The sequence below is a fragment of the Mobula birostris genome, chromosome 2, assembly GCF_030028105.1.
Source record: "Mobula birostris isolate sMobBir1 chromosome 2, sMobBir1.hap1, whole genome shotgun sequence".
NCBI lineage: Eukaryota > Metazoa > Chordata > Chondrichthyes > Myliobatiformes > Myliobatidae > Mobula > Mobula birostris.
The window spans coordinates 114006356-114071200 of record NC_092371.1 but is presented as its reverse complement, the minus strand read 5'-3'; positions in this window follow the sequence as shown (position 1 = coordinate 114071200).

The following is a 64845-nucleotide window of genomic DNA, read 5'->3' as shown; positions in this document are numbered from 1 at the left end:
CAGGAGGCTGGAGTCCAGGCTTGATGCTAGGCAGGAGTCTGGAGTCTTCAGGCTTGACGCTAGGCAGGAGGCTGGAATCTTCGGGCTTGAGGCTTGGCATGAGGCTGGAGTCTTCGGGCTTGAGGCTTGGCAGGAGGCTGGAGTCTTCGGGCTTGAGGCCAGGCCGGAGGCTGGAGTCTTCGGGCTTGAGGCCAGGCAGGAGGCTGGAGTCTTCGGGCTTGAGGCTTGGCAGGAGGCTGGAGTCTTCGGGCTTGAGGCTAGGGAGGAGGCTGGAGTCTTCGGACTTGAGGCTAGGCAGGAGGCTGGAGTCTTCGGGCTTGAGGCTAGGCAGGAGGCTGGAGTCTTCAGGCTTGAGGCAGGGCAGGAGGCTGGAGTCTTCAGGCTTGCTTGGCAGGAGGCTGGAGTCTTCGGGCTTAAGGCTTGGCAGGAGGCTGGAGTCTTCGGGCTTGAGGATAGGCAGGAGGCTGGAGTCTTCGGACGTGAGGCTAGGCAGGAGGCTGGGGTCTTCGGGATTGAGGCTAGGTAGGAGGCTGGAGTCTTCGGGCTTAAGGCTAGGCAGGAAGCTTGAGTCTTCGGGCTCGAGGCTAGGCAGGAGGCTGGAGTCTTCGGGCTTGAGGCTAGGCAGGAGGCTGCAGTCTTTGGGCTTGAGGCTAGGCAGGAGGCTGGAGTCTTCGGGCTTGAGGCTAGGCAGAAGGCTGGAGTCTTCGGGCTTGAGGCTAGGCAGGAGGCTGGAGTCTTCGCGCTTGAGGCTAGGCAGGAGGCTGGAGTCTTCAGGCTTGAGACTAGGTAGGAGGCTGGAGTCTTCGGGCTTGAGGCCAGGCAGGAGGCTGGATTCTTGAGGCTAGGCAGGAGGCTGGAGTCTTCAGGCTTTAGGCTTGACAGGAGGCTGGAGACTTCGGGCTTGAGGCTAAGCAGGAGGCTGGAGACTTCAGGCTTGAGGCTAGGCAGGAGGCTGGAGTCTTCGGGCGTCAGGCTTGGCAGGAGTCTAGAGTCTTCAAGCTTCAGGCTAGGCAGGAGGCTGGAGTCTACGGGCTTGAGGCTTGGTATGAGGCTGGAGTGTTCGGGCTTGAGGCTTGGCAGGAGGCTGGAGTCTTCGGGTTTGAGGCCAGGCCGGAGGCTGGAGTCTTCGGGCTTGAGGCCAGGCAGGAGGCCTGAGTCTTCGGGCTTGAGGCTTGGCAGGAGGCTGGAGTCTTCGGGCTTGAGGCTAGGGAGGAGGCTGGAGTCTTCGGACTTGAGGCTAGGCAGGAGGCTGGAGTCTTCGGGCTTGAGGCTAGGCAGGAGGCTGGAGTCTTCAGGCTTGAGCCTAAGCAGGAGGCTGGAGTCTTCAAGCTTGAGGCGAGGAAGGAGGCTGGAATCTTCAGGCTTGAGGCTAGGTAGGAGGCTGGGGTCTTCGGGATTGAGGCTAGGCAGGAGGCTGGAGTCTTCGGGCTTAAGGCTAGGCAGGAAGCTGGAGTCTTCGGGCTTCAGGCTAGGCAGGAGGCTGGCGTCTTCGGGCTTGAGGCTAGGCACGAGGCTGCAGTCCTCGGGCTTGAGGCTAGGCAGGAGGCTGGAGTCTTTGGGATTGCGGCTAGGCAGGAGGCTGGAGTCTTCGGGTTTGAGGCTAGGTAGGTGGCTGGAGTCTTCGGGTTTGAGGCCAGGCAGGAGGCTGGATTCTTGAGGCTAGGCAGGAGGCTGGAGTCTTCAGGCATTAGGCTTGAAAGGAGGCTGGAGACTTCGGGCTTGAGGCTAGGGAGGAGGCTGGAGTCTTCGGGCCTGAGGCTTGGCAGGAGTCAGGAGTCTTCAAGCTTCAGGCTAGGCAGGAGGCTGGAGTCTTCGGCATTGAGGCTAGGCAGGAGGCTGTAGTCTTCAGGCTTGAGGCTAGGTAGGAGGCTGGAATCTTCGGGCTTGAGGGAAGGCAGGAGGCTGGAGTCTTCGGGCTTGAGGCTAGGCAGGAGGCTGGAGTCTTCAGGCGAGGCTAGGCAGGAGGCTGGAGTCTTTGAGCTTGACGCTAGGCAGGAGGCTGGAGTCTTCGGGCTTGAGGCTAGGCAGGAGTCTGGAGTCTTGAAGCTAGGCAGGAGGCTGGAGTCTTCAGGCTTGAGGCTAGGCAGGAAGCTGGAATCTTCAGCCTTAAGGCTAGGCTGGAGGCTGGAGTCTTGGGGCTTGAGGCTAGGCAGGAGGCTGGAGTCTTCGGTTTTGAGGCTAGGCAGGAGGCTGGAGTCTTGAAGCTAGGCAGGAGGGTAGAGTTTTCAGGCTTGAGGCTAGGCAGGAAGCTGGAATCTTCAGGCTTGAGGCTAAGCAGGAGGCTGGAGTCCAGGCTTGATGCTAGGCAGGAGTCTGGAGTCTTCAGGCTTGACGCTAGGCAGGAGGCTGGAATCTTCGGGCTTGAGGCTTGGCATGAGGCTGGAGTCTTCGGGCTTGAGGCCAGGCCGGAGGCTGGAGTCTTCGGGCTTGAGGCCAGGCAGGAGGCTGGAGTCTTCGGGCTTGAGGCTTGGCAGGAGGCTGGAGTCTTCGGGCTTGAGGCTAGGGAGGAGGCTGGAGTCTTCGGACTTGAGGCTAGGCAGGAGGCTGGAGTCTTCGGGCTTGAGGCTAGGCAGGAGGCTGGAGTCTTCAGGCTTGAGGCAGGGCAGGAGGCTGGAGTCTTCAGGCTTGCTTGGCAGGAGGCTGGAGTCTTCGGGCTTAAGGCTTGGCAGGAGGCTGGAGTCTTCGGGCTTGAGGATAGGCAGGAGGCTGGAGTCTTCGGACGTGAGGCTAGGCAGGAGGCTGGGGTCTTCGGGATTGAGGCTAGGTAGGAGGCTGGAGTCTTCGGGCTTAAGGCTAGGCAGGTAGCTTGAGTCTTCGGGCTCGAGGCTAGGCAGGAGGCTGGAGTCTTCGGGCTTGAGGCTAGGCAGGAGGCTGCAGTCTTTGGGCTTGAGGCTAGGCAGGAGGCTGGAGTCTTCGGGCTTGAGGCTAGGCAGAAGGCTGGAGTCTTCGGGCTTGAGGCTAGGCAGGAGGCTGGAGTCTTCGCGCTTGAGGCTAGGCAGGAGGCTGGAGTCTTCAGGCTTGAGACTAGGTAGGAGGCTGGAGTCTTCGGGCTTGAGGCCAGGCAGGAGGCTGGATTCTTGAGGCTAGGCAGGAGGCTGGAGTCTTCAGGCCTTAGGCTTGACAGGAGGCTGGAGACTTCGGGCTTGAGGCTAAGCAGGAGGCTGGAGACTTCAGGCTTGAGGCTAGGCAGGAGGCTGGAGTCTTCGGGCGTCAGGCTTGGCAGGAGTCTAGAGTCTTCAAGCTTCAGGCTAGGCAGGAGGCTGGAGTCTACGGGCTTGAGGCTTGGTATGAGGCTGGAGTGTTCGGGCTTGAGGCTTGGCAGGAGGCTGGAGTCTTCGGGTTTGAGGCCAGGCCGGAGGCTGGAGTCTTCGGGCTTGAGGCCAGGCAGGAGGCCTGAGTCTTCGGGCTTGAGGCTTGGCAGGAGGCTGGAGTCTTCGGGCTTGAGGCTAGGGAGGAGGCTGGAGTCTTCGGACTTGAGGCTAGGCAGGAGGCTGGAGTCTTCGGGCTTGAGGCTAGGCAGGAGGCTGGAGTCTTCAGGCTTGAGCCTAAGCAGGAGGCTGGAGTCTTCAAGCTTGAGGCGAGGAAGGAGGCTGGAATCTTCAGGCTTGAGGCTAGGTAGGAGGCTGGGGTCTTCGGGATTGAGGCTAGGCAGGAGGCTGGAGTCTTCGGGCTTAAGGCTAGGCAGGAAGCTGGAGTCTTCGGGCTTCAGGCTAGGCAGGAGGCTGGAGTCTTTGGGATTGCGGCTAGGCAGGAGGCTGGAGTCTTCGGGTTTGAGGCTAGGTAGGTGGCTGGAGTCTTCCGGCTTGAGGCCAGGCAGGAGGCTGGATTCTTGAGGCTAGGCAGGAGGCTGGAGTCTTCAGGCTTTAGGCTTGACAGGAGGCTGGAGACTTCGGACTTGAGGCTAGGGAGGAGGCTGGAGTCTTCGGGCCTGAGGCTTGGCAGGAGTCAGGAGTCTTCAAGCTTCAGGCTAGGCAGGGGGCTGGAGTCTTCGGCATTGAGGCTAGGTAGGAGGCTGGAGTCTTCGGGCTTGAGGGAAGGCAGGAGGCTGGAGTCTTCGGGCTTGAGGCTAGGCAGGAGGCTGGAGTCTTCAGGCGAGGCTAGGCAGGAGGCTGGAGTCTTTGAGCTTGACGCTAGGCAGGAGGCTGGAGCCTTCGGGCTTGAGGCTAGGCAGGAGTCTGGAGTCTTGAAGCTAGGCAGGAGGCTGGAGTCTTCAGGCTTGAGGCTAGGCAGGAAGCTGGAATCTTCAGGCTTAAGGCTAGGCTGGAGGCTGGAGTCTTCGGGCTTGAGGCTAGGCAGGAGGCTGGAGTCTTCGGTTTTGAGGCTAGGCAGGAGGCTGGAGTCTTGAAGCTAGGCAGGAGGGTAGAGTTTTCAGGCTTGAGGCTAGGCAGGAAGCTGGAATCTTCAGGCTTGAGGCTAGGCAGGAGGCTGGAGTCCAGGCTTGATGCTAGGCAGGAGTCTGGAGTCTTCAGGCTTGACGCTAGGCAGGAGGCTGGAGTCTTCGGGCTTAAGGCTTGGCAGGAGGCTGGAGTCTTCGGGCTTGAGGTTAGGCAGGAGGCTGGAGTCTTCAGGCTTGAGACTAGGTAAGAGGCTGGAGTCTTCAGGCTTGAGACTAGGTAGGAGGCTGGAGTCTTCGGGCTTGAGGCCAGGCCGGAGGCTGGATTTTTGAGGCTAGGCAGGAGGCTGGAGTCTTCCGGCTTTAGGGTTGACAGGAGGCTGGAGACTTCGGGCTTGAGGCTAGGCAGGAGGCTGGAGTCTTCGGGCCTGAGGCTTGGCAGGAGTCAGGAGTCTTCAAGCTTCAGGCTAGGCAGGGGGCTGGAGTCTTCGGCCTTGAGGCTAGGCAGGAGGCTGTAGTCTTCAGGCTTGAGGCTAGGTAGGAGGCTGTAGTCTTCGGGCTTGAGGGAAGGCAGGAGGCTGGAGTCTTCGGGCCTCAGGCTTGGCAGGAGTCTAGAGTCTTCAAGCTTCAGGCTAGGCAGGAGGCTGGAGTCTTCGGGCTTGAGGGAAGGCAGGAGGCTGGAGTCTTCGGGCTTGAGGCTAGGCAGTAGGCTGGAGTCTTCGGGCTTGAGGCTAGGCAGGAGGCTGGGGACTTCGAGCTTGACGCTAGGCAGGAGGCTGGAGATTTCGGGCTTGAGGCTAGGCAGGAGGCTGGAGTCTTCAGGCTTGAGGCTAGGCAGGAGGCTGTAGTGTTCAGGCTTGAGGCTAGGAAAGATGCTGGAGTCTTCAGGCTTGAGGCGAGGCAGGAGGCTGGAGTCTTCAGGCTTGAGCCTAAGCAGGAGGCTGGAGTCTTCAAGCTTGAGACGAGGAAGGAGGCTGGAATCTTCAGGCTTGTGGCTAGGTCGGAGGCTGGGGTCTCCGGAATTGAGGCTAGGCAGGAGGCTGGAGTCTTCGGGCTTAAGGCTAGGCAGGAGGCTGGAGTTTTCGGGCTTGTGGCTAGGCAGGAGGCTGGCGTCTTCGGGCTTGAGGCTAGGCACGAGGCTGCTGTCCTCGGGCTTGAGGCTAGGCAGGAGGCTGGAGTCTTTGGGATTGCAGCTAGGCAGGAGGCTGGAGTCTTCGGGTTTGAGGCTAGGCAGAAGGCTGGAGTCTTCGGGCTTGAGGCTAGGCAGGAGGCTAGAGTCTTTGCGCTTGAGGCTAGGCAGGAGGCTGGAGTCTTCAGGCTTGAGACTAGGTAGGTGGCTGGAGTCTTCGGGCTTGAGGCCAGGCAGGAGGCTGGATTCTTGAGGGTAGGCAGGAGGCTGGAGTCTTCAGGCTTTAGGTTTGACAGGAGGCTGGAGACTTCGGGCTTGAGGCTAGTCAGGAGACTGGAGTCTTCGGGCCTGAGGCTTGGCAGGAGTCAGGAGTCTTCAAGCTTCAGGCTAGGCAGGGGGCTGGAGTCTTCGGCCTTGAGGCTAGGCAGGAGGCTGTAGTCTTCAGGCTTGAGGCTAGATAGGAGGCTGGAGTCTTCGGACTTGAGGCTTGGCAGGAGGCTGGAGTCTTCAGGCTTAAGGCTTGGCAGGAGGCTGGAGTCTTCAGGCTTGAGGCTAGGCAGGAGGCTGGAGTCTTTGGTCTTGAGGCTAGGCAGGAGTCTGGAGTCTTCGGGCTTGAGAATAGGCAGTATGCTGGAGTCTTCGGGCTTGAGACTAGGCAGGAGGCTGGAGTGTTCGGGCTTGAGGCTCGGCAGGAGGATGGAGTCTTCGGGCTTGAGGCTAGGCAGGAGGCTGGAGTCTTCAGGCTTGAGGCTATGCAGGAGGCTGGAGACTTCGGGCTTGAGGCTAGGCAGGAGGCTGGAGTCTTCGGGCTTGAGGCTAGGAAGGAGGCTGGAATCGTCGGACTTGAGACTAGGCAGGAGGCTGGAGTCTTCGGGCTTGAGGCTAGGCAGGAGGCTGTAGTCTTCAGGCTTGAGGCTAGGAAAGATGCTGGAGTCTTCATGCTTGAGGCTAGGCAGGAGGCTGGAGTCTTCAGGCTTGAGCCTAAGCAGGAGGCTGGAGTCTTCAAGCTTGAGGCGAGGAAGGAGGCTGGAATCTTCAGGCTTGAGGCTAGGTAGGAGGCTGGGGTCTTCGGGATTGAGGCTAGGCAGGAGGCTGGAGTCTTCGGGCTTAAGGCTAGGCAGGAAGCTGGAGTCTTCGGGCTTCAGGCTAGGCAGGAGGCTGGAGTCTTTGGGATTGCGGCTAGGCAGGAGGCTGGAGTCTTCGGGTTTGAGGCTAGGTAGGTGGCTGGAGTCTTCCGGCTTGAGGCCAGGCAGGAGGCTGGATTCTTGAGGCTAGGCAGGAGGCTGGAGTCTTCAGGCTTTAGGCTTGACAGGAGGCTGGAGACTTCGGACTTGAGGCTAGGGAGGAGGCTGGAGTCTTCGGGCCTGAGGCTTGGCAGGAGTCAGGAGTCTTCAAGCTTCAGGCTAGGCAGGGGGCTGGAGTCTTCGGCATTGAGGCTAGGTAGGAGGCTGGAGTCTTCGGGCTTGAGGGAAGGCAGGAGGCTGGAGTCTTCGGGCTTGAGGCTAGGCAGGAGGCTGGAGTCTTCAGGCGAGGCTAGGCAGGAGGCTGGAGTCTTTGAGCTTGACGCTAGGCAGGAGGCTGGAGTCTTCGGGCTTGAGGCTAGGCAGGAGTCTGGAGTCTTGAAGCTAGGCAGGAGGCTGGAGTCTTCAGGCTTGAGGCTAGGCAGGAAGCTGGAATCTTCAGGCTTAAGGCTAGGCTGGAGGCTGGAGTCTTCGGGCTTGAGGCTAGGCAGGAGGCTGGAGTCTTCGGTTTTGAGGCTAGGCAGGAGGCTGGAGTCTTGAAGCTAGGCAGGAGGGTAGAGTTTTCAGGCTTGAGGCTAGGCAGGAAGCTGGAATCTTCAGGCTTGAGGCTAGGCAGGAGGCTGGAGTCCAGGCTTGATGCTAGGCAGGAGTCTGGAGTCTTCAGGCTTGACGCTAGGCAGGAGGCTGGAATCTTCGGGCTTGAGGCTTGGCTTGAGGCTGGAGTCTTCGGGCTTGAGGCTTGGCAGGAGGCTGGAGTCTTCGGGCTTGAGGCCAGGCCGGAGGCTGGAGTCTTCGGGCTTGAGGCCAGGCAGGAGGCTGGAGTCTTCGGGCTTGAGGCTTGGCAGGAGGCTGGAGTCGTCGGGCTTTAGGCTAGGGAGGAGGCTGGAGTCTTCGGACTTGAGGCTAGGCAGGAGGCTGGAGTCTTCGGGCTTGAGGCTAGGCAGGAGGCTGGAGTCTTCAGGCTTGAGGCAGGGCAGGAGGCTGGAGTCTTCAGGCTTGAGGCTTGGCAGGAGGCTGGAGTCTTCGGGCTTAAGGCTTGGCAGGAGGCTGGAGTCTTCGGGCTTGAGGATAGGCAGGAGGCTGGAGTCTTCGGACGTGAGGCTAGGCAGGAGGCTGGGGTCTTCGGGATTGAGGCTAGGTAGGAGGCTGGAGTCTTCGGGCTTAAGGGTAGGCAGGAAGCTTGAGTCTTCGGGCTCGAGGCTAGGCAGGAGGCTGGAGTCTTCGGGCTTGAGGCTAGGCAGGAGGCTGCAGTCTTTGGGCTTGAGGCTAGGCAGGAGGCTGGAGTCTTCGGGCTTGAGGCTAGGCAGAAGGCTGGAGTCTTCGGGCTTGAGGCTAGGCAGGAGGCTGGAGTCTTTGCGCTTGAGGCTAGGCAGGAGGCTGGAGTCTTCAGGCTTGAGACTAGGTAGGAGGCTGGAGTCTTCGGGCTTGAGGCCAGGCAGGAGGCTGGATTCTTGAGGCTAGGCAGGAGGCTGGAGTCTTCAGGCTTTAGGCTTGACAGGAGGCTGGAGACTTCGGGCTTGAGGCTAGGCAGGAGGCTGGAGACTTCAGGCTTGAGGCTAGGCAGGAGGCTGGAGTCCAGGCTTGAGGCTAGGCAGGAGTCTGGAGTCTTCAGGCTTGACGCTAGGCAGGAGGCTGGAATCTTCGGGCTTGAGGCTTGGCATGAGGCTGGAGTCTTCGGGCTTGAGGCTTGGCAGGAGGCTGGAGACTTCGGGCTTGAGGCCAGGCCGGAGGCTGGAGTCTTCGGGCTTGAGGCCAGGCAGGAGGCTGGAGTCTTCGGGCTTGAGGCTTGGCAGGAGGCTGGAGTCTTCGGGCTTGAGGCTAGGGAGGAGGCTGGAGTCTTCGAACTTGAGGCTAGGCAGGAGGCTGGAGTCTTCGGGCTTGAGGCTAGGCAGGAGGCTGGAGTCTTCAGGCTTGAGGCAGGGCAGGAGGCTGGAGTATTCAGGCTTGAGGCTTGGCAGGAGGCTGGAGTCTTCGGGCTTAAGGCTTGGCAGGAGGCTGGAGTGTTCGGGCTTGAGGTTAGGCAGGAGGCTGGAGTCTTCGGACGTGAGGCTAGGCAGGAGGCTGGGGTCTTCGGGATTGAGGTTAGGTAGGAGGCTGGAGTCTTCGGGCTTAAGGCTAGGCAGGAAGCTTCAGTCTTCGGGCTCGAGGCTAGGCAGGAGGCTGGAGTCTTCGGGCTTGAGGCTAGGCAGGAGTCTGGAGTCTTCGGGCTTGAGAATAGGCAGTATGCTGGAGTCTTCGGGCTTGAGACTAGGCAGGAGGCTGGAGTGTTCGGGCTTGAGGCTCGGCAGGAGGATGGAGTCTTCGGGCTTGAGGCTAGGCAGGAGGCTGGAGTCTTCAGGCTTGAGGCTATGCAGGAGGCTGGAGACTTCGGGCTTGAGGCTAGGCAGGAGGCTGGAGTCTTCGGGCTTGAGGCTAGGAAGGAGGCTGGAATCGTCGGACTTGAGGCTAGGCAGGAGGCTGGAGTCTTCGGGCTTGAGGCTAGGCAGGAGGCTGTAGTCTTCAGGCTTGAGGCTAGGAAAGATGCTGGAGTCTTCATGCTTGAGGCTAGGCAGGAGGCTGGAGTCTTCAGGCTTGAGCCTAAGCAGGAGGCTGGAGTCTTCAAGCTTGAGGCGAGGAAGGAGGCTGGAATCTTCAGGCTTGAGGCTAGGTAGGAGGCTGAGGTCTTCGGGATTGAGGCTAGGCAGGAGGCTGGAGTCTTCGGGCTTAAGGCTAGGCAGGAAGCTGGAGTCTTCGGGCTTCAGGCTAGGCAGGAGGCTGGAGTCTTTGGGATTGCGGCTAGGCAGGAGGCTGGAGTCTTCGGGTTTGAGGCTAGGTAGGTGGCTGGAGTCTTCCGGCTTGAGGCCAGGCAGGAGGCTGGATTCTTGAGGCTAGGCAGGAGGCTGGAGTCTTCAGGCTTTAGGCTTGACAGGAGGCTGGAGACTTCGGACTTGAGGCTAGGGAGGAGGCTGGAGTCTTCGGGCCTGAGGCTTGGCAGGAGTCAGGAGTCTTCAAGCTTCAGGCTAGGCAGGGGGCTGGAGTCTTCGGCATTGAGGCTAGGTAGGAGGCTGGAGTCTTCGGGCTTGAGGGAAGGTAGGAGGCTGGAGTCTTCGGGCTTGAGGCTAGGCAGGAGGCTGGAGTCTTCAGGCGAGGCTAGGCAGGAGGCTGGAGTCTTTGAGCTTGACGCTAGGCAGGAGGCTGGAGTCTTCGGGCTTGAGGCTAGGCAGGAGTCTGGAGTCTTGAAGCTAGGCAGGAGGCTGGAGTCTTCAGGCTTGAGGCTAGGCAGGAAGCTGGAATCTTCAGGCTTAAGGCTAGGCTGGAGGCTGGAGTCTTCGGGCTTGAGGCTAGGCAGGAGGCTGGAGTCTTCGGTTTTGAGGCTAGGCAGGAGGCTGGAGTCTTGAAGCTAGGCAGGAGGGTAGAGTTTTCAGGCTTGAGGCTAGGCAGGAAGCTGGAATCTTCAGGCTTGAGGCTAGGCAGGAGGCTGGAGTCCAGGCTTGATGCTAGGCAGGAGTCTGGAGTCTTCAGGCTTGACGCTAGGCAGGAGGCTGGAATCTTCGGGCTTGAGGCTTGGCTTGAGGCTGGAGTCTTCGGGCTTGAGGCTTGGCAGGAGGCTGGAGTCTTCGGGCTTGAGGCCAGGCCGGAGGCTGGAGTCTTCGGGCTTGAGGCCAGGCAGGAGGCTGGAGTCTTCGGGCTTGAGGCTTGGCAGGAGGCTGGAGTCGTCGGGCTTTAGGCTAGGGAGGAGGCTGGAGTCTTCGGACTTGAGGCTAGGCAGGAGGCTGGAGTCTTCGGGCTTGAGGCTAGGCAGGAGGCTGGAGTCTTCAGGCTTGAGGCAGGGCAGGAGGCTGGAGTCTTCAGGCTTGAGGCTTGGCAGGAGGCTGGAGTCTTCGGGCTTAAGGCTTGGCAGGAGGCTGGAGTCTTCGGGCTTGAGGATAGGCAGGAGGCTGGAGTCTTCGGACGTGAGGCTAGGCAGGAGGCTGGGGTCTTCGGGATTGAGGCTAGGTAGGAGGCTGGAATCTTCGGGCTTAAGGGTAGGCAGGAAGCTTGAGTCTTCGGGCTCGAGGCTAGGCAGGAGGCTGGAGTCTTCGGGCTTGAGGCTAGGCAGGAGGCTGCAGTCTTTGGGCTTGAGGCTAGGCAGGAGGCTGGAGTCTTCGGGCTTGAGGCTAGGCAGAAGGCTGGAGTCTTCGGGCTTGAGGCTAGGCAGGAGGCTGGAGTCTTTGCGCTTGAGGCTAGGCAGGAGGCTGGAGTCTTCAGGCTTGAGACTAGGTAGGAGGCTGGAGTCTTCGGGCTTGAGGCCAGGCAGGAGGCTGGATTCTTGAGGCTAGGCAGGAGGCTGGAGTCTTCAGGCTTTAGGCTTGACAGGAGGCTGGAGACTTCGGGCTTGAGGCTAGGCAGGAGGCTGGAGACTTCAGGCTTGAGGCTAGGCAGGAGGCTGGAGTCCAGGCTTGAGGCTAGGCAGGAGTCTGGAGTCTTCAGGCTTGACGCTAGGCAGGAGGCTGGAATCTTCGGGCTTGAGGCTTGGCATGAGGCTGGAGTCTTCGGGCTTGAGGCTTGGCAGGAGGCTGGAGACTTCGGGCTTGAGGCCAGGCCGGAGGCTGGAGTCTTCGGGCTTGAGGCCAGGCAGGAGGCTGGAGTCTTCGGGCTTGAGGCTTGGCAGGAGGCTGGAGTCTTCGGGCTTGAGGCTAGGGAGGAGGCTGGAGTCTTCGGACTTGAGGCTAGGCAGGAGGCTGGAGTCTTCGGGCTTGAGGCTAGGCAGGAGGCTGGAGTCTTCAGGCTTGAGGCAGGGCAGGAGGCTGGAGTATTCAGGCTTGAGGCTTGGCAGGAGGCTGGAGTCTTCGGGCTTAAGGCTTGGCAGGAGGCTGGAGTGTTCGGGCTTGAGGTTAGGCAGGAGGCTGGAGTCTTCGGACGTGAGTCTAGGCAGGAGGCTGGGGTCTTCGGGATTGAGGCTAGGTAGGAGGCTGGAGTCTTCGGGCTTAAGGCTAGGCAGGAAGCTTCAGTCTTCGGGCTCGAGGCTAGGCAGGAGGCTGGAGTCTTCGGGCTTGAGGCTAGGCAGGAGTCTGGAGTCTTCGGGCTTGAGAATAGGCAGTATGCTGGAGTCTTCGGGCTTGAGACTAGGCAGGAGGCTGGAGTGTTCGGGCTTGAGGCTCGGCAGGAGGATGGAGTCTTCGGGCTTGAGGCTAGGCAGGAGGCTGGAGTCTTCAGGCTTGAGGCTATGCAGGAGGCTGGAGACTTCGGGCTTGAGGCTAGGCAGGAGGCTGGAGTCTTCGGGCTTGAGGCTAGGAAGGAGGCTGCAGTCTTTGGGCTTGAGGCTAGGCAGGAGGCTGGAGTCTTCGGGCTTGAGGCTAGGCAGAAGGCTGGAGTCTTCGGGCTTGAGGCTAGGCAGGAGGCTGGAGTCTTTGCGCTTGAGGCTAGGCAGGAGGCTGGAGTCTTCAGGCTTGAGACTAGGTAGGAGGCTGGAGTCTTCGGGCTTGAGGCCAGGCAGGAGGCTGGATTCTTGAGGCTAGGCAGGAGGCTGGAGTCTTCAGGCTTTAGGCTTGACAGGAGGCTGGAGACTTCGGGCTTGTGGCTAGGTAGGAGGCTGGAGTCTTCGGGCTTGAGGCCAGGCAGGAGGCTGGATTCTTGAGGCTAGGCAGGAGGCTGGAGTCTTCAGGCTTTAGGCTTGACAGGAGGCTGGAGACTTCGGGCTTGAGGCTAGGCAGGAGGCTGGAGACTTCAGGCTTGAGGCTAGGCAGGAGGCTGGAGTCCAGGCTTGAGGCTAGGCAGGAGTCTGGAGTCTTCAGGCTTGACGCTAGGCAGGAGGCTGGAATCTTCGGGCTTGAGGCTTGGCATGAGGCTGGAGTCTTCGGGCTTGAGGCTTGGCAGGAGGCTGGAGACTTCGGGCTTGAGGCCAGGCCGGAGGCTGGAGTCTTCGGGCTTGAGGCCAGGCAGGAGGCTGGAGTCTTCGGGCTTGAGGCTTGGCAGGAGGCTGGAGTCTTCGGGCTTGAGGCTAGGGAGGAGGCTGGAGTCTTCGGACTTGAGGCTAGGCAGGAGGCTGGAGTCTTCGGGCTTGAGGCTAGGCAGGAGGCTGGAGTCTTCAGGCTTGAGGCAGGGCAGGAGGCTGGAGTATTCAGGCTTGAGGCTTGGCAGGAGGCTGGAGTCTTCGGGCTTAAGGCTTGGCAGGAGGCTGGAGTGTTCGGGCTTGAGGTTAGGCAGGAGGCTGGAGTCTTCGGACGTGAGTCTAGGCAGGAGGCTGGGGTCTTCGGGATTGAGGCTAGGTAGGAGGCTGGAGTCTTCGGGCTTAAGGCTAGGCAGGAAGCTTCAGTCTTCGGGCTCGAGGCTAGGCAGGAGGCTGGAGTCTTCGGGCTTGAGGCTAGGCAGGAGTCTGGAGTCTTCGGGCTTGAGAATAGGCAGTATGCTGGAGTCTTCGGGCTTGAGACTAGGCAGGAGGCTGGAGTGTTCGGGCTTGAGGCTCGGCAGGAGGATGGAGTCTTCGGGCTTGAGGCTAGGCAGGAGGCTGGAGTCTTCAGGCTTGAGGCTATGCAGGAGGCTGGAGACTTCGGGCTTGAGGCTAGGCAGGAGGCTGGAGTCTTCGGGCTTGAGGCTAGGAAGGAGGCTGCAGTCTTTGGGCTTGAGGCTAGGCAGGAGGCTGGAGTCTTCGGGCTTGAGGCTAGGCAGAAGGCTGGAGTCTTCGGGCTTGAGGCTAGGCAGGAGGCTGGAGTCTTTGCGCTTGAGGCTAGGCAGGAGGCTGGAGTCTTCAGGCTTGAGACTAGGTAGGAGGCTGGAGTCTTCGGGCTTGAGGCCAGGCAGGAGGCTGGATTCTTGAGGCTAGGCAGGAGGCTGGAGTCTTCAGGCTTTAGGCTTGACAGGAGGCTGGAGACTTCGGGCTTGTGGCTAGGTAGGAGGCTGGAGTCTTCGGGCTTGAGGCCAGGCAGGAGGCTGGATTCTTGAGGCTAGGCAGGAGGCTGGAGTCTTCAGGCTTTAGGCTTGACAGGAGGCTGGAGACTTCGGGCTTGAGGCTAGGCAGGAGGCTGGAGACTTCAGGCTTGAGGCTAGGCAGGAGGCTGGAGTCCAGGCTTGAGGCTAGGCAGGAGTCTGGAGTCTTCAGGCTTGACGCTAGGCAGGAGGCTGGAATCTTCGGGCTTGAGGCTTGGCATGAGGCTGGAGTCTTCGGGCTTGAGGCTTGGCAGGAGGCTGGAGACTTCGGGCTTGAGGCCAGGCCGGAGGCTGGAGTCTTCGGGCTTGAGGCCAGGCAGGAGGCTGGAGTCTTCGGGCTTGAGGCTTGGCAGGAGGCTGGAGTCTTCGGGCTTGAGGCTAGGGAGGAGGCTGGAGTCTTCGGACTTGAGGCTAGGCAGGAGGCTGGAGTCTTCGGGCTTGAGGCTAGGCAGGAGGCTGGAGTCTTCAGGCTTGAGGCAGGGCAGGAGGCTGGAGTATTCAGGCTTGAGGCTTGGCAGGAGGCTGGAGTCTTCGGGCTTAAGGCTTGGCAGGAGGCTGGAGTGTTCGGGCTTGAGGTTAGGCAGGAGGCTGGAGTCTTCGGACGTGAGGCTAGGCAGGAGGCTGGGGTCTTCGGGATTGAGGCTAGGTAGGAGGCTGGAGTCTTCGGGCTTAAGGCTAGGCAGGAAGCTTCAGTCTTCGGGCTCGAGGCTAGGCAGGAGGCTGGAGTCTTCGGGCTTGAGGCTAGGCAGGAGTCTGGAGTCTTCGGGCTTGAGAATAGGCAGTATGCTGGAGTCTTCGGGCTTGAGACTAGGCAGGAGGCTGGAGTGTTCGGGCTTGAGGCTCGGCAGGAGGATGGAGTCTTCGGGCTTGAGGCTAGGCAGGAGGCTGGAGTCTTCAGGCTTGAGGCTATGCAGGAGGCTGGAGACTTCGGGCTTGAGGCTAGGCAGGAGGCTGGAGTCTTCGGGCTTGAGGCTAGGAAGGAGGCTGGAATCGTCGGACTTGAGGCTAGGCAGGAGGCTGGAGTCTTCGGGCTTGAGGCTAGGAAAGATGCTGGAGTCTTCATGCTTGAGGCTAGGCAGGAGGCTGGAGTCTTCAGGCTTGAGCCTAAGCAGGAGGCTGGAGTCTTCAAGCTTGAGGCGAGGAAGGAGGCTGGAATCTTCAGGCTTGAGGCTAGGTAGGAGGCTGGGGTCTTCGGGATTGAGGCTAGGCAGGAGGCTGGAGTCTTCGGGCTTAAGGCTAGGCAGGAAGCTGGAGTCTTCGGGCTTCAGGCTAGGCAGGAGGCTGGAGTCTTTGGGATTGCGGCTAGGCAGGAGGCTGGAGTCTTCGGGTTTGAGGCTAGGTAGGTGGCTGGAGTCTTCCGGCTTGAGGCCAGGCAGGAGGCTGGATTCTTGAGGCTAGGCAGGAGGCTGGAGTCTTCTGGCTTTAGGCTTAACAGGAGGCTGGAGACTTCGGACTTGAGGCTAGGGAGGAGGCTGGAGTCTTCGGGCCTGAGGCTTGGCAGGAGTCAGGAGTCTTCAAGCTTCAGGCTAGGCAGGGGGCTGGAGTCTTCGGCATTGAGGCTAGGTAGGAGGCTGGAGTCTTCGGGCTTGAGGGAAGGTAGGAGGCTGGAGTCTTCGGGCTTGAGGCTAGGCAGGAGGCTGGAGTCTTCAGGCGAGGCTAGGCAGGAGGCTGGAGTCTTTGAGCTTGACGCTAGGCAGGAGGCTGGAGTCTTCGGGCTTGAGGCTAGGCAGGAGTCTGGAGTCTTGAAGCTAGGCAGGAGGCTGGAGTCTTCAGGCTTGAGGCTAGGCAGGAAGCTGGAATCTTCAGGCTTAAGGCTAGGCTGGAGGCTGGAGTCTTCGGGCTTGAGGCTAGGCAGGAGGCTGGAGTCTTCGGTTTTGAGGCTAGGCAGGAGGCTGGAGTCTTGAAGCTAGGCAGGAGGGTAGAGTTTTCAGGCTTGAGGCTAGGCAGGAAGCTGGAATCTTCAGGCTTGAGGCTAGGCAGGAGGCTGGAGTCCAGGCTTGATGCTAGGCAGGAGTCTGGAGTCTTCAGGCTTGACGCTAGGCAGGAGGCTGGAATCTTCGGGCTTGAGGCTTGGCTTGAGGCTGGAGTCTTCGGGCTTGAGGCTTGGCAGGAGGCTGGAGTCTTCGGGCTTGAGGCCAGGCCGGAGGCTGGAGTCTTCGGGCTTGAGGCCAGGCAGGAGGCTGGAGTCTTCGGGCTTGAGGCTTGGCAGGAGGCTGGAGTCGTCGGGCTTTAGGCTAGGGAGGAGGCTGGAGTCTTCGGACTTGAGGCTAGGCAGGAGGCTGGAGTCTTCGGGCTTGAGGCTAGGCAGGAGGCTGGAGTCTTCAGGCTTGAGGCAGGGCAGGCGGCTGGAGTCTTCAGGCTTGAGGCTTGGCAGGAGGCTGGAGTCTTCGGGCTTAAGGCTTGGCAGGAGGCTGGAGTCTTCGGGCTTGAGGATAGGCAGGAGGCTGGAGTCTTCGGACGTGAGGCTAGGCAGGAGGCTGGGGTCTTCGGGATTGAGGCTAGGTAGGAGGCTGGAGTCTTCGGGCTTAAGGGTAGGCAGGAAGCTTGAGTCTTCGGGCTCGAGGCTAGGCAGGAGGCTGGAGTCTTCGGGCTTGAGGCTAGGCAGGAGGCTGCAGTCTTTGGGCTTGAGGCTAGGCAGGAGGCTGGAGTCTTCGGGCTTGAGGCTAGGCAGAAGGCTGGAGTCTTCGGGCTTGAGGCTAGGCAGGAGGCTGGAGTCTTTGCGCTTGAGGCTAGGCAGGAGGCTGGAGTCTTCAGGCTTGAGACTAGGTAGGAGGCTGGAGTCTTCGGGCTTGAGGCCAGGCAGGAGGCTGGATTCTTGAGGCTAGGCAGGAGGCTGGAGTCTTCAGGCTTTAGGCTTGACAGGAGGCTGGAGACTTCGGACTTGAGGCTAGGGAGGAGGCTGGAGTCTTCGGGCCTGAGGCTTGGCAGGAGTCAGGAGTCTTCAAGCTTCAGGCTAGGCAGGGGGCTGGAGTCTTCGGCATTGAGGCTAGGTAGGAGGCTGGAGTCTTCGGGCTTGAGGGAAGGCAGGAGGCTGGAGTCTTCGGGCTTGAGGCTAGGCAGGAGGCTGGAGTCTTCAGGCGAGGCTAGGCAGGAGGCTGGAGTCTTTGAGCTTGACGCTAGGCAGGAGGCTGGAGCCTTCGGGCTTGAGGCTAGGCAGGAGTCTGGAGTCTTGAAGCTAGGCAGGAGGCTGGAGTCTTCAGGCTTGAGGCTAGGCAGGAAGCTGGAATCTTCAGGCTTGAGGCTAGGCAGGAGGCTGGAGTCCAGGCTTGATGCTAGGCAGGAGTCTGGAGTCTTCAGGCTTGACGCTAGGCAGGAGGCTGGAGTCTTCGGGCTTAAGGCTTGGCAGGAGGCTGGAGTCTTCGGGCTTGAGGTTAGGCAGGAGGCTGGAGTCTTCAGGCTTGAGACTAGGTAAGAGGCTGGAGTCTTCAGGCTTGAGACTAGGTAGGAGGCTGGAGTCTTCGGGCTTGAGGCCAGGCCGGAGGCTGGATTTTTGAGGCTAGGCAGGAGGCTGGAGTCTTCCGGCTTTAGGGTTGACAGGAGGCTGGAGACTTCGGGCTTGAGGCTAGGCAGGAGGCTGGAATCTTCGGGCCTGAGGCTTGGCAGGAGTCAGGAGTCTTCAAGCTTCAGGCTAGGCAGGGGGCTGGAGTCTTCGGCCTTGAGGCTAGGCAGGAGGCTGTAGTCTTCAGGCTTGAGGCTAGGTAGGAGGCTGTAGTCTTCGGGCTTGAGGGAAGGCAGGAGGCTGGAGTATTCGGGCCTCAGGCTTGGCAGGAGTCTAGAGTCTTCAAGCTTCAGGCTAGGCAGGAGGCTGGAGTCTTCGGGCTTGAGGGAAGGCAGGAGGCTGGAGTCTTCGGGCTTGAGGCTAGGCAGTAGGCTGGAGTCTTCGGGCTTGAGGCTAGGCAGGAGGCTGGGGACTTCGAGCTTGACGCTAGGCAGGAGGCTGGAGATTTCGGGCTTGAGGCTAGGCAGGAGGCTGGAGTCTTCAGGCTTGAGGCTAGGCAGGAGGCTGTAGTGCTCAGGCTTGAGGCTAGGAAAGATGCTGGAGTCTTCAGGCTTGAGGCGAGGCAGGAGGCTGGAGTCTTCAGGCTTGAGCCTAAGCAGGAGGCTGGAGTCTTCAAGCTTGAGACGAGGAAGGAGGCTGGAATCTTCAGGCTTGTGGCTAGGTCGGAGGCTGGGGTCTCCGGAATTGAGGCTAGGCAGGAGGCTGGAGTCTTCGGGCTTAAGGCTAGGCAGGAGGCTGGAGTTTTCGGGCTTGTGGCTAGGCAGGAGGCTGGCGTCTTCGGGCTTGAGGCTAGGCACGAGGCTGCTGTCCTCGGGCTTGAGGCTAGGCAGGAGGCTGGAGTCTTTGGGATTGCAGCTAGGCAGGAGGCTGGAGTCTTCGGGTTTGAGGCTAGGCAGAAGGCTGGAGTCTTCGGGCTTGAGGCTAGGCAGGAGGCTAGAGTCTTTGCGCTTGAGGCTAGGCAGGAGGCTGGAGTCTTCAGGCTTGAGACTAGGTAGGTGGCTGGAGTCTTCGGGCTTGAGGCCAGGCAGGAGGCTGGATTCTTGAGGGTAGGCAGGAGGCTGGAGTCTTCAGGCTTTAGGTTTGACAGGAGGCTGGAGACTTCGGGCTTGAGGCTAGGCAGGAGACTGGAGTCTTCGGGCCTGAGGCTTGGCAGGAGTCAGGAGTCTTCAAGCTTCAGGCTAGGCAGGGGGCTGGAGTCTTCGGCCTTGAGGCTAGGCAGGAGGCTGTAGTCTTCAGGCTTGAGGCTAGATAGGAGGCTGGAGTCTTCGGACTTGAGGCTTGGCAGGAGGCTGGAGTCTTCAGGCTTAAGGCTTGGCAGGAGGCTGGAGTCTTCAGGCTTGAGGCTAGGCAGGAGGCTGGAGTCTTTGGTCTTGAGGCTAGGCAGGAGTCTGGAATCTTCGGGCTTGAGAATAGGCAGTATGCTGGAGTCTTCGGGCTTGAGACTAGGCAGGAGGCTGGAGAGTTCGGGCTTGAGGCTCGGCAGGAGGATGGAGTCTTCGGGCTTGAGGCTAGGCAGGAGGCTGGAGTCTTCAGGCTTGAGGCTATGCAGGAGGCTGGAGACTTCGGGCTTGAGGCTAGGCAGGAGGCTGGAGTCTTCGGGCTTGAGGCTAGGAAGGAGGCTGGAATCGTCGGACTTGAGGCTAGGCAGGAGGCTGGAGTCTTCGGGCTTGAGGCTAGGCAGGAGGCTGTAGTCTTCAGGCTTGAGGCTAGGAAAGATGCTGGAGTCTTCATGCTTGAGGCTAGGCAGGAGGCTGGAGTCTTCAGGCTTGAGCCTAAGCAGGAGGCTGGAGTCTTCAAGCTTGAGGCGAGGAAGGAGGCTGGAATCTTCAGGCTTGAGGCTAGGTAGGAGGCTGGGGTCTTCGGGATTGAGGCTAGGCAGGAGGCTGGAGTCTTCGGGCTTAAGGCTAGGCAGGAAGCTGGAGTCTTCGGGCTTCAGGCTAGGCAGGAGGCTGGAGTCTTTGGGATTGCGGCTAGGCAGGAGGCTGGAGTCTTCGGGTTTGAGGCTAGGTAGGTGGCTGGAGTCTTCCGGCTTGAGGCCAGGCAGGAGGCTGGATTCTTGAGGCTAGGCAGGAGGCTGGAGTCTTCAGGCTTTAGGCTTGACAGGAGGCTGGAGACTTCGGACTTGAGGCTAGGGAGGAGGCTGGAGTCTTCGGGCCTGAGGCTTGGCAGGAGTCAGGAGTCTTCAAGCTTCAGGCTAGGCAGGGGGCTGGAGTCTTCGGCATTGAGGCTAGGTAGGAGGCTGGAGTCTTCGGGCTTGAGGGAAGGCAGGAGGCTGGAGTCTTCGGGCTTGAGGCTAGGCAGGAGGCTGGAGTCTTCAGGCGAGGCTAGGCAGGAGGCTGGAGTCTTTGAGCTTGACGCTAGGCAGGAGGCTGGAGTCTTCGGGCTTGAGGCTAGGCAGGAGTCTGGAGTCTTGAAGCTAGGCAGGAGGCTGGAGTCTTCAGGCTTGAGGCTAGGCAGGAAGCTGGAATCTTCAGGCTTAAGGCTAGGCTGGAGGCTGGAGTCTTCGGGCTTGAGGCTAGGCAGGAGGCTGGAGTCTTCGGTTTTGAGGCTAGGCAGGAGGCTGGAGTCTTGAAGCTAGGCAGGAGGGTAGAGTTTTCAGGCTTGAGGCTAGGCAGGAAGCTGGAATCTTCAGGCTTGAGGCTAGGCAGGAGGCTGGAGTCCAGGCTTGATGCTAGGCAGGAGTCTGGAGTCTTCAGGCTTGACGCTAGGCAGGAGGCTGGAATCTTCGGGCTTGAGGCTTGGCTTGAGGCTGGAGTCTTCGGGCTTGAGGCTTGGCAGGAGGCTGGAGTCTTCGGGCTTGAGGCCAGGCCGGAGGCTGGAGTCTTCGGGCTTGAGGCCAGGCAGGAGGCTGGAGTCTTCGGGCTTGAGGCTTGGCAGGAGGCTGGAGTCGTCGGGCTTTAGGCTAGGGAGGAGGCTGGAGTCTTCGGACTTGAGGCTAGGCAGGAGGCTGGAGTCTTCGGGCTTGAGGCTAGGCAGGAGGCTGGAGTCTTCAGGCTTGAGGCAGGGCAGGAGGCTGGAGTCTTCAGGCTTGAGGCTTGGCAGGAGGCTGGAGTCTTCGGGCTTAAGGCTTGGCAGGAGGCTGGAGTCTTCGGGCTTGAGGATAGGCAGGAGGCTGGAGTCTTCGGACGTGAGGCTAGGCAGGAGGCTGGGGTCTTCGGGATTGAGGCTAGGTAGGAGGCTGGAGTCTTCGGGCTTAAGGGTAGGCAGGAAGCTTGAGTCTTCGGGCTCGAGGCTAGGCAGGAGGCTGGAGTCTTCGGGCTTGAGGCTAGGCGGGAGGCTGCAGTCTTTGGGCTTGAGGCTAGGCAGGAGGCTGGAGTCTTCGGGCTTGAGGCTAGGCAGAAGGCTGGAGTCTTCGGGCTTAAGGCTAGGCAGGAGGCTGGAGTCTTTGCGCTTGAGGCTAGGCAGGAGGCTGGAGTCTTCAGGCTTGAGACTAGGTAGGAGGCTGGAGTCTTCGGGCTTGAGGCCAGGCAGGAGGCTGGATTCTTGAGGCTAGGCAGGAGGCTGGAGTCTTCAGGCTTTAGGCTTGACAGGAGGCTGGAGACTTCGGGCTTGAGGCTAGGCAGGAGGCTGGAGACTTCAGGCTTGAGGCTAGGCAGGAGGCTGGAGTCCAGGCTTGAGGCTAGGCAGGAGTCTGGAGTCTTCAGGCTTGACGCTAGGCAGGAGGCTGGAATCTTCGGGCTTGAGGCTTGGCATGAGGCTGGAGTCTTCGGGCTTGAGGCTTGGCAGGAGGCTGGAGACTTCGGGCTTGAGGCCAGGCCGGAGGCTGGAGTCTTCGGGCTTGAGGCCAGGCAGGAGGCTGGAGTCTTCGGGCTTGAGGCTTGGCAGGAGGCTGGAGTCTTCGGGCTTGAGGCTAGGGAGGAGGCTGGAGTCTTCGGACTTGAGGCTAGGCAGGAGGCTGGAGTCTTCGGGCTTGAGGGTAGGCAGGAGGCTGGAGTCTTCAGGCTTGAGGCAGGGCAGGAGGCTGGAGTATTCAGGCTTGAGGCTTGGCAGGAGGCTGGAGTCTTCGGGCTTAAGGCTTGGCAGGAGGCTGGAGTGTTCGGGCTTGAGGTTAGGCAGGAGGCTGGAGTCTTCGGACGTGAGGCTAGGCAGGAGGCTGGGGTCTTCGGGATTGAGGCTAGGTAGGAGGCTGGAGTCTTCGGGCTTAAGGCTAGGCAGGAAGCTTCAGTCTTCGGGCTCGAGGCTAGGCAGGAGGCTGGAGTCTTCGGGCTTGAGGCTAGGCAGGAGTCTGGAGTCTTCGGGCTTGAGAATAGGCAGTATGCTGGAGTCTTCGGGCTTGAGACTAGGCAGGAGGCTGGAGTGTTCGGGCTTGAGGCTCGGCAGGAGGATGGAGTCTTCGGGCTTGAGGCTAGGCAGGAGGCTGGAGTCTTCAGGCTTGAGGCTATGCAGGAGGCTGGAGACTTCGGGCTTGAGGCTAGGCAGGAGGCTGGAGTCTTCGGGCTTGAGGCTAGGAAGGAGGCTGGAATCGTCGGACTTGAGGCTAGGCAGGAGGCTGGAGTCTTCGGGCTTGAGGCTAGGCAGGAGGCTGTAGTCTTCAGGCTTGAGGCTAGGAAAGATGCTGGAGTCTTCATGCTTGAGGCTAGGCAGGAGGCTGGAGTCTTCAGGCTTGAGCCTAAGCAGGAGGCTGGAGTCTTCAAGCTTGAGGCGAGGAAGGAGGCTGGAATCTTCAGGCTTGAGGCTAGGTAGGAGGCTGGGGTCTTCGGGATTGAGGCTAGGCAGGAGGCTGGAGTCTTCGGGCTTAAGGCTAGGCAGGAAGCTGGAGTCTTCGGGCTTCAGGCTAGGCAGGAGGCTGGAGTCTTTGGGATTGCGGCTAGGCAGGAGGCTGGAGTCTTCGGGTTTGAGGCTAGGTAGGTGGCTGGAGTCTTCCGGCTTGAGGCCAGGCAGGAGGCTGGATTCTTGAGGCTAGGCAGGAGGCTGGAGTCTTCAGGCTTTAGGCTTGACAGGAGGCTGGAGACTTCGGACTTGAGGCTAGGGAGGAGGCTGGAGTCTTCGGGCCTGAGGCTTGGCAGGAGTCAGGAGTCTTCAAGCTTCAGGCTAGGCAGGGGGCTGGAGTCTTCGGCATTGAGGCTAGGTAGGAGGCTGGAGTCTTCGGGCTTGAGGGAAGGTAGGAGGCTGGAGTCTTCGGGCTTGAGGCTAGGCAGGAGGCTGGAGTCTTCAGGCGAGGCTAGGCAGGAGGCTGGAGTCTTTGAGCTTGACGCTAGGCAGGAGGCTGGAGTCTTCGGGCTTGAGGCTAGGCAGGAGTCTGGAGTCTTGAAGCTAGGCAGGAGGCTGGAGTCTTCAGGCTTGAGGCTAGGCAGGAAGCTGGAATCTTCAGGCTTAAGGCTAGGCTGGAGGCTGGAGTCTTCGGGCTTGAGGCTAGGCAGGAGGCTGGAGTCTTCGGTTTTGATGCTAGGCAGGAGGCTGGAGTCTTGAAGCTAGGCAGGAGGGTAGAGTTTTCAGGCTTGAGGCTAGGCAGGAAGCTGGAATCTTCAGGCTTGAGGCTAGGCAGGAGGCTGGAGTCCAGGCTTGATGCTAGGCAGGAGTCTGGAGTCTTCAGGCTTGACGCTAGGCAGGAGGCTGGAATCTTCGGGCTTGAGGCTTGGCTTGAGGCTGGAGTCTTCGGGCTTGAGGCTTGGTAGGAGGCTGGAGTCTTCGGGCTTGAGGCCAGGCCGGAGGCTGGAGTCTTCGGGCTTGAGGCCAGGCAGGAGGCTGGAGTCTTCGGGCTTGAGGCTTGGCAGGAGGCTGGAGTCGTCGGGCTTTAGGCTAGGGAGGAGGCTGGAGTCTTCGGACTTGAGGCTAGGCAGGAGGCTGGAGTCTTCGGGCTTGAGGCTAGGCAGGAGGCTGGAGTCTTCAGGCTTGAGGCAGGGCAGGAGGCTGGAGTCTTCAGGCTTGAGGCTTGGCAGGAGGCTGGAGTCTTCGGGCTTAAGGCTTGGCAGGAGGCTGGAGTCTTCGGGCTTGAGGATAGGCAGGAGGCTGGAGTCTTCGGACGTGAGGCTAGGCAGGAGGCTGGGGTCTTCGGGATTGAGGCTAGGTAGGAGGCTGGAGTCTTCGGGCTTAAGGGTAGGCAGGAAGCTTGAGTCTTCGGGCTCGAGGCTAGGCAGGAGGCTGGAGTCTTCGGGCTTGAGGCTAGGAAGGAGGCTGCAGTCTTTGGGCTTGAGGCTAGGCAGGAGGCTGGAGTCTTCGGGCTTGAGGCTAGGCAGAAGGCTGGAGTCTTCGGGCTTGAGGCTAGGCAGGAGGCTGGAGTCTTCAGGCTTGAGACTAGGTAGGAGGCTGGAGTCTTCGGGCTTGAGGCCAGGCAGGAGGCTGGATTCTTGAGGCTAGGCAGGAGGCTGGAGTCTTCAGGCTTTAGGCTTGACAGGAGGCTGGAGACTTCGGGCTTGAGGCTAGGCAGGAGGCTGGAGACTTCAGGCTTGAGGCTAGGCAGGAGGCTGGAGTCCAGGCTTGAGGCTAGGCAGGAGTCTGGAGTCTTCAGGCTTGACGCTAGGCAGGAGGCTGGAATCTTCGGGCTTGAGGCTTGGCATGAGGCTGGAGTCTTCGGGCTTGAGGCTTGGCAGGAGGCTGGAGACTTCGGGCTTGAGGCCAGGCCGGAGGCTGGAGTCTTCGGGCTTGAGGCCAGGCAGGAGGCTGGAGTCTTCGGGCTTGAGGCTCGGCAGGAGGATGGAGTCTTCGGGCTTGAGGCTAGGCAGGAGGCTGGAGTCTTCAGGCTTGAGGCTATGCAGGAGGCTGGAGACTTCGGGCTTGAGGCTAGGCAGGAGGCTGGAGTCTTCGGGCTTGAGGCTAGGAAGGAGGCTGGAATCGTCGGACTTGAGGCTAGGCAGGAGGCTGGAGTCTTCGGGCTTGAGGCTAGGCAGGAGGCTGTAGTCTTCGGGCTTGAGGCTTGGTAGGAGGCTGGAGTCTTCGGGCTTGAGGCCAGGCCGGAGGCTGGAGTCTTCGGGCTTGAGGCCAGGCAGGAGGCTGGAGTCTTCGGGCTTGAGGCTTGGCAGGAGGCTGGAGTCGTCGGGCTTTAGGCTAGGGAGGAGGCTGGAGTCTTCGGACTTGAGGCTAGGCAGGAGGCTGGAGTCTTCGGGCTTGAGGCTAGGCAGGAGGCTGGAGTCTTCAGGCTTGAGGCAGGGCAGGAGGCTGGAGTCTTCAGGCTTGAGGCTTGGCAGGAGGCTGGAGTCTTCGGGCTTAAGGCTTGGCAGGAGGCTGGAGTCTTCGGGCTTGAGGATAGGCAGGAGGCTGGAGTCTTCGGACGTGAGGCTAGGCAGGAGGCTGGGGTCTTCGGGATTGAGGCTAGGTAGGAGGCTGGAGTCTTCGGGCTTAAGGGTAGGCAGGAAGCTTGAGTCTTCGGGCTCGAGGCTAGGCAGGAGGCTGGAGTCTTCGGGCTTGAGGCTAGGAAGGAGGCTGCAGTCTTTGGGCTTGAGGCTAGGCAGGAGGCTGGAGTCTTCGGGCTTGAGGCTAGGCAGAAGGCTGGAGTCTTCGGGCTTGAGGCTAGGCAGGAGGCTGGAGTCTTCAGGCTTGAGACTAGGTAGGAGGCTGGAGTCTTCGGGCTTGAGGCCAGGCAGGAGGCTGGATTCTTGAGGCTAGGCAGGAGGCTGGAGTCTTCAGGCTTTAGGCTTGACAGGAGGCTGGAGACTTCGGGCTTGAGGCTAGGCAGGAGGCTGGAGACTTCAGGCTTGAGGCTAGGCAGGAGGCTGGAGTCCAGGCTTGAGGCTAGGCAGGAGTCTGGAGTCTTCAGGCTTGACGCTAGGCAGGAGGCTGGAATCTTCGGGCTTGAGGCTTGGCATGAGGCTGGAGTCTTCGGGCTTGAGGCTTGGCAGGAGGCTGGAGACTTCGGGCTTGAGGCCAGGCCGGAGGCTGGAGTCTTCGGGCTTGAGGCCAGGCAGGAGGCTGGAGTCTTCGGGCTTGAGGCTCGGCAGGAGGATGGAGTCTTCGGGCTTGAGGCTAGGCAGGAGGCTGGAGTCTTCAGGCTTGAGGCTATGCAGGAGGCTGGAGACTTCGGGCTTGAGGCTAGGCAGGAGGCTGGAGTCTTCGGGCTTGAGGCTAGGAAGGAGGCTGGAATCGTCGGACTTGAGGCTAGGCAGGAGGCTGGAGTCTTCGGGCTTGAGGCTAGGCAGGAGGCTGTAGTCTTCAGGCTTGAGGCTAGGAAAGATGCTGGAGTCTTCATGCTTGAGGCTAGGCAGGAGGCTGGAGTCTTCAGGCTTGAGCCTAAGCAGGAGGCTGGAGTCTTCAAGCTTGAGGCGAGGAAGGAGGCTGGAATCTTCAGGCTTGAGGCTAGGTAGGAGGCTGGGGTCTTCGGGATTGAGGCTAGGCAGGAGGCTGGAGTCTTCGGGCTTAAGGCTAGGCAGGAAGCTGGAGTCTTCGGGCTTCAGGCTAGGCAGGAGGCTGGAGTCTTTGGGATTGCGGCTAGGCAGGAGGCTGGAGTCTTCGGGTTTGAGGCTAGGTAGGTGGCTGGAGTCTTCCGGCTTGAGGCCAGGCAGGAGGCTGGATTCTTGAGGCTAGGCAGGAGGCTGGAGTCTTCAGGCTTTAGGCTTGACAGGAGGCTGGAGACTTCGGACTTGAGGCTAGGGAGGAGGCTGGAGTCTTCGGGCCTGAGGCTTGGCAGGAGTCAGGAGTCTTCAAGCTTCAGGCTAGGCAGGGGGCTGGAGTCTTCGGCATTGAGGCTAGGTAGGAGGCTGGAGTCTTCGGGCTTGAGGGAAGGTAGGAGGCTGGAGTCTTCGGGCTTGAGGCTAGGCAGGAGGCTGGAGTCTTCAGGCGAGGCTAGGCAGGAGGCTGGAGTCTTTGAGCTTGACGCTAGGCAGGAGGCTGGAGTCTTCGGGCTTGAGGCTAGGCAGGAGTCTGGAGTCTTGAAGCTAGGCAGGAGGCTGGAGTCTTCAGGCTTGAGGCTAGGCAGGAAGCTGGAATCTTCAGGCTTAAGGCTAGGCTGGAGGCTGGAGTCTTCGGGCTTGAGGCTAGGCAGGAGGCTGGAGTCTTCGGTTTTGATGCTAGGCAGGAGGCTGGAGTCTTGAAGCTAGGCAGGAGGGTAGAGTTTTCAGGCTTGAGGCTAGGCAGGAAGCTGGAATCTTCAGGCTTGAGGCTAGGCAGGAGGCTGGAGTCCAGGCTTGATGCTAGGCAGGAGTCTGGAGTCTTCAGGCTTGACGCTAGGCAGGAGGCTGGAATCTTCGGGCTTGAGGCTTGGCTTGAGGCTGGAGTCTTCGGGCTTGAGGCTTGGTAGGAGGCTGGAGTCTTCGGGCTTGAGGCCAGGCCGGAGGCTGGAGTCTTCGGGCTTGAGGCCAGGCAGGAGGCTGGAGTCTTCGGGCTTGAGGCTTGGCAGGAGGCTGGAGTCGTCGGGCTTTAGGCTAGGGAGGAGGCTGGAGTCTTCGGACTTGAGGCTAGGCAGGAGGCTGGAGTCTTCGGGCTTGAGGCTAGGCAGGAGGCTGGAGTCTTCAGGCTTGAGGCAGGGCAGGAGGCTGGAGTCTTCAGGCTTGAGGCTTGGCAGGAGGCTGGAGTCTTCGGGCTTAAGGCTTGGCAGGAGGCTGGAGTCTTCGGGCTTGAGGATAGGCAGGAGGCTGGAGTCTTCGGACGTGAGGCTAGGCAGGAGGCTGGGGTCTTCGGGATTGAGGCTAGGTAGGAGGCTGGAGTCTTCGGGCTTAAGGGTAGGCAGGAAGCTTGAGTCTTCGGGCTCGAGGCTAGGCAGGAGGCTGGAGTCTTCGGGCTTGAGGCTAGGAAGGAGGCTGCAGTCTTTGGGCTTGAGGCTAGGCAGGAGGCTGGAGTCTTCGGGCTTGAGGCTAGGCAGAAGGCTGGAGTCTTCGGGCTTGAGGCTAGGCAGGAGGCTGGAGTCTTCAGGCTTGAGACTAGGTAGGAGGCTGGAGTCTTCGGGCTTGAGGCCAGGCAGGAGGCTGGATTCTTGAGGCTAGGCAGGAGGCTGGAGTCTTCAGGCTTTAGGCTTGACAGGAGGCTGGAGACTTCGGGCTTGAGGCTAGGCAGGAGGCTGGAGACTTCAGGCTTGAGGCTAGGCAGGAGGCTGGAGTCCAGGCTTGAGGCTAGGCAGGAGTCTGGAGTCTTCAGGCTTGACGCTAGGCAGGAGGCTGGAATCTTCGGGCTTGAGGCTTGGCATGAGGCTGGAGTCTTCGGGCTTGAGGCTTGGCAGGAGGCTGGAGACTTCGGGCTTGAGGCCAGGCCGGAGGCTGGAGTCTTCGGGCTTGAGGCCAGGCAGGAGGCTGGAGTCTTCGGGCTTGAGGCTTGGCAGGAGGCTGGAGTCTTCGGGCTTGAGGCTAGGGAGGAGGCTGGAGTCTTCGGACTTGAGGCTAGGCAGGAGGCTGGAGTCTTCGGGCTTGAGGCTAGGCAGGAGGCTGGAGTCTTCAGGCTTGAGGCAGGGCAGGAGGCTGGAGTATTCAGGCTTGAGGCTTGGCAGGAGGCTGGAGTCTTCGGGCTTAAGGCTTGGCAGGAGGCTGGAGTGTTCGGGCTTGAGGTTAGGCAGGAGGCTGGAGTATTCGGACGTGAGGCTAGGCAGGAGGCTGGGGTCTTCGGGATTGAGGCTAGGTAGGAGGCTGGAGTCTTCGGGCTTAAGGCTAGGCAGGAAGCTTCAGTCTTCGGGCTCGAGGCTAGGCAGGAGGCTGGAGTCTTCGGGCTTGAGGCTAGGCAGGAGTCTGGAGTCTTCGGGCTTGAGAATAGGCAGTATGCTGGAGTCTTCGGGCTTGAGACTAGGCAGGAGGCTGGAGTGTTCGGGCTTGAGGCTCGGCAGGAGGATGGAGTCTTCGGGCTTGAGGCTAGGCAGGAGGCTGGAGTCTTCAGGCTTGAGGCTATGCAGGAGGCTGGAGACTTCGGGCTTGAGGCTAGGCAGGAGGCTGGAGTCTTCGGGCTTGAGGCTAGGAAGGAGGCTGCAGTCTTTGGGCTTGAGGCTAGGCAGGAGGCTGGAGTCTTCGGGCTTGAGGCTAGGCAGAAGGCTGGAGTCTTCGGGCTTGAGGCTAGGCAGGAGGCTGGAGTCTTTGCGCTTGAGGCTAGGCAGGAGGCTGGAGTCTTCAGGCTTGAGACTAGGTAGGAGGCTGGAGTCTTCGGGCTTGAGGCCAGGCAGGAGGCTGGATTCTTGAGGCTAGGCAGGAGGCTGGAGTCTTCAGGCTTTAGGCTTGACAGGAGGCTGGAGACTTCGGGCTTGAGGCTAGGCAGGAGGCTGGAGTCCAGGCTTGAGGCTAGGCAGGAGGCTGGAGTCTTCAGGCTTGACGCTAGGCAGGAGGCTGGAATCTTCGGGCTTGAGGCTTGGCATGAGGCTGGAGTCTTCGGGCTTGAGGCTTGGCAGGAGGCTGGAGACTTCGGGCTTGAGGCCAGGCCGGAGGCTGGAGTCTTCGGGCTTGAGGCCAGGCAGGAGGCTGGAGTCTTCGGGCTTGAGGCTTGGCAGGAGGCTGGAGTCTTCGGGCTTGAGGCTAGGGAGGAGGCTGGAGTCTTCGGACTTGAGGCTAGGCAGGAGGCTGGAGTCTTCGGGCTTGAGGCTAGGCAGGAGGCTGGAGTCTTCAGGCTTGAGGCAGGGCAGGAGGCTGGAGTATTCAGGCTTGAGGCTTGGCAGGAGGCTGGAGTCTTCGGGCTTAAGGCTTGGCAGGAGGCAGGAGTGTTCGGGCTTGAGGTTAGGCAGGAGGCTGGAGTCTTCGGACGTGAGGCTAGGCAGGAGGCTGGGGTCTTCGGGATTGAGGCTAGGTAGGAGGCTGGAGTCTACGGGCTTAAGGCTAGGCAGGAAGCTTCAGTCTTCGGGCTCGAGGCTAGGCAGGAGGCTGGAGTCTTCGGGCTTGAGGCTGGGCAGGAGGCTGCAGTCTTTGGGCTTGAGGCTAGGCCGGAGGCTGGAGTCTTCGGGCTTGAGGCTAGGCAGAAGGCTGGAGTCTTCGGGCTTGAGGCTAGGCAGGAGGCTGGAGTCTTCGCGCTTGAGGCTAGGCAGGAGGCTGGAGTCTTCAGGCTTGAGACTAGGTAGGAGGCTGGAGTCTTCGGGCTTGAGGCCAGGCAGGAGGCTGGATTCTTGAGGCTAGGCAGGAGGCTGGAGTCTTCAGGCTTTAGGCTTGACAGGAGGCTGGAGACTTCGGGATTGAGGCAAGGCAGGAGGCTGGAGTCTTCGGGCTTGAGGCTAGGCAGGAGGCTGGAGTCTTTGCGCTTGAGGCTAGGCAGGAGGCTGGAGTCTTCAGGCTTGAGACTAGGTAGGAGGCTGGAGTCTTCGGGCTTGAGGCCAGGCAGGAGGCTGGATTCTTGAGGCTAGGCAGGAGGCTGGAGTCTTCAGGCTTTAGGCTTGACAGGAGGCTGGAGACTTCGGGCTTGAGGCTAGGCAGGAGGCTGGAGTCCAGGCTTGAGGCTAGGCAGGAGGCTGGAGTCTTCAGGCTTGACGCTAGGCAGGAGGCTGGAATCTTCGGGCTTGAGGCTTGGCATGAGGCTGGAGTCTTCGGGCTTGAGGCTTGGCAGGAGGCTGGAGACTTCGGGCTTGAGGCCAGGCCGGAGGCTGGAGTCTTCGGGCTTGAGGCCAGGCAGGAGGCTGGAGTCTTCGGGCTTGAGGCTTGGCAGGAGGCTGGAGTCTTCGGGCTTGAGGCTAGGGAGGAGGCTGGAGTCTTCGGACTTGAGGCTAGGCAGGAGGCTGGAGTCTTCGGGCTTGAGGCTAGGCAGGAGGCTGGAGTCTTCAGGCTTGAGGCAGGGCAGGAGGCTGGAGTATTCAGGCTTGAGGCTTGGCAGGAGGCTGGAGTCTTCGGGCTTAAGGCTTGGCAGGAGGCAGGAGTGTTCGGGCTTGAGGTTAGGCAGGAGGCTGGAGTCTTCGGACGTGAGGCTAGGCAGGAGGCTGGGGTCTTCGGGATTGAGGCTAGGTAGGAGGCTGGAGTCTACGGGCTTAAGGCTAGGCAGGAAGCTTCAGTCTTCGGGCTCGAGGCTAGGCAGGAGGCTGGAGTCTTCGGGCTTGAGGCTGGGCAGGAGGCTGCAGTCTTTGGGCTTGAGGCTAGGCCGGAGGCTGGAGTCTTCGGGCTTGAGGCTAGGCAGAAGGCTGGAGTCTTCGGGCTTGAGGCTAGGCAGGAGGCTGGAGTCTTCGCGCTTGAGGCTAGGCAGGAGGCTGGAGTCTTCAGGCTTGAGACTAGGTAGGAGGCTGGAGTCTTCGGGCTTGAGGCCAGGCAGGAGGCTGGATTCTTGAGGCTAGGCAGGAGGCTGGAGTCTTCAGGCTTTAGGCTTGACAGGAGGCTGGAGACTTCAGGCTTGAGGCTAGGCAGGAGGCTGGAGTCTTCGGGCCTCAAGCTTGGCAGGAGTCTAGAGTCTTCAAGCTTCAGGCTAGGCAGGAGGCTGGAGTCTACGGGCTTGAGGGAAGGCAGGAGGCTGGAGTCTTCGGGCTTGAGGCTAGGCAGGAGGCTGCAGTCTTCGGGCTTGAGGCCAGGCAGGAGGCTGGATACTTGAGGCTAGGCAGGAGGCTGGAGTCTTCAGGCTTTAGGCTTGACAGGAGGCTGGAGACTTCGGGATTGAGGCAAGGCAGGAGGCTGGAGTCTTCGGGCTTGAGGCTAGGCAGGAGGCTGGAGTATTCAGGCTTGAGGCTAGGCATTAGGCTGGAGTCTTCAGGTTTGAGGCTAGGCAGGAGGCTGGAGTCTTCAGGCTTGAGGCTAGGCAGGAGGCTGCAGCCTTCGGGCTTGAGGCGAGGCAGAAGGCTGGAGTCTTCGGGCTTGAGGCTAGGCAGGAGGCTGCAGTCTTCGGGCTTGAGGCTAGGCAGGAGGCTGCAGTCTTCGGGCTTGAGGCTAGGCAGGAGGCTGGAGTCTTTGGGATTGCGGCTAGGCAGGAGGCTGGTGTCTTCGAGCTTGAGGCTAGGCAGAAGGCTGGAGTCTTCGGGCTTGAGGCTAGGCAGTAGGCTAGAGTTTTCGCGCTTGAGGCTAGGCAGGAGGCTGGAGTCTTCAGGCTTGAGACTAGGTAAGAGGCTGGAGTCTTCAGGCTTGAGACTAGGTAGGAGGCTGGAGTCTTCGGGCTTGAGGCCAGGCCGGAGGCTGGATTTTTGAGGCTAGGCAGGAGGCTGGAGTCTTCCGGCTTTAGGGTTGACAGGAGGCTGGAGACTTCGGGCTTGAGGCTGGGCAGCAGGCTGGAGTCTTCGGGCCTGAGGCTTGGCAGGAGTCAGGAGTCTTCAAGCTTCAGGCTAGGCAGGGGGCTGGAGTCTTCGGCCTTGAGGCTAGGCAGGAGGCTGTAGTCTTCAGGCTTGAGGCTAGGTAGGAGGCTGTAGTCTTCGGGCTTGAGGGAAGGCAGGCGGCTGGAGTCTTCGGGCCTCAGGCTTGGCAGGAGTCTAGAGTCTTCAAGCTTCAGGCTAGGCAGGAGGCTGGAGTCTTCGGGCTTGAGGGAAGGCAGGAGGCTGGAGTCTTCGGGCTTGAGGCTAGGCAGTAGGCTGGAGTCTTCGGGCTTGAGGCTAGGCAGGAGGCTGGGGACTTCGAGCTTGACGCTAGGCAGGAGGCTGGAGTCTTCGGGCTTGAGGCTAGGCAGGAGGCTGGAGTCTTCGGGCTTGAGGCTAGGCAGGAGGCTGTAGTGTTTAGGCTTGAGGCTAGGAAAGATGCTGGAGTCTTCAGGCTTGAGGCGAGGCAGGAGGCTGCAGTCTTCAGGCTTGAGGCTAGGTAGGAGGCTGGGATCTTCGGGATTGAGGCTAGGCAGGAGGCTGGAGTCTTCGGGCTTAAGGCTAGGCAGGAAGCTGGAGTCTTCGGGCTTGAGGCTAGGCAGGAGGCTGGAGTCTTTGGGCTTGAGGCTAGGCACGAGGCTGCAGTCCTCGGGCTTGAGGCTAGGCAGGAGGCTGGAGTCTTTGGGATTGCGGCTAGGCAGGAGGCTGGAGTCTACGGGTTTGAGGCTAGGTAGGTGGCTGGAGTCTTCGGGCTTGAGGCCAGGCAGGAGGCTGGATTCTTGAGGCTAGGCAGGAGGCTGGAGTCTTCAGGCTTTAGGCTTGACAGGAGGCTGGAGACTTCGGGCTTGAGGCTAGGGAGGAGGCTGGAGTCTTCGGGCCTGAGGCTTGGCAGGAGTCAGGAGTCTTCAAGCTTCAGGCTAGGCAGGGGGCTGGAGTCTTCGGCATTGAGGCTAGGCAGGAGGCTGTAGTCTTCAGGCTTGAGGCTAGGTAGGAGGCTGGTGTCTTCGGGCTTGAGGGAAGGCAGGAGGCTGGAGTCTTCGGGCTTGAGGCTAGGCAGAAGGCTGGAGTCTTCAGGCGAGGCTAGGCAGGAGGCTGGAGTCTTTGAGCTTGACGCTAGGCAGGAGGCTGGAGTCTTCGGGCTTGAGGCTAGGCAGGAGTCTGGAGTCTTGAAGCTAGGCAGGAGGCTGGAGTCTTCAGGCTTGAGGCTAGGCAGGAAGCTGGAATCTTCAGGTTTAAGGCTAGGCTGGAGGCTGGAGTCTTCGGGCTTGAGGCTAGGCAGGAGGCTGGAGTCTTCGGTTTTGAGGCTAGGCAGGAGGCTGGAGTATTGAAGCTAGGCAGGAGGGTAGAGTTTTCAGGCTTGAGGCTAGGCAGGAAGCTGGAATCTTCAGGCTTGAGGCTAGGCAGGAGGCTGGAGTCCAGGCTTGAGGCTAGGCAGGAGTCTGGAGTCTTCAGGCTTGACGCTAGGCAGGAGGCTGGAATCTTCGGGCTTGAGGCTTGGCATGAGGCTGGAGTCTTCGGGCTTGAGGCTTGGCAGGAGGCTGGAGTCTTCGGGCTTGAGGCCAGGCCGGAGGCTGGAGTCTTCGGGCTTGAGGCCAGGCAGGAGGCTGGAGTCTTCGGGCTTGAGGCTTGGCAGGAGGCTGGAGTCTTCGGGCTTGAGGCTAGGGAGGAGGCTGGAGTCTTCGGACTTGAGGCTAGGCAGGAGGCTGGAGTCTTCGGGCTTGAGGCTAGGCAGGAGGCTGGAGTCTTCAGGCTTGAGGCAGGGCAGGAGGCTGGAGTCTTCAGGCTTGAGGCTAGGCAGGAAGCTTGAGTCTTCGGGCTCGAGGCTAGGCAGGAGGCTGGAGTCTTTGGGCTTGAGGCTAGGCAGGAGGCTGCAGTCTTTGGGCTTGAGGCTAGGCAGGAGGCTGGAGTCTTCGGGCTTGAGGCTAGGCAGAAGGCTGGAGTCTTCGGGCTTGAGGCTAGGCAGGAGGCCGGAGTCTTCGCGCTTGAGGCTAGGCAGGAGGCTGGAGTCTTCAGGCTTGAGACTAGGTAGGAGGCTGGAGCCTTCGGGCTTGAGGCCAGGCAGGAGGCTGGATTCTTGAGGCTAGGCAGGAGGCTGGAGTCTTCAGGCTTTAGGCTTGACAGGAGGCTGGAGACTTCGGGCTTGAGGCTAGGCAGGAGGTTGGAGACTTCAGGCTTGAGGCTAGGCAGGAGGCTGGAGTCCAGGCTTGAGGCTAGGCAGGAGTCTGGAGTCTTCAGGCTTGACGCTAGGCAGGAGGCTGGAATCTTCGGGCTTGAGGCTTGGCATGAGGCGGGAGTCTTCGGGCTTGAGGCTTGGCAGGAGGCTGGAGTCTTCGGGCTTGAGGCCAGGCCGGAGGCTGGAGTCTTCGGGCTTGAGGCCAGGCAGGAGGCTAGAGTCTTCGGGCTTGAGGCTTGGCAGGAGGCTGGAGTCTTCGGGCTTGAGGCTAGGCAGGAGGCTGGAGTCTTCGGGCTTCAGGCTTGGCAGGAGGCTGGAGTCTTCGGGCTTAAGGCTTGGCAGGAGGCTGGGGTCTTCGGGATTGAGGCTAGGTAGGAGGCTGGAGTCTTCGGGCTTAAGGCTAGGCAGGAAGCTTGAGTCTTCGGGCTCGAGGCTAGGCAGGAGGCTGGAGTCTTCGGGCTTGAGGCTAGGCAGGAGGCTGCAGTCTTTGGGCTTGAGGCTAGGCAGGAGGCTGGAGTCTTCGGGCTTGAGGCTAGGTTGAAGGCTGGAGTCTTCGGACTTGAGGCTAGGCAGGAGGCTGGAGTCTTCGCGCTTGAGGCTAGGCAGGAGGCTGGAGTATTCAGGCTTGAGGCTAGGCATTAGGCTGCAGTCTTCAGGCTTGAGGCTAGGTAGGAGGCTGGAGTCTTCAGGCTTGAGGCTAGGCAGGAGGCTGCAGACTTCGGGCTTGAGGCTAGGCAGAAGGCTGGAGTCTTCGGGCTTGAGGCTAGGCAGGAGGCTGCAGTCTTCGGGCTTGAGGCTAGGCAGGAGGCTGCAGTCTTCGGGCTTGAGGCTAGGCAGGAGGCTGGAGTCTTTGGGATTGCGGCTAGGCAGGAGGCTGGTGTCTTCGAGCTTGAGGCTAGGCAGAAGGCTGGAGTCTTCGGGCTTGAGGCTAGGCAGTAGGCTAGAGTCTTCGGGCTTGAGGCTAGGCAGGAGGCTGTAGTCTTCAGGCTTGAGTCTAGGAAAGATGCTGGAGTCTTCATGCTTGAGGCTAGGCAGGAGGCTGGAGTCTTCAGGCTTGAGCCTAAGCAGGAGGCTGGAGTCTTCAAGCTTGAGGCGAGGAAGGAGGCTGGAATCTTCAGGCTTGAGGCTAGGTAGGAGGCTGGGGTCTTCGGGATTGAGGCTAGGCAGGAGGCTGGAGTCTTCGGGCTTAAGGCTAGGCAGGAAGCTGGAGTCTTCGGGCTTCAGGCTAGGCAGGAGGCTGGCGTCTTCGGGCTTGAGGCTAGGCACGAGGCTGCAGTCCTCGGGCTTGAGGCTAGGCAGGAGGCTGGAGTCTTTGGGATTGCGGCTAGGCAGGAGGCTGGAGTCTTCGGGTTTGAGGCTAGGTAGGTGGCTGGAGTCTTCGGGCTTGAGGCCAGGCAGGAGGCTGGATTCTTGAGGCTAGGCAGGAGGCTGGAGTCTTCAGGCATTAGGCTTGAAAGGAGGCTGGAGACTTCGGGCTTGAGGCTAGGGAGGAGGCTGGAGTCTTCGGGCCTGAGGCTTGGCAGGAGTCAGGAGTCTTCAAGCTTCAGGCTAGGCAGGAGGCTGGAGTCTTCGGCATTGAGGCTAGGCAGGAGGCTGTAGTCTTCAGGCTTGAGGCTAGGTAGGAGGCTGGAATCTTCGGGCTTGAGGGAAGGCAGGAGGCTGGAGTCTTCGGGCTTGAGGCTAGGCAGGAGGCTGGAGTCTTCAGGCGAGGCTAGGCAGGAGGCTGGAGTCTTTGAGCTTGACGCTAGGCTGGAGGCTGGAGTCTTCGGGCTTGAGGCTAGGCAGGAGTCTGGAGTCTTGAAGCTAGGCAGGAGGCTGGAGTCTTCAGGCTTGAGGCTAGGCAGGAAGCTGGAATCTTCAGCCTTATGGCTAGGCTGGAGGCTGGAGTCTTCGGGCTTGAGGCTAGGCAGGAGGCTGGAGTCTTCGGTTTTGAGGCTAGGCAGGAGGCTGGAGTCTTGAAGCTAGGCAGGAGGGTAGAGTTTTCAGGCTTGAGGCTAGGCAGGAAGCTGGAATCTTCAGGCTTGAGGCTAAGCAGGAGGCTGGAGTCCAGGCTTGATGCTAGGCAGGAGTCTGGAGTCTTCAGGCTTGACGCTAGGCAGGAGGCTGGAATCTTCGGGCTTGAGGCTTGGCATGAGGCTGGAGTCTTCGGGCTTGAGGCTTGGCAGGAGGCTGGAGTCTTCGGGCTTGAGGCCAGGCCGGAGGCTGGAGTCTTCGGGCTTGAGGCCAGGCAGGAGGTTGGAGTCTTCGGGCTTGAGGCTTGGCAGGAGGCTGGAGTCTTCGGGATTGAGGCTAGGGAGGAGGCTGGAGTCTTCGGACTTGAGGCTAGGCAGGAGGCTGGAGTCTTCGGGCTTGAGGCTAGGCAGGAGGCTGGAGTCTTCAGGCTTGAGGCAGGGCAGGAGGCTGGAGTCTTCAGGCTTGCTTGACAGGAGGCTGGAGTCTTCGGGCTTAAGGCTTGGCAGGAGGCTGGAGTCTTCGGGCTTGAGGATAGGCAGGAGGCTGGAGTCTTCGGACGTGAGGCTAGGCAGGAGGCTGGGGTCTTCGGGATTGAGGCTAGGTAGGAGGCTGGAGTCTTCGGGCTTAAGGCTAGGCAGGAAGCTTGAGTCTTCGGGCTCGAGGCTAGGCAGGAGGCTGGAGTCTTCGGGCTTGAGGCTAGGCAGGAGGCTGCAGTCTTTGGGCTTGAGGCTAGGCAGGAGGCTGGAGTCTTCGGGCTTGAGGCTAGGCAGAAGGCTGGAGTCTTCGGGCTTGAGGCTAGGCAGGAGGCTGGAGTCTTCGCGCTTGAGGCTAGGCAGGAGGCTGGAGTCTTCAGGCTTGAGACTAGGTAGGAGGCTGGAGTCTTCGGGCTTGAGGCCAGGCAGGAGGCTGGATTCTTGAGGCTAGGCAGGAGGCTGGAGTCTTCAGGCTTTAGGCTTGACAGGAGGCTGGAGACTTCGGGCTTGAGGCTAGGCAGGAGGCTGGAGACTTCAGGCTTGAGGCTAGGCAGGAGGCTGGAGTCTTCGGGCGTCAGGCTTGGCAGGAGTCTAGAGTCTTCAAGCTTCAGGCTAGGCAGGAGGCTGGAGTCTACGGGCTTGAGGCTTGGCATGAGGCTGGAGTGTTCGGGCTTGAGGCTTGGCAGGAGGCTGGAGTCTTCGGGTTTGAGGCTAGGCAGGAGGCTGGAGACTTCAGGCTTGAGGCTAGGCAGGAGGCTGGAGTCTTTGGGCGTCAGGCTTGGCAGGAGTCTAGAGTCTTCAAGGTTCAGGCTAGGCAGGAGGCTGGAGTCTACGGGCTTGAGGCTTGGCATGAGGCTGGAGTCTTCGGGCTTGAGGCTTGGCAGGAGGCTGGAGTCTTCGGGTTTGAGGCCAGGCCGGAGGCTGGAGTCTTCGGGCTTGAGGCCAGGCAGGAGGCTGGAGTCTTCGGGCTTGAGGCTTGGCAGGAGGCTGGAGTCTTCGGACGTGAGGCTAGGCAGGAGGCTGGGGTCTTCGGGTTTGAGGCCAGGCCGGAGGCTGGAGTCTTCGGGCTTGAGGCCAGGCAGGAGGCTGGAGTCTACGGGCTTGAGGCTTGGCATGAGGCTGGAGTCTTCGGGCTTGAGGCTTGGCAGGAGGCTGGAGTCTTCGGGTTTGAGGCCAGGCTGGAGGCTGGAGTCTTCGGGCTTGAGGCCAGGCAGGAGGCTGGAGTCTTCGGGCTTGAGGCTTGGCAGGAGGCTGGAGTCTTCGGGCTTGAGGCTAGGGAGGAGGCTGGAGTCTTCGGACTTGAGGCTAGGCAGGAGGCTGGAGTCTTCGGGCTTGAGGCTAGGCAGGAGGCTGGAGTCTTCAGGCTTGAGGCAGGGCAGGAGGCTGGAGTCTTCAGGCTTGAGGCTTGGCAGGAGGCTGGAGTCTTCGGGCTTAAGGCTTGGCAGGAGGCTGGAGTCTTCGGGCTTGAGGTTAGGCAGGAGGCTGGAGTCTTCGGACGTGAGGCTAGGCAGGAGGCTGGGGTCTTCGGGATTGAGGCTAGGTAGGAGGCTGGAGTCTTCGGGCTTAAGGCTAGGCAGGAAGCTTGAGTCTTCGGGCTCGAGGCTAGGCAGGAGGCTGGAGACTTCGGGCTTGAGGCTAGGCAGGAGGCTGCAGTCTTTGGGCTTGAGGCTAGGCAGGAGGCTGGAGTCTTCGGGCTTGAGGCTAGGCAGAAGGCTGGAGTCTTCGGGCTTGAGGCTAGGCAGGAGGCTGGAGTCTTCGCGCTTGAGGCTAGGCAGGAGGCTGGAGTCTTCAGGCTTGAGACTAGGTAGGAGGCTGGAGTCTTCGGGCTTGAGGCCAGGCAGGAGGCTGGATTCTTGAGGCTAGGCAGGAGGCTGGAGTCTTCAGGCTTTAGGCTTGACAGGAGGCTGGAGACTTCGGGCTTGAGGCTAGGCAGGAGGCTGGAGACTTCAGGCTTGAGGCTAGGCAGGAGGATGGAGTCTTCGGGCCTCAGGCTTGGCAGGAGTCTAGAGTCTTCAAGCTTCAGGCTAGGCAGAAGGCTGGAGTCTACGGGCTTGAGGGAAGGCAGGAGGCTGGAGTCTTCGGGCTTGAGGCTAGGCAGTAGGCTGGAGTCTTCGGGCTTGAGGCTAGGCAGGAGGCTGGGGACTTAGAGGTTGACGCTAGGCAGGAGGCTGGAGTCTTCGGGCTTGAGGCTAGGGAGGAGGCTGGAGTCTTCGCGCTTGAGGCTAGGCAGGAGGCTGGAGTCTTCAGGCTTGAGACTAGGTAGGAGGCTGGAGTCTTCGGGCTTGAGGCCAGGCAGGAGGCTGGATACTTGAGGCTAGGCAGGAGGCTGGAGTCTTCAGGCTTTAGGCTTGACAGGAGGCTGGAGACTTCGGGATTGATGCTAGGCAGGAGGCTGGAGTCTTCGGGCTTGAGGCTAGGCAGGAGGCTGGAGTATTCAGGCTTGAGGCTAGGCATTAGGCTGGAGTCTTCAGGCTTGAGGCTAGGCAGGAGGCTGGAGTCTTCAGGCTTGAGGCTAGGCAGGAGGCTGCAGTCTTCGGGCTTGAGGCTAGGCAGAAGGCTGGAGTCTTCGGGCTTGAGGCTAGGCAGGAGGCTGCAGTCTTCGGGCTTGAGGCTAGGCAGGAGGCTGCAGTCTTCGGGCTTGAGGCTAGGCAGGAGGCTGGAGTCTTTGGGATTGCGGCTAGGCAGGAGGCTGGTGTCTTCGAGCTTGAGGCTAGGCAGAAGGCTGGAGTCTTCAGGCTTGAAGAGGCTGGAGTCTTCAGGCTTGAGACTAGGTAGGAGGCTGGAGTCTTCGGGCTTGAGGCCAGGCCGGAGGCTGGATTTTTGAGGCTAGGCAGGAGGCTGGAGTCTTCCGGCTTTAGGGTTGACAGGAGGCTGGAGACTTCGGGCTTGAGGCTAGGCAGCAGGCTGGAGTCTTCGGGCTTGAGGCTTGGCAGGAGTCAGGAGTCTTCAAGCTTCAGGCTAGGCAGGGGGCTGGAGTCTTCGGCCTTGAGGCTAGGCAGGAGGCTGTAGTCTTCAGGCTTGAGGCTAGGGAGGAGGCTGTAGTCTTCGGGCTTGAGGGAAGGCAGGAGGCTGGAGTCTTCGGGCTTGAGGGAAGGCAGGAGGCTGGAGTCTTAGGGCTTGAGGCTAGGCAGGAGGCTGGGGACTTCGAGCTTGACGCTAGGCAGGAGGCTGGAGTCTTCGGGCTTGAGGCTAGGCAGTAGGCTGGAGTCTTTGCGCTTGAGGCTAGGCAGGAGGCTGGAGTCTTCAGGCTTGAGACTAGGTAGGAGGCTGGAGTCTTCGGGCTTGAGGCCAGGCAGGAGGCTGGATACTTGAGGCTAGGCAGGAGGCTGGAGTCTTCAGGCTTTTGGCTTGACAGGAGGCTGGAGACTTCGGGCTTGAGGCTAGGCAGGAGGCTGGAGTCTTCGGGCTTGAGGCTAGGCAGGAGGCTGGAGTATTCAGGCTTGAGGCTAGGCAGGAGGTTGGAGACTTCAGGCTTGAGGCTAGGCAGGAGGCTGGAGTCTTCAGGCTTGAGGCTAGGCAGGAGGCTGCAGTCTTCGGGCTTGAGGCTAGGCAGAAGGCTGGAGTCTTCGGGCTTGAGGCTAGGCAGGAGGCTGGAGTCTTCGCGCTTGAGGCTAGGCAGGAGGCTGGAGTCTTCAGGCTTGAGACTAGGTAGGAGGCTGGAGTCTTCGGGCTTGAGGCCAGGCAGGAGGCTGGATACTTGAGGCTAGGCAGGAGGCTGGAGTCTTCAGGCTTTAGGCTTGACAGGAGGCTGGAGACTTCGGGATTGAGGCTAGGCAGGAGGCTGGAGTCTTCGGGCTTGAGGCTAGGCAGGAGGCTGGAGTATTCAGGCTTGAGGCTAGGCATTAGGCTGGAGTCTTCAGGCTTGAGGCTAGGCAGGAGGCTGGAGTCTTCAGGCTTGAGGCTAGGCAGGAGGCTGCAGTCTTCGGGCTTGAGGCTAGGCAGAAGGCTGGATTCTTCGGGCTTGAGGCTAGGCAGGAGGCTGCAGTCTTCGGGCTTGAGGCTAGGCAGGAGGCTGCAGTCTTCGGGCTTGAGGCTAGGCAGGAGGCTGGAGTCTTTGGGATTGCGGCTAGGCAGGAGGCTGGTGTCTTCGAGCTTGAGGCTAGGCAGAAGGCTGGAGTCTTCAGGCTTGAGGCTAGGCAGTAGGCTAGAGTTTTCGCGCTTGAGGCTAGGCAGGAGGCTGGAGTCTTCAGGCTTGAGACTAGGTAAGAGGCTGGAGTCTTCAGGCTTGAGACTAGGTAGGAGGCTGGAGTCTTCGGGCTTGAGGCCAGGCCGGAGGCTGGATTTTTGAGGCTAGGCAGGAGGCTGGAGTCTTCCGGCTTTAGGGTTGACAGGAGGCTGGAGACTTCGGGCTTGAGGCTAGGCAGCAGGCTGGAGTCTTCGGGCCTGAGGCTTGGCAGGAGTCAGGAGTCTTCAAGCTTCAGGCTAGGCAGGGGGCTGGAGTCTTCGGCCTTGAGGCTAGGCAGGAGGCTGTAGTCTTCAGGCTTGAGGCTAGGGAGGATGCTGTAGTCTTCGGGCTTGAGGGAAGGCAGGAGGCTGGAGTCTTCGGGCTTGAGGGAAGGCAGGAGGCTGGAGTCTTAGGGCTTGAGGCTAGGCAGGAGGCTGGGGACTTCGAGCTTGACGCTAGGCAGGAGGCTGGAGTCTTCGGGCTTGAGGCTAGGCAGTAGGCTGGAGTCTTTGCGCTTGAGGCTAGGCAGGAGGCTGGAGTCTTCAGGCTTGAGACTAGGTAGGAGGCTGGAGTCTTCGGGCTTGAGGCCAGGCAGGAGGCTGGATACTTGAGGCTAGGCAGGAGGCTGGAGTCTTCAGGCTTTTGGCTTGACAGGAGGCTGGAGACTTCGGGCTTGAGGCTAGGCAGGAGGCTGGAGTCTTCGGGCTTGAGGCTAGGCAGGAGGCTGGAGTATTCAGGCTTGAGGCTAGGCAGCAGGTTGGAGACTTCAGGCTTGAGGCTAGGCAGGAGGCTGGAGTCTTCAGGCTTGAGGCTAGGCAGGAGGCTGCATTCTTCGGGCTTGAGGCTAGGCAGAAGGCTGGAGTCTTCGGGCTTGAGGCTAGGCAGGAGGCTGGAGTCTTCGGGCTTGAGGCTAGGCAGGAGGCTGCAGTCTTCGGGCTTGAGGCTAGGCAGCAGGCTGGAGTCTTTGGGATTGCGGCTAGGCAGGAGGCTGGAGTCTTCGAGCTTGAGGCTAGGTAGAAGGCTGGAGTCTTCGGGCTTGAGGTTAGGCAGTAGGCTAGAGTTTTCGCGCTTGAGGCTAGGCAGGAGGCTGGAGTCTTCAGGCTTGAGACTAGTTAGGAGGCTGGAGTCTTCGGGCTTGAGGCTAGGCCGGAGGCTGGATTCTTGAGGCTAGGCAGGAGGCTGGAGTCTTCCGGCTTTAGGGTTGACAGGAGGCTGGAGACTTCGGGCTTGAGGCTAGGCAGGAGGCTGGAGTCTTCGGGCCTGAGGCTTGGCAGGAGTCAGGAGTCTTCAAGCTTCAGGCTAGGCAGGGGGCTGGAGTCTTCGGCCTTGAGGCTAGGCAGGAGGCTGTAGTCTTCAGGCTTGAGGCTAGGTAGGAGGCTGGAGTCTTCGGGCCTGAGGGAAGGCAGGAGGCTGGAGTCTTAGGGCTTGAGGCTAGGCATGAGGCTGGAGTCTTCAGGCTTGAGGCTAGGCAGGAGGCTGGAGTCTTCGAGCTTGACGTTAGGCAGGAGGCTGGAGTCTTCGGGCTTGAGGCTAGGCAGGAGGCTGGAGTCTTCGGGTTTGAGGCTAGGTAGGAAGCTGGAGTCTTGAAGCTAGGCAGGAGGCTAGAGTCATCAGGCTTGAGGCTAGGCAGGAAGCTGGAATCTTCAGGCTTGAGGCTAGGCAGGAGGCTGGAGTCGAGGCTTCAGGCTATGCAGGAGTCTGGAGTCTTCAGTGTTGACGCTAGGCAGGAGGCTCGAATCTTCATGCTTGAGGCTAGGCAGGAGGCTGGTGTCTTCAGACTGGGCAGGAGGCTGGAATCTTCAGGCTTGAGGCAACGAAGGAGGCTGGAGTCTTCAGGCTTGAGGCTAGGCAGGAGGCTGGAGTCTTCAGGCTTGAGGCTGGAGGCGAGGCTTGGCAGGAGGCAGGAGGCTGGAGTCTTCAGGCTTGAGGCTAGAGGCTAGAGACTTGAGGCGAGGGTTGGTAGGAGGTTGGAGGCTAGAGACTTGAGGCGAGGGTTGGCAGGAGGCAGGAGGCTAGAGACGAGGCGAAGCATGGCAGGAGGCTGGAGTCTTTGGGCTTGAGGCTTGGCAGAAGGCTGGAGTCTTCGGGCTTGAGGCTTGGTAGGAGGCTGGAGTCCTCGGGCTTGAGGCTAGGGAGGAGGCTGGAGTCTTCGGGCTTGAGGCTAGGCAGGAGGGTGGAGTCTTCGGGCTTGAGGCCAGGCAGGAGGATGGATTCTTGAGGCTAGGCAGGAGGCTGGAGTCTTCAGGCTTTAGGCTTGACAGGAGGCTGGAGACTTCGGGCTTGAGGCTAGGCTGGAGGCTGGAGACTTCAGGCCTGAGGCTAGGCAGGAGGCTGGAGTCTTCGGGCCTCAGGCTTGGCAGGAGTCTAGAGTCTTCAAGCTTCAGGCTAGGCAGGAGGCTGGAGTCTTCGGGCTTGAGGGAAGGCAGGAGGCTGGAGTCTTCGGGCTTGAGGCTAGGCAGTAGGATGGTGTCTTCGGGCTTGAGGCTAGGCAGGAGGCTGGGGACTTCGAGCTTGATGCTAAGCAGGAGGCTGGAGTCTTCGGGCTTGAGGCTAGGAAAGATGCTGGAGTCTTCATGCTTGAGGCTAGGCAGGAGGCTGGAGTCTTCAGGCTTGAGCCTAAGCAGGAGGCTGGAGTCTTCAAACTTGAGGCGAGGAAGGAGGCTGGAATCTTCAGGCTTGAGGCTAGGGAGGAGGCTGGGGTCTTCGGGATTGAGGCTAGGCAGGAGGCTGGAGTCTTCGGGCTTAAGGCTAGGCAGGAAGCTGGAGTCTTCGGGCTTCAGGCTAGGCAGAAGGCTGGAGTCTTTGGGATTGCGGCTAGGCAGGAGGCTGGAGTCTTCGGGTTTGAGGCTAGGTAGGTGGCTGGAGTCTTCGGGCTTGAGGCCAGGCAGGAGGCTGGATTCTTGAGGCTAGGCAGGAGGCTGGAGTCTTCAGGCTTTAGGCTTGACAGGAGGCTGGAGACTTCGGGCTTGAGGCTAGGGAGGAGGCTGGAGTCTTCGGGCTTAAGGCTAGGCAGGAAGCTTCAGTCTTCGGGCTCGAGGCTAGGCAGGAGGCTGGAGTCTTCGGGCTTGAGGCTAGGCAGGAGGCTGTAGTCTTCGGGCTTGAGGCTAGGCAGGAGGCTGGAGTCTTCGGGCTTGAGGCTAGGCAGAAGGCTGGAGTCTTCGGGCTTGAGGCTAGGTAGGAGGCTGGAGTCTTCGCGCTTGAGGCTAGGCAGGAGGCTGGAGTCTTCAGGCTTGAGACTAGGTAGGAGGCTGGAGTCTTCGGGCTTGAGGCCAGGCAGGAGGCTGGATTCTTGAGGCTAGGCAGGAGGCTGGAGACTTCAGGCTTGAGGCTAGGCAGGAGGCTGGAGTCTTCGGGCCTCAAGCTTGGCAGGAGTCTAGAGTCTTCAAGCTTCAGGCTAGGCAGGAGGCTGGAGTCTACGGGCTTGAGGGAAGGCAGGAGGCTGGAGTCTTCGGGCTTGAGGCTAGGCAGTAGGCTGGAGTCTTCGGGCTTGAGGCTAGGCAGGAGGCTGGGGACTTCGAGGTTGACGCTAGGCAGGAGGCTGGAGTCTTCGGGCTTGAGGCTAGGCAGGAGGCTGGAGTCTTCGCGCTTGAGGCTAGGCAGGAGGCTGGAGTCTTCAGGCTTGAGACTAGGTAGGAGGCTGGAGTCTTCGGGCTTGAGGCCAGGCAGGAGGCTGGATACTTGAGGCTAGGCAGGAGGCTGGAGTCTTCAGGCTTTAGGCTTGACAGGAGGCTGGAGACTTCGGGATTGAGGCAAGGCAGGAGGCTGGAGTCTTCGGGCTTGAGGCGTGGCAGGAGGCTGGATTCTTCGGGCTTGAGGCTTGGCAGGGGGCTGGAGTCTTCAGGCTTGAGGCTAGGCAGGAGGCTGGAGTCTTCAGGCTTGAGGCTAGGCAGGAGGCTGCAGTCTTCGGGCTTGAGGCTAGGCAGAAGACTGGAGTCTTCGGGCTTGAGGCTAGGCAGGAGGCTGCAGTCTTCGGGCTTGAGGCTAGGCAGGAGGCTGCAGTCTTCGGGCTTGAGGCTAGGCAGGAGGCTGGAGTCTTTGGGATTGCGGCTAGGCAGGAGGCTGGTGTCTTCGAGCTTGAGGCTAGGCAGAAGGCTGGAGTCTTCGGGCTTGAGGCTAGGCAGTAGGCTAGAGTTTTCGCGCTTGAGGCTAGGCAGGAGGCTGGAGTCTTCAGGCTTGAGACTAGGTAAGAGGCTGGAGTCTTCAGGCTTGAGACTAGGTAGGAGGCTGGAGTCTTCGGGCTTGAGGCCAGGCCGGAGGCTGGATTTTTGAGGCTAGGCAGGAGGCTGGAGTCTTCCGGCTTTAGGGTTGACAGGAGGCTGGAGACTTCGGGCTTGAGGCTGGGCAGCAGGCTGGAGTCTTCGGGCCTGAGGCTTGGCAGGAGTCAGGAGTCTTCAAGCTTCAGGCTAGGCAGGGGGCTGGAGTCTTCGGCCTTGAGGCTAGGCAGGAGGCTGTAGTCTTCAGGCTTGAGGCTAGGTAGGAGGCTGTAGTCTTCGGGCTTGAAGGAAGGCAGGAGGCTGGAGTCTTCGGGCCTCAGGCTTGGCAGGAGTCTAGAGTCTTCAAGCTTCAGGCTAGGCAGGAGGCTGGAGTCTTCGGGCTTGAGGGAAGGCAGGAGGCTGGAGTCTTCGGGCTTGAGGCTAGGCAGTAGGCTGGAGTCTTCGGGCTTGAGGCTAGGCAGGAGGCTGGAGTCTTCGGGCTTGAGGCTAGGCAGGAGGCTGGAGTCTTCGGGCTTGAGGCTAGGCAGGAGGCTGTAGTGTTCAGGCTTGAGGCTAGGAAAGATGCTGGAGTCTTCAGGCTTGAGGCGAGGCAGGAGACTGGAGTCTTCAGGCTTGAGGCTAGGTAGGAGGCTGGGGTCTTCGGGATTGAGGCTAGGCAGGAGGCTGGAGTCTTCGGGGTTAAGGCTAGGCAGGAAGCTGGAGTCTTCTGGCTTGAGGCTAGGCAGGAGGCTGTAGTCTTCAGGCTTGAGTCTAGGAAAGATGCTGGAGTCTTCATGCTTGAGGCTAGGCAGGAGGCTGGAGTCTTCAGGCTTGAGCCTAAGCAGGAGGCTGGAGTCTTCAAGCTTGAGGCGAGGAAGGAGGCTGGAATCTTCAGGCTTGAGGCTAGGTAGGAGGCTGGGGTCTTCGGGATTGAGGCTAGGCAGGAGGCTGGAGTCTTCGGGCTTAAGGCTAGGCAGGAAGCTGGAGTCTTCGGGCTTCAGGCTAGGCAGGAGGCTGGCGTCTTCGGGCTTGAGGCTAGGCACGAGGCTGCAGTCCTCGGGCTTGAGGCTAGGCAGGAGGCTGGAGTCTTTGGGATTGCGGCTAGGCAGGAGGCTGGAGTCTTCGGGTTTGAGGCTAGGTAGGTGGCTGGAGTCTTCGGGCTTGAGGCCAGGCAGGAGGCTGGATTCTTGAGGCTAGGCAGGAGGCTGGAGTCTTCAGGCATTAGGCTTGAAAGGAGGCTGGAGACTTCGGGCTTGAGGCTAGGGAGGAGGCTGGAGTCTTCGGGCCTGAGGCTTGGCAGGAGTCAGGAGTCTTCAAGCTTCAGGCTAGGCAGGAGGCTGGAGTCTTCGGCATTGAGGCTAGGCAGGAGGCTGTAGTCTTCAGGCTTGAGGCTAGGTAGGAGGCTGGAATCTTCGGGCTTGAGGGAAGGCAGGAGGCTGGAGTCTTCGGGCTTGAGGCTAGGCAGGAGGCTGGAGTCTTCAGGCGAGGCTAGGCAGGAGGCTGGAGTCTTTGAGCTTGACGCTAGGCTGGAGGCTGGAGTCTTCGGGCTTGAGGCTAGGCAGGAGTCTGGAGTCTTGAAGCTAGGCAGGAGGCTGGAGTCTTCAGGCTTGAGGCTAGGCAGGAAGCTGGAATCTTCAGCCTTAAGGCTAGGCTGGAGGCTGGAGTCTTCGGGCTTGAGGCTAGGCAGGAGGCTGGAGTCTTCGGTTTTGAGGCTAGGCAGGAGGCTGGAGTCTTGAAGCTAGGCAGGAGGGTAGAGTTTTCAGGCTTGAGGCTAGGCAGGAAGCTGGAATCTTCAGGCTTGAGGCTAAGCAGGAGGCTGGAGTCCAGGCTTGATGCTAGGCAGGAGTCTGGAGTCTTCAGGCTTGACGCTAGGCAGGAGGCTGGAATCTTCGGGCTTGAGGCTTGGCATGAGGCTGGAGTCTTCGGGCTTGAGGCTTGGCAGGAGGCTGGAGTCTTCGGGCTTGAGGCCAGGCCGGAGGCTGGAGTCTTCGGGCTTGAGGCCAGGCAGGAGGTTGGAGTCTTCGGGCTTGAGGCTTGGCAGGAGGCTGGAGTCTTCGGGATTGAGGCTAGGGAGGAGGCTGGAGTCTTCGGACTTGAGGCTAGGCAGGAGGCTGGAGTCTTCGGGCTTGAGGCTAGGCAGGAGGCTGGAGTCTTCAGGCTTGAGGCAGGGCAGGAGGCTGGAGTCTTCAGGCTTGCTTGGCAGGAGGCTGGAGTCTTCGGGCTTAAGGCTTGGCAGGAGGCTGGAGTCTTCGGGCTTGAGGATAGGCAGGAGGCTGGAGTCTTCGGACGTGAGGCTAGGCAGGAGGCTGGGGTCTTCGGGATTGAGGCTAGGTAGGAGGCTGGAGTCTTCGGGCTTAAGGCTAGGCAGGAAGCTTGAGTCTTCGGGCTCGAGGCTAGGCAGGAGGCTGGAGTCTTCGGGCTTGAGGCTAGGCAGGAGGCTGCAGTCTTTGGGCTTGAGGCTAGGCAGGAGGCTGGAGTCTTCGGGCTTGAGGCTAGGCAGAAGGCTGGAGTCTTCGGGCTTGAGGCTAGGCAGGAGGCTGGAGTCTTCGCGCTTGAGGCTAGGCAGGAGGCTGGAGTCTTCAGGCTTGAGACTAGGTAGGAGGCTGGAGTCTTCGGGCTTGAGGCCAGGCAGGAGGCTGGATTCTTGAGGCTAGGCAGGAGGCTGGAGTCTTCAGGCTTTAGGCTTGACAGGAGGCTGGAGACTTCGGGCTTGAGGCTAGGCAGGAGGCTGGAGACTTCAGGCTTGAGGCTAGGCAGGAGGCTGGAGTCTTCGGGCGTCAGGCTTGGCAGGAGTCTAGAGTCTTCAAGCTTCAGGCTAGGCAGGAGGCTGGAGTCTACGGGCTTGAGGCTTGGCATGAGGCTGGAGTGTTCGGGCTTGAGGCTTGGCAGGAGGCTGGAGTCTTCGGGTTTGAGGCTAGGCAGGAGGCTGGAGACTTCAGGCTTGAGGCTAGGCAGGAGGCTGGAGTCTTTGGGCGTCAGGCTTGGCAGGAGTCTAGAGTCTTCAAGGTTCAGGCTAGGCAGGAGGCTGGAGTCTACGGGCTTGAGGCTTGGCATGAGGCTGGAGTCTTCGGGCTTGAGGCTTGGCAGGAGGCTGGAGTCTTCGGGTTTGAGGCCAGGCCGGAGGCTGGAGTCTTCGGGCTTGAGGCCAGGCAGGAGGCTGGAGTCTTCGGGCTTGAGGCTTGGCAGGAGGCTGGAGTCTTCGGACGTGAGGCTAGGCAGGAGGCTGGGGTCTTCGGGTTTGAGGCCAGGCCGGAGGCTGGAGTCTTCGGGCTTGAGGCCAGGCAGGAGGCTGGAGTCTACGGGCTTGAGGCTTGGCATGAGGCTGGAGTCTTCGGGCTTGAGGCTTGGCAGGAGGCTGGAGTCTTCGGGTTTGAGGCCAGGCTGGAGACTGGAGTCTTCGGGCTTGAGGCCAGGCAGGAGGCTGGAGTCTTCGGGCTTGAGGCTTGGCAGGAGGCTGGAGTCTTCGGGCTTGAGGCTAGGGAGGAGGCTGGAGTCTTCGGACTTGAGGCTAGGCAGGAGGCTGGAGTCTTCGGGCTTGAGGCTAGGCAGGAGGCTGGAGTCTTCAGGCTTGAGGCAGGGCAGGAGGCTGGAGTCTTCAGGCTTGAGGCTTGGCAGGAGGCTGGAGTCTTCGGGCTTAAGGCTTGGCAGGAGGCTGGAGTCTTCGGGCTTGAGGTTAGGCAGGAGGCTGGAGTCTTCGGACGTGAGGCTAGGCAGGAGGCTGGGGTCTTCGGGATTGAGGCTAGGTAGGAGGCTGGAGTCTTCGGGCTTAAGGCTAGGCAGGAAGCTTGAGTCTTCGGGCTCGAGGCTAGGCAGGAGGCTGGAGACTTCGGGCTTGAGGCTAGGCAGGAGGCTGCAGTCTTTGGGCTTGAGGCTAGGCAGGAGGCTGGAGTCTTCGGGCTTGAGGCTAGGCAGAAGGCTGGAGTCTTCGGGCTTGAGGCTAGGCAGGAGGCTGGAGTCTTCGCGCTTGAGGCTAGGCAGGAGGCTGGAGTCTTCAGGCTTGAGACTAGGTAGGAGGCTGGAGTCTTCGGGCTTGAGGCCAGGCAGGAGGCTGGATTCTTGAGGCTAGGCAGGAGGCTGGAGTCTTCAGGCTTTAGGCTTGACAGGAGGCTGGAGACTTCGGGCTTGAGGCTAGGCAGGAGGCTGGAGACTTCAGGCTTGAGGCTAGGCAGGAGGATGGAGTCTTCGGGCCTCAGGCTTGGCAGGAGTCTAGAGTCTTCAAGCTTCAGGCTAGGCAGAAGGCTGGAGTCTACGGGCTTGAGGGAAGGCAGGAGGCTGGAGTCTTCGGGCTTGAGGCTAGGCAGTAGGCTGGAGTCTTCGGGCTTGAGGCTAGGCAGGAGGCTGGGGACTTAGAGGTTGACGCTAGGCAGGAGGCTGGAGTCTTCGGGCTTGAGGCTAGGGAGGAGGCTGGAGTCTTCGCGCTTGAGGCTAGGCAGGAGGCTGGAGTCTTCAGGCTTGAGACTAGGTAGGAGGCTGGAGTCTTCGGGCTTGAGGCCAGGCAGGAGGCTGGATACTTGAGGCTAGGCAGGAGGCTGGAGTCTTCAGGCTTTAGGCTTGACAGGAGGCTGGAGACTTCGGGATTGATGCTAGGCAGGAGGCTGGAGTCTTCGGGCTTGAGGCTAGGCAGGAGGCTGGAGTATTCAGGCTTGAGGCTAGGCATTAGGCTGGAGTCTTCAGGCTTGAGGCTAGGCAGGAGGCTGGAGTCTTCAGGCTTGAGGCTAGGCAGGAGGCTGCAGTCTTCGGGCTTGAGGCTAGGCAGAAGGCTGGAGTCTTCGGGCTTGAGGCTAGGCAGGAGGCTGCAGTCTTCGGGCTTGAGGCTAGGCAGGAGGCTGCAGTCTTCGGGCTTGAGGCTAGGCAGGAGGCTGGAGTCTTTGGGATTGCGGCTAGGCAGGAGGCTGGTGTCTTCGAGCTTGAGGCTAGGCAGAAGGCTGGAGTCTTCAGGCTTGAGACTAGGTAAGAGGCTGGAGTCTTCAGGCTTGAGACTAGGTAGGAGGCTGGAGTCTTCGGGCTTGAGGCCAGGCCGGAGGCTGGATTTTTGAGGCTAGGCAGGAGGCTGGAGTCTTCCGGCTTTAGGGTTGACAGGAGGCTGGAGACTTCGGGCTTGAGGCTAGGCAGCAGGCTGGAGTCTTCGGGCTTAGGCTTGGCAGGAGTCAGGAGTCTTCAAGCTTCAGGCTAGGCAGGGGGCTGGAGTCTTCGGCCTTGAGGCTAGGCAGGAGGCTGTAGTCTTCAGGCTTGAGGCTAGGGAGGAGGCTGTAGTCTTCGGGCTTGAGGGAAGGCAGGAGGCTGGAGTCTTCGGGCTTGAGGGAAGGCAGGAGGCTGGAGTCTTAGGGCTTGAGGCTAGGCAGGAGGCTGGGGACTTCGAGCTTGACGCTAGGCAGGAGGCTGGAGTCTTCGGGCTTGAGGCTAGGCAGTAGGCTGGAGTCTTTGCGCTTGAGGCTAGGCAGGAGGCTGGAGTCTTCAGGCTTGAGACTAGGTAGGAGGCTGGAGTCTTCGGGCTTGAGGCCAGGCAGGAGGCTGGATACTTGAGGCTAGGCAGGAGGCTGGAGTCTTCAGGCTTTTGGCTTGACAGGAGGCTGGAGACTTCGGGCTTGAGGCTAGGCAGGAGGCTGGAGTCTTCGGGCTTGAGGCTAGGCAGGAGGCTGGAGTATTCAGGCTTGAGGCTAGGCAGGAGGTTGGAGACTTCAGGCTTGAGGCTAGGCAGGAGGCTGGAGTCTTCAGGCTTGAGGCTAGGCAGGAGGCTGCAGTCTTCGGGCTTGAGGCTAGGCAGAAGGCTGGAGTCTTCGGGCTTGAGGCTAGGCAGGAGGCTGGAGTCTTCGCGCTTGAGGCTAGGCAGGAGGCTGGAGTCTTCAGGCTTGAGACTAGGTAGGAGGCTGGAGTCTTCGGGCTTGAGGCCAGGCAGGAGGCTGGATACTTGAGGCTAGGCAGGAGGCTGGAGTCTTCAGGCTTTAGGCTTGACAGGAGGCTGGAGACTTCGGGATTGAGGCTAGGCAGGAGGCTGGAGTCTTCGGGCTTGAGGCTAGGCAGGAGGCTGGAGTATTCAGGCTTGAGGCTAGGCATTAGGCTGGAGTCTTCAGGCTTGAGGCTAGGCAGGAGGCTGGAGTCTTCAGGCTTGAGGCTAGGCAGGAGGCTGCAGTCTTCGGGCTTGAGGCTAGGCAGAAGGCTGGATTCTTCGGGCTTGAGGCTAGGCAGGAGGCTGCAGTCTTCGGGCTTGAGGCTAGGCAGGAGGCTGCAGTCTTCGGGCTTGAGGCTAGGCAGGAGGCTGGAGTCTTTGGGATTGCGGCTAGGCAGGAGGCTGGTGTCTTCGAGCTTGAGGCTAGGCAGAAGGCTGGAGTCTTCAGGCTTGAGGCTAGGCAGTAGGCTAGAGTTTTCGCGCTTGAGGCTAGGCAGGAGGCTGGAGTCTTCAGGCTTGAGACTAGGTAAGAGGCTGGAGTCTTCAGGCTTGAGACTAGGTAGGAGGCTGGAGTCTTCGGGCTTGAGGCCAGGCCGGAGGCTGGATTTTTGAGGCTAGGCAGGAGGCTGGAGTCTTCCGGCTTTAGGGTTGACAGGAGGCTGGAGACTTCGGGCTTGAGGCTAGGCAGCAGGCTGGAGTCTTCGGGCCTGAGGCTTGGCAGGAGTCAGGAGTCTTCAAGCTTCAGGCTAGGCAGGGGGCTGGAGTCTTCGGCCTTGAGGCTAGGCAGGAGGCTGTAGTCTTCAGGCTTGAGGCTAGGGAGGAGGCTGTAGTCTTCGGGCTTGAGGGAAGGCAGGAGGCTGGAGTCTTCGGGCTTGAGGGAAGGCAGGAGGCTGGAGTCTTAGGGCTTGAGGCTAGGCAGGAGGCTGGGGACTTCGAGCTTGACGCTAGGCAGGAGGCTGGAGTCTTCGGGCTTGAGGCTAGGCAGTAGGCTGGAGTCTTTGCGCTTGAGGCTAGGCAGGAGGCTGGAGTCTTCGCGCTTGAGGCTAGGCAGGAGGCTGGAGTCTTCAGGCTTGAGACTAGGTAGGAGGCTGGAGTCTTCGGGCTTGAGGCCAGGCAGGAGGCTGGATACTTGAGGCTAGGCAGGAGGCTGGAGTCTTCAGGCTTTAGGCTTGACAGGAGGCTGGAGACTTCGGGATTGATGCTAGGCAGGAGGCTGGAGTCTTCGGGCTTGAGGCTAGGCAGGAGGCTGGAGTATTCAGGCTTGAGGCTAGGCATTAGGCTGGAGTCTTCAGGCTTGAGGCTAGGCAGGAGGCTGGAGTCTTCAGGCTTGAGGCTAGGCAGGAGGCTGCAGTCTTCGGGCTTGAGGCTAGGCAGAAGGCTGGAGTCTTCGGGCTTGAGGCTAGGCAGGAGGCTGCAGTCTTCGGGCTTGAGGCTAGGCAGGAGGCTGCAGTCTTCGGGCTTGAGGCTAGGCAGGAGGCTGGAGTCTTTGGGATTGCGGCTAGGCAGGAGGCTGGTGTCTTCGAGCTTGAGGCTAGGCAGAAGGCTGGAGTCTTCAGGCTTGAGACTAGGTAAGAGGCTGGAGTCTTCAGGCTTGAGACTAGGTAGGAGGCTGGAGTCTTCGGGCTTGAGGCCAGGCCGGAGGCTGGATTTTTGAGGCTAGGCAGGAGGCTGGAGTCTTCCGGCTTTAGGGTTGACAGGAGGCTGGAGACTTCGGGCTTGAGGCTAGGCAGCAGGCTGGAGTCTTCGGGCTTGAGGCTTGGCAGGAGTCAGGAGTCTTCAAGCTTCAGGCTAGGCAGGGGGCTGGAGTCTTCGGCCTTGAGGCTAGGCAGGAGGCTGTAGTCTTCAGGCTTGAGGCTAGGGAGGAGGCTGTAGTCTTCGGGCTTGAGGGAAGGCAGGAGGCTGGAGTCTTCGGGCTTGAGGGAAGGCAGGAGGCTGGAGTCTTAGGGCTTGAGGCTAGGCAGGAGGCTGGGGACTTCGAGCTTGACGCTAGGCAGGAGGCTGGAGTCTTCGGGCTTGAGGCTAGGCAGTAGGCTGGAGTCTTTGCGCTTGAGGCTAGGCAGGAGGCTGGAGTCTTCAGGCTTGAGACTAGGTAGGAGGCTGGAGTCTTCGGGCTTGAGGCCAGGCAGGAGGCTGGATACTTGAGGCTAGGCAGGAGGCTGGAGTCTTCAGGCTTTTGGCTTGACAGGAGGCTGGAGACTTCGGGCTTGAGGCTAGGCAGGAGGCTGGAGTCTTCGGGCTTGAGGCTAGGCAGGAGGCTGGAGTATTCAGGCTTGAGGCTAGGCAGGAGGTTGGAGACTTCAGGCTTGAGGCTAGGCAGGAGGCTGGAGTCTTCAGGCTTGAGGCTAGGCAGGAGGCTGCAGTCTTCGGGCTTGAGGCTAGGCAGAAGGCTGGAGTCTTCGGGCTTGAGGCTAGGCAGGAGGCTGGAGTCTTCGCGCTTGAGGCTAGGCAGGAGGCTGGAGTCTTCAGGCTTGAGACTAGGTAGGAGGCTGGAGTCTTCGGGCTTGAGGCCAGGCAGGAGGCTGGATACTTGAGGCTAGGCAGGAGGCTGGAGTCTTCAGGCTTTAGGCTTGACAGGAGGCTGGAGACTTCGGGATTGAGGCTAGGCAGGAGGCTGGAGTCTTCGGGCTTGAGGCTAGGCAGGAGGCTGGAGTATTCAGGCTTGAGGCTAGGCATTAGGCTGGAGTCTTCAGGCTTGAGGCTAGGCAGGAGGCTGGAGTCTTCAGGCTTGAGGCTAGGCAGGAGGCTGCAGTCTTCGGGCTTGAGGCTAGGCAGAAGGCTGGATTCTTCGGGCTTGAGGCTAGGCAGGAGGCTGCAGTCTTCGGGCTTGAGGCTAGGCAGGAGGCTGCAGTCTTCGGGCTTGAGGCTAGGCAGGAGGCTGGAGTCTTTGGGATTGCGGCTAGGCAGGAGGCTGGTGTCTTCGAGCTTGAGGCTAGGCAGAAGGCTGGAGTCTTCAGGCTTGAGGCTAGGCAGTAGGCTAGAGTTTTCGCGCTTGAGGCTAGGCAGGAGGCTGGAGTCTTCAGGCTTGAGACTAGGTAAGAGGCTGGAGTCTTCAGGCTTGAGACTAGGTAGGAGGCTGGAGTCTTCGGGCTTGAGGCCAGGCCGGAGGCTGGATTTTTGAGGCTAGGCAGGAGGCTGGAGTCTTCCGGCTTTAGGGTTGACAGGAGGCTGGAGACTTCGGGCTTGAGGCTAGGCAGCAGGCTGGAGTCTTCGGGCCTGAGGCTTGGCAGGAGTCAGGAGTCTTCAAGCTTCAGGCTAGGCAGGGGGCTGGAGTCTTCGGCCTTGAGGCTAGGCAGGAGGCTGTAGTCTTCAGGCTTGAGGCTAGGGAGGAGGCTGTAGTCTTCGGGCTTGAGGGAAGGCAGGAGGCTGGAGTCTTCGGGCTTGAGGGAAGGCAGGAGGCTGGAGTCTTAGGGCTTGAGGCTAGGCAGGAGGCTGGGGACTTCGAGCTTGACGCTAGGCAGGAGGCTGGAGTCTTCGGGCTTGAGGCTAGGCAGTAGGCTGGAGTCTTTGCGCTTGAGGCTAGGCAGGAGGCTGGAGTCTTCAGGCTTGAGACTAGGTAGGAGGCTGGAGTCTTCGGGCTTGAGGCCAGGCAGGAGGCTGGATACTTGAGGCTAGGCAGGAGGCTGGAGTCTTCAGGCTTTTGGCTTGACAGGAGGCTGGAGACTTCGGGCTTGAGGCTAGGCAGGAGGCTGGAGTCTTCGGGCTTGAGGCTAGGCAGGAGGCTGGAGTATTCAGGCTTGAGGCTAGGCAGCAGGTTGGAGACTTCAGGCTTGAGGCTAGGCAGGAGGCTGGAGTCTTCAGGCTTGAGGCTAGGCAGGAGGCTGCATTCTTCGGGCTTGAGGCTAGGCAGAAGGCTGGAGTCTTCGGGCTTGAGGCTAGGCAGGAGGCTGGAGTCTTCGGGCTTGAGGCTAGGCAGGAGGCTGCAGTCTTCGGGCTTGAGGCTAGGCAGCAGGCTGGAGTCTTTGGGATTGCGGCTAGGCAGGAGGCTGGAGTCTTCGAGCTTGAGGCTAGGTAGAAGGCTGGAGTCTTCGGGCTTGAGGTTAGGCAGTAGGCTAGAGTTTTCGCGCTTGAGGCTAGGCAGGAGGCTGGAGTCTTCAGGCTTGAGACTAGTTAGGAGGCTGGAGTCTTCGGGCTTGAGGCTAGGCCGGAGGCTGGATTCTTGAGGCTAGGCAGGAGGCTGGAGTCTTCCGGCTTTAGGGTTGACAGGAGGCTGGAGACTTCGGGCTTGAGGCTAGGCAGGAGGCTGGAGTCTTCGGGCCTGAGGCTTGGCAGGAGTCAGGAGTCTTCAAGCTTCAGGCTAGGCAGGGGGCTGGAGTCTTCGGCCTTGAGGCTAGGCAGGAGGCTGTAGTCTTCAGGCTTGAGGCTAGGTAGGAGGCTGGAGTCTTCGGGCCTGAGGGAAGGCAGGAGGCTGGAGTCTTAGGGCTTGAGGCTAGGCATGAGGCTGGAGTCTTCAGGCTTGAGGCTAGGCAGGAGGCTGGAGTCTTCGAGCTTGACGTTAGGCAGGAGGCTGGAGTCTTCGGGCTTGAGGCTAGGCAGGAGGCTGGAGTCTTCGGGTTTGAGGCTAGGTAGGAAGCTGGAGTCTTGAAGCTAGGCAGGAGGCTAGAGTCATCAGGCTTGAGGCTAGGCAGGAAGCTGGAATCTTCAGGCTTGAGGCTAGGCAGGAGGCTGGAGTCGAGGCTTCAGGCTATGCAGGAGTCTGGAGTCTTCAGTGTTGACGCTAGGCAGGAGGCTCGAATCTTCATGCTTGAGGCTAGGCAGGAGGCTGGTGTCTTCAGACTGGGCAGGAGGCTGGAATCTTCAGGCTTGAGGCAACGAAGGAGGCTGGAGTCTTCAGGCTTGAGGCTAGGCAGGAGGCTGGAGTCTTCAGGCTTGAGGCTGGAGGCGAGGCTTGGCAGGAGGCAGGAGGCTGGAGTCTTCAGGCTTGAGGCTAGAGGCTAGAGACTTGAGGCGAGGGTTGGTAGGAGGTTGGAGGCTAGAGACTTGAGGCGAGGGTTGGCAGGAGGCAGGAGGCTAGAGACGAGGCGAAGCATGGCAGGAGGCTGGAGTCTTTGGGCTTGAGGCTTGGCAGAAGGCTGGAGTCTTCGGGCTTGAGGCTTGGTAGGAGGCTGGAGTCCTCGGGCTTGAGGCTAGGGAGGAGGCTGGAGTCTTCGGGCTTGAGGCTAGGCAGGAGGGTGGAGTCTTCGGGCTTGAGGCCAGGCAGGAGGATGGATTCTTGAGGCTAGGCAGGAGGCTGGAGTCTTCAGGCTTTAGGCTTGACAGGAGGCTGGAGACTTCGGGCTTGAGGCTAGGCTGGAGGCTGGAGACTTCAGGCCTGAGGCTAGGCAGGAGGCTGGAGTCTTCGGGCCTCAGGCTTGGCAGGAGTCTAGAGTCTTCAAGCTTCAGGCTAGGCAGGAGGCTGGAGTCTTCGGGCTTGAGGGAAGGCAGGAGGCTGGAGTCTTCGGGCTTGAGGCTAGGCAGTAGGATGGTGTCTTCGGGCTTGAGGCTAGGCAGGAGGCTGGGGACTTCGAGCTTGATGCTAAGCAGGAGGCTGGAGTCTTCGGGCTTGAGGCTAGGAAAGATGCTGGAGTCTTCATGCTTGAGGCTAGGCAGGAGGCTGGAGTCTTCAGGCTTGAGCCTAAGCAGGAGGCTGGAGTCTTCAAACTTGAGGCGAGGAAGGAGGCTGGAATCTTCAGGCTTGAGGCTAGGGAGGAGGCTGGGGTCTTCGGGATTGAGGCTAGGCAGGAGGCTGGAGTCTTCGGGCTTAAGGCTAGGCAGGAAGCTGGAGTCTTCGGGCTTCAGGCTAGGCAGAAGGCTGGAGTCTTTGGGATTGCGGCTAGGCAGGAGGCTGGAGTCTTCGGGTTTGAGGCTAGGTAGGTGGCTGGAGTCTTCGGGCTTGAGGCCAGGCAGGAGGCTGGATTCTTGAGGCTAGGCAGGAGGCTGGAGTCTTCAGGCTTTAGGCTTGACAGGAGGCTGGAGACTTCGGGCTTGAGGCTAGGGAGGAGGCTGGAGTCTTCGGGCTTAAGGCTAGGCAGGAAGCTTCAGTCTTCGGGCTCGAGGCTAGGCAGCAGGCTGGAGTCTTCGGGCTTGAGGCTAGGCAGGAGGCTGTAGTCTTCGGGCTTGAGGCTAGGCAGGAGGCTGGAGTCTTCGGGCTTGAGGCTAGGCAGAAGGCTGGAGTCTTCGGGCTTGAGGCTAGGTAGGAGGCTGGAGTCTTCGCGCTTGAGGCTAGGCAGGAGGCTGGAGTCTTCAGGCTTGAGACTAGGTAGGAGGCTGGAGTCTTCGGGCTTGAGGCCAGGCAGGAGGCTGGATTCTTGAGGCTAGGCAGGAGGCTGGAGACTTCAGGCTTGAGGCTAGGCAGGAGGCTGGAGTCTTCGGGCCTCAAGCTTGGCAGGAGTCTAGAGTCTTCAAGCTTCAGGCTAGGCAGGAGGCTGGAGTCTACGGGCTTGAGGGAAGGCAGGAGGCTGGAGTCTTCGGGCTTGAGGCTAGGCAGTAGGCTGGAGTCTTCGGGCTTGAGGCTAGGCAGGAGGCTGGGGACTTCGAGGTTGACGCTAGGCAGGAGGCTGGAGTCTTCGGGCTTGAGGCTAGGCAGGAGGCTGGAGTCTTCGCGCTTGAGGCTAGGCAGGAGGCTGGAGTCTTCAGGCTTGAGACTAGGTAGGAGGCTGGAGTCTTCGGGCTTGAGGCCAGGCAGGAGGCTGGATACTTGAGGCTAGGCAGGAGGCTGGAGTCTTCAGGCTTTAGGCTTGACAGGAGGCTGGAGACTTCGGGATTGAGGCAAGGCAGGAGGCTGGAGTCTTCGGGCTTGAGGCGTGGCAGGAGGCTGGATTCTTCGGGCTTGAGGCTTGGCAGGGGGCTGGAGTCTTCAGGCTTGAGGCTAGGCAGGAGGCTGGAGTCTTCAGGCTTGAGGCTAGGCAGGAGGCTGCAGTCTTCGGGCTTGAGGCTAGGCAGAAGACTGGAGTCTTCGGGCTTGAGGCTAGGCAGGAGGCTGCAGTCTTCGGGCTTGAGGCTAGGCAGGAGGCTGCAGTCTTCGGGCTTGAGGCTAGGCAGGAGGCTGGAGTCTTTGGGATTGCGGCTAGGCAGGAGGCTGGTGTCTTCGAGCTTGAGGCTAGGCAGAAGGCTGGAGTCTTCGGGCTTGAGGCTAGGCAGTAGGCTAGAGTTTTCGCGCTTGAGGCTAGGCAGGAGGCTGGAGTCTTCAGGCTTGAGACTAGGTAAGAGGCTGGAGTCTTCAGGCTTGAGACTAGGTAGGAGGCTGGAGTCTTCGGGCTTGAGGCCAGGCCGGAGGCTGGATTTTTGAGGCTAGGCAGGAGGCTGGAGTCTTCCGGCTTTAGGGTTGACAGGAGGCTGGAGACTTCGGGCTTGAGGCTGGGCAGCAGGCTGGAGTCTTCGGGCCTGAGGCTTGGCAGGAGTCAGGAGTCTTCAAGCTTCAGGCTAGGCAGGGGGCTGGAGTCTTCGGCCTTGAGGCTAGGCAGGAGGCTGTAGTCTTCAGGCTTGAGGCTAGGTAGGAGGCTGTAGTCTTCGGGCTTGAAGGAAGGCAGGAGGCTGGAGTCTTCGGGCCTCAGGCTTGGCAGGAGTCTAGAGTCTTCAAGCTTCAGGCTAGGCAGGAGGCTGGAGTCTTCGGGCTTGAGGGAAGGCAGGAGGCTGGAGTCTTCGGGCTTGAGGCTAGGCAGTAGGCTGGAGTCTTCGGGCTTGAGGCTAGGCAGGAGGCTGGAGTCTTCGGGCTTGAGGCTAGGCAGGAGGCTGGAGTCTTCGGGCTTGAGGCTAGGCAGGAGGCTGTAGTGTTCAGGCTTGAGGCTAGGAAAGATGCTGGAGTCTTCAGGCTTGAGGCGAGGCAGGAGACTGGAGTCTTCAGGCTTGAGGCTAGGTAGGAGGCTGGGGTCTTCGGGATTGAGGCTAGGCAGGAGGCTGGAGTCTTCGGGGTTAAGGCTAGGCAGGAAGCTGGAGTCTTCTGGCTTGAGGCTAGGCAGGAGGCTGGAGTCTTCGGGCTTGTGGCTAGGCAGGAGGCTGGCGTCTTCGGGCTTGAGGCTAGGCACGAGGCTGCAGTCCTCGGGCTTGAGGCTAGGCAGGAGGCTGGAGTCTTTGGGATTGCGGCTAGGCAGGAGGCTGGAGTCTTCGGGTTTGAGGCTAGGTAGGTGGCTGGAGTCTTCGGGCTTGAGGCCAGGCAGGAGGCTGGATTCTTGAGGCTAGGCAGGAGGCTGGAGTCTTCAGGCTTTAGGCTTGACAGGAGGCTGGAGACTTCGGGCTTGAGGCTAGGGAGGAGGCTGGAGTCTTCGGGCCTGAGGCTTGGCAGGAGTCAGGAGTCTTCAAGCTTCAGGCTAGGCAGGGGGCTGGAGTCTTCGGCATTGAGGCTAGGCAGGAGGCTGTAGTCTTCAGGCTTGAGGCTAGGTAGGAGGCTGGTGTCTTCGGGCTTGAGGGAAGGCAGGAGGCTGGAGTCTTCGGGCTTGAGGCTAGGCAGAAGGCTGGAGTCTTCAGGCGAGGCTAGGCAGGAGGCTTGAGTCTTCGAGCTTGACGCTAGACAGGAGGCTGGAGTCTTCGGGCTTGAGGCTAGGCAGGAGTCTGGAGTCTTGAAGCTAGGCAGGAGGCTGGAGTCTTCAGGCTTGACGCTAGGCAGGAGGCTGGAATCTTCGGGCTTGAGGCTTGGCATGAGGCTGGAGTCTTCGGGCTTGAGGCTTGGCAGGAGGCTGGAGTCTTCGGCCTTGAGGCCAGGCCGGAGGCTGGAGTCTTCGGGCTTGAGGCTTGGCAGGAGGCTGGAGTCTTCGGGCTTGAGGCTTGGCAGGAGGCTGGAGTCTTCGGGCTTGAGGCTAGGGAGGAGGCTGGAGTCTTCGGACTTGAGGCTAGGCAGGAGGCTGGAGTCTTCGGGCTTGAGGCTAGGCAGGAGGCTGGAGTCTTCAGGCTTGAGGCAGGGCAGGAGGCTGGAGTCTTCAGGCTTGAGGCTTGGCAGGAGGCTGGAGTCTTCGGGCTTAAGGCTTGGCAGGAGGCTGGAGTCTTCGGGCTTGAGGATAGGCAGGAGGTTGGAGTCTTCGGACGTGAGGCTAGGCAGGAGGCTGGGGTCTTCGGGATTGAGGCTAGGTAGGAGGCTGGAGTCTTCGGGCTTAAGGCTAGGCAGGAAGCTTGAGTCTTCGGGCTCGAGGCTAGGCAGGAGGCTGGAGTCTTCGGGCTTGAGGCTAGGCAGGAGGCTGCAGTCTTTGGGCTTGAGGCTAGGCAGGAGGCTGGAGTCTTCGGGCTTGAGGCTAGGCAGAAGGCTGGAGTCTTCGGGCTTGAGGCTAGGCAGGAGGCTGGAGTCTTCGCGCTTGAGGCTAGGCAGGAGGCTGGAGTCTTCAGGCTTGAGACTAGGTAGGAGGCTGGAGTCTTCGGGCTTGAGGCCAGGCAGGAGGCTGGATTCTTGAGGCTAGGCAGGAGGCTGGAGTCTTCAGGCTTTAGGCTTGACAGGAGGCTGGAGACTTCGGGCTTGAGGCTAGGCAGGAGGTTGGAGACTTCAGGCTTGAGGCTAGGCAGGAGGCTGGAGTCCAGGCTTGAGGCTAGGCAGGAGTCTGGAGTCTTCAGGCTTGACGCTAGGCAGGAGGCTGGAATCTTCGGGCTTGAGGCTTGGCATGAGGCGGGAGTCTTCGGGCTTGAGGCTTGGCAGGAGGCTGGAGTCTTCGGGCTTGAGGCCAGGCCGGAGGCTGGAGTCTTCGGGCTTGAGGCCAGGCAGGAGGCTGGAGTCTTCGGGCTTGAGGCTTGGCAGGAGGCTGGAGTCTTCGGGCTTGAGGCTAGGCAGGAGGCTGGAGTCTTCGGGCTTAAGGCTTGGCAGGAGGCTGGAGTCTTCGGGCTTGAGGTTAGGCAGGAGGCTGGAGTCTTCGGACGTGAGGCTAGGCAGGAGGCTGGGGTCTTCGGGATTGAGGCTAGGTAGGAGGCTGGAGTCTTCGGGCTTAAGGCTAGGCAGGAAGCTTGAGTCTTCGGGCTCGAGGCTAGGCAGGAGGCTGGAGTCTTCGGGCTTGAGGCTAGGCAGGAGGCTGCAGTCTTTGGGCTTGAGGCTAGGCAGGAGGCTGGAGTCTTCGGGCTTGAGGCTAGACAGAAGGCTGGAGTCTTCGGGCTTGAGGCTAGGCAGGAGGCTGGAGTCTTCGCGCTTGAGGCTAGGCAGGAGGCTGGAGTCTTCAGGCTTGAGACTAGGTAGGAGGCTGGAGTCTTCGGGCTTGAGGCTAGGCAGGAGGCTGGATTCTTGAGGCTAGGCAGGAGGCTGGAGTCTTCAGGCTTTAGGCTTGACAGGAGGCTGGAGACTTCGGGCTTGAGGCTAGGCAGGAGGCTGGAGACTTCAGGCTTGAGGCTAGTCAGGAGGCTGGAGTCTTCGGGCCTCAGGCTTGGCAGGAGTCTAGAGTCTTCAAGCTTCTGGCTAGGCAGGAGGCTGGAGTCTACGGGCTTGAGGGAAGTCAGGAGGCTGGAGTCTTCGGGCTTGAGGCTAGGCAGTAGGCTGGAGTCTTCAGGCTTGAGACTAGGTAGGAGGCTGGAGTCTTCGGGCTTGAGGCTAGGCAGGAGGCTGGATTCTTGAGGCTAGGCAGGAGGCTGGAGTCTTCAGGCTTTAGGCTTGACAGGAGGCTGGAGACTTCGGGCTTGAGGCTAGGCAGGAGGCTGGAGACTTCAGGCTTGAGGCTAGTCAGGAGGCTGGAGTCTTCGGGCCTCAGGCTTGGCAGGAGTCTAGAGTCTTCAAGCTTCTGGCTAGGCAGGAGGCTGGAGTCTACGGGCTTGAGGGAAGTCAGGAGGCTGGAGTCTTCGGGCTTGAGGCTAGGCAGTAGGCTGGAGTCTTCGGGCTTGAGGCTAGGCAGGAGGCTGGGGACTTCGAGGTTGACGCTAGGCAGGAGGCTGGAGTCTTCGGGCTTGAGGCTAGGCAGGAGGCTGGAGTATTCGCGCTTGAGGCTAGGCAGGAGGCTGGAGTCTTCAGGCTTGAGACTAGGTAGGAGGCTGGAGTCTTCGGGCTTGAGGCCAGGCAGGAGGCTGGATACTTGAGGCTAGGCAGGAGGCTGGAGTCTTCAGGCTTTCGGCTTGACAGGAGGCTGGAGACTTCGGGATTGAGGCTAGGCAGGAGGCTGGAGTCTTCGGGCTTGAGGCTAGGCAGGAGGCTGGAGTATTCAGGCTTGAGGCTAGGCATTAGGCTGGAGTCTTCAGGCTTGAGGCTAGGTAGGAGGCTGGAGTCTTCAGGCTTGAGGCTAGGCAGGAGGCTGCAGACTTCGGGCTTGAGGCTAGGCAGAAGGCTGGAGTCTTCGGGCTTGAGGCTAGGCAGGAGGCTGCAGTCTTCGGGCTTGAGGCTAGGCAGGAGGCTGCAGTCTTCGGGCTTGAGGCTAGGCAGGAGGCTGGAGTCTTTGGGATTGCGGCTAGGCAGGAGGCTGGTGTCTTCGAGCTTGAGGCTAGGCAGAAGGCTGGAGTCTTCGGGCTTGAGGCTAGGCAGTAGGCTAGAGTTTTCGCGCTTGAGGCTAGGCAGGAGGCTGGAGTCTTCAGGCTTGAGACTAGGTAAGAGGCTGGAGTCTTCAGGCTTGAGACTAGGTAGGAGGCTGGAGTCTTCGGGCTTGAGGCCAGGCCGGAGACTGGATTTTTGAGGCTAGGCAGGAGGCTGGAGTCTTCCGGCTTTAGGGTTGACAGGAGGCTGGAGACTTCGGGCTTGAGGCTAGGCAGCAGGCTGGAGTCTTCGGGCCTGAGGCTTGGCAGGAGTCAGGAGTCTTCAAGCTTCAGGCTAGGCAGGGGGCTGGAGTCTTCGGCCTTGAGGCTAGGCAGGAGGCTGTAGTCTTCAGGCTTGAGGCTAGGTAGGAGGCTGTAGTCTTCGGGCTTGAGGGAAGGCAGGAGGCTGGAGTCTTCGGGCCTCAGGCTTGGCAGGAGTCTAGAGTCTTCAAGCTTCAGGCTAGGCAGGAGGCTGGAGTCTTCGGGCTTGAGGGAAGGCAGGAGGCTGGAGTCTTCGGGCTTGAGGCTAGGCAGTAGGCTGGAGTCTTCGGGCTTGGGGCTAGGCAGGAGGCTGGGGACTTCGAGCTTGACGCTAGGCAGGAGGCTGGAGTCCTCGGGCTTGAGGCTAGGCAGGAAGCTGGAGTCTTCAGGCTTGAGGCTAGGCAGGAGGCTGTAGTGTTCAGGCTTGAGGCTAGGAAAGATGCTGGAGTCTTCAGGCTTGAGGCGAGGCAGGAGGCTGGAGTCTTCAGGCTTGAGCCTAAGCAGGAGGCTGGAGTCTTCAAGCTTGAGGCGAGGAAGGAGGCTGGAATCTTCAGGCTTGTGGCTAGGTCGGAGGCTGGGGTCTCCGGAATTGAGGCTAGGCAGGAGGCTGGAGTCTTCGGGCTTAAGGCTAGGCAGGAAGCTGGAGTCTTCGGGCTTGAGGCTAGGCAGGAGGCTGGAGTTTTCGGGCTTGTGGCTAGGCAGGAGGCTGGCGTCTTCGGGCTTGAGGCTAGGCACGAGGCTGCTGTCCTCGGGCTTGAGGCTAGGCAGGAGGCTGGAGTCTTTGGGATTGCAGCTAGGCAGGAGGCTGGAGTCTTCGGGTTTGAGGCTAGGCAGAAGGCTGGAGTCTTCGGGCTTGAGGCTAGGCAGGAGGCTAGAGTCTTTGCGCTTGAGGCTAGGCAGGAGGCTGGAGTCTTCAGGCTTGAGACTAGGTAGGTGCCTGGAGTCTTCTTGCTTGAGGCCAGGCAGGAGGGTGGATTCTTGAGGCTAGGCAGGAGGCTGGAGTCTTCAGGCTTTAGGCTTGACAGGAGGCTGGAGACTTCGGGCTTGAGGCTAGGCAGGAGGCTGGAGTCTTCGGGCCTGAGGCTTGGCAGGAGTCAGGAGTCTTCAAGCTTCAGGCTGGGCAGGGGGCTGGAGTCTTCGGCCTTGAGGCTAGGCAGGAGGCTGTAGTCTTCAGGCTTGAGGCTAGATAGGAGGCTGGAGTCTTCGGACTTGAGGCTTGGCAGGAGGCTGGAGTCTTCAGGCTTGAGGCTTGGCAGGAGGCTGGAGTCTTCAGGCTTGAGGCTAGGCAGGAGGCTGGAGTCTTTGGGCTTGAGGCTAGGCAGGAGGCTGGAGTCTTCGGGGTTGAGAATAGGCAGTATGCTGGAGTCTTGGGGCTTGAGACTAGGCAGGAGGCTGGAGTGTTCGGGCTTGAGGCTCGGCAGGAGGATAGAGTCTTCGGGCTTGAGGCTAGGCAGGAGGCTGGAGTCTTCAGGCTTGAGGCTATGCAGGAGGCTGGAGACTTCGGGCTTGAGGCTAGGCAGGAGGCTGGAGTCTTCGGGCTTGAGGCTAGGAAGGAGGCTGGAATCGTCGGACTTGAGGCTAGGCAGGAGGCTGGAGTCTTCGGGCTTGAGGTTAGGCAGGAGGCTGTAGTCTTCAGGCTTGAGTCTAGGAAAGATGCTGGAGTCTTCATGCTTGAGGCTAGGCAGGAGGCTGGAGTCTTCAGGCTTGAGCCTAAGCAGGAGGCTGGAGTCTTCAAGCTTGAGGCGAGGAAGGAGGCTGGAATCTTCAGGCTTGAGGCTAGGTAGGAGGCTGGGGTCTTCGGGATTGAGGCTAGGCAGGAGGCTGGAGTCTTCGGGCTTAAGGCTAGGCAGGAAGCTGGAGTCTTCGGGCTTCAGGCTAGGCAGGAGGCTGGAGTCTTCGGGCTTGAGGCTAGGCAGGAGGCTGGCGTCTTCGGGCTTGAGGCTAGGGACGAGGCTGCAGTCCTCGGGCTTGAGGCTAGGCAGGAGGCTGGAGTCTTTGGGATTGCGGCTAGGCAGGAGGCTGGAGTCTTCGGGTTTGAGGCTAGGTAGGTGGCTGGAGTCTTCGGGCTTGAGGCCAGGCAGGTGGCTGGATTCTTGAGGCTAGGCAGGAGGCTGGAGTCTTCAGGCTTTAGGCTTGACAGGAGGCTGGAGACTTCGGGCTTGAGGCTAGGGAGGAGGCTGGAGTCTTCGGGCCTCAGGCTTGGCAGGAGTCAGGAGTCTTCAAGCTTCAGGCTAGGCAGGAGGCTGGAGTCTTCGGCATTGAGGCTAGGCAGGAGGCTGTAGTCTTCAGGCTTGAGGCTAGGTAGGAGGCTGGAGTCTTCGGGCTTGAGGGAAGGCAGGAGGCTGGAGTCTTCGGGGTTGAGGCTAGGCAGGAGGCTGGAGTCTTCAGGCGAGACTAGGCAGGAGGCTGGAGTCTTTGAGCTTGACGCTAGGCAGGAGGCTGGAGTCTTCGGGCTTGAGGCTAGGCAGGAGTCTGGAGTCTTGAAGCTAGGCAGGAGGCTGGAGTCTTCACGCTTGAGGCTAGGCAGGAAGCTGGAATCTTCAGCCTTAATGCTAGGCTGGAGGCTGGAGCCTTCGGGCTTGAGGCTAGGCAGGAGGCTGGAGTCTTCGGTTTTGAGGCTAGGCAGGAGGCTGGAGTCTTGAAGCTAGGCAGGAGGGTAGAGTTTTCAGGCTTGAGGCTAGGCAGGAAGCTGGAATCTTCAGGCTTGAGGCTAAGCAGGAGGCTGGAGTCCAGGCTTGATGCTCGGCAGGAGTCTGGAGTCTTCAGGCTTGACGCTAGGCAGGAGGCTGGAATCTTCGGGCTTGAGGCTTGGCATGAGGCTGGAGTCTTCGGGCTTGAGGCTTGGCAGGAGGCTGGAGTCTTCGGGCTTGAGGCCAGGCCGGAGGCTGGAGTCTTCGGGCTTGAGGCCAGGCAGGAGGCTGGAGTCTTCGGGCTTGAGGCTTGGCAGGAGGCTGGAGTCTTCGGGCTTGAGGCTAGGGAGGAGGCTGGAGTCTTCGGACTTGAGGCTAGGCAGGAGGCTGGAGTCTTCGGGCTTGAGGCTAGGCAGGAGGCTGGAGTCTTCAGGCTTGAGGCAGGGCAGGAGGCTGGAGTCTTCAGGCTTGAGGCTTGGCAGGAGGCTGGAGTCTTCGGGCTTAAGGCTTGGCAGGAGGCTGGAGTCTTCGGGCTTGAGGATAGGCAGGAGGCTGGAGTCTTCGGACGTGAGGCTAGGCAGGAGGCTGGGGTCTTCGGGATTGAGGCTAGGTAGGAGGCTGGAGTCT